This window comes from Elephantulus edwardii, unplaced genomic scaffold, assembly GCF_000299155.1.
Source record: "Elephantulus edwardii isolate Elephantulus edwardi_28Jun2011 unplaced genomic scaffold, EleEdw1.0 scaffold00236, whole genome shotgun sequence".
In the NCBI taxonomy this organism is placed as follows: domain Eukaryota; kingdom Metazoa; phylum Chordata; class Mammalia; order Macroscelidea; family Macroscelididae; genus Elephantulus; species Elephantulus edwardii.
Genome location: NW_006399986.1, coordinates 2195506 through 2246905, shown reverse-complemented (window position 1 = coordinate 2246905; position 51400 = coordinate 2195506). Strand labels below are relative to the sequence as shown.

The window sequence follows — 51400 nt, the reverse complement described above, 5'->3', positions numbered from 1 at the left end:
CCACCATGTCACTGAGACTAGAAACTTCTCAAGTAAGCCTCAGACACCACCTCTGCCTTGTCAGCAGCACTTTTTAAATGTTATCCCATGTGCTCCTGAAATCTTCAAGTCATTGACAGCTTGAAATAACCTACGCATACATAACCTTAAGCAATTACATGGAAATAACAATTACATGACCTTTGTAAATAAATCTTTTTACTTTTCTAGTACTGAAAAGACAGAGAGACATAAAACACTCAATTTGGAAGACATGAAAATGTAGGAGACAATATTTAATCTGAAAATGGCACAGCAGTTACCCCTGAATCTATCAAAATTCAGGGACAAGAAGCTGGCTGCACTGCAATCCCAGAGGTGCACAGTTCGAATCCACCACATGCTCTGCTGGAGAAGGAGGGACAATCTCCTCCTGTACCAGTCAGATCTGATTTGACAGTACACACGCAAAAAATAGTAATAATAATACTAAAAAAATTAGGGAGATAAAGGTCAGTCAGGATCAGCATAAAAAGGATTCACCTGACATGGAGGTCAGTGAGACCTCAACCCTGCCTATGATTTGATAGCTTTGACAGCACCTACGATTTCCAGGGAAATTGGTAATTCTCTCCTGCTTTCCCTAAGTCATTGCAGAGATAACACAGTACTCACACAGCATCCTCACAGTTAAGTGGTGGATTAGGAAGTGTGGTGTTAATACTTTGTGTGTGTCTGTCAATACTTTTGAAAATAGACTTCCTGCCATTAATTTAGACTTGACGAGACAGCCGAGTGGAAATGTGTAAATAAAATGAATTTTGAGGTTCCAATTGTTACCCTTAACTCCCCTGGAGGCATGGTCTCCAGGGCCTCAAGTGCAGACACGTGATTTGTCAGTGATAGCGTCTTCTACATCAACAGCTCTGAGGCCAATATAACACAGTGAACCAGCCATACTGTGAGGAGACTGTTGTGAGGTGAAGCCTAATGGAACCCTGGAGAAGGAGCCACAGTTAAAGGTTTTGCTGCCCTACAACTGTAGGAAGAGCTGACCTGAGACTGCTGAGACACAAGGCTTGCTGGATGAATGAGGAAATCAGAGACTTTCTTGAGTTTGTGTTGCTAGATTTAACCTAGACTTTCACTGTGTGATTCCTTTTGCCTTCCCCATACCCTGCCCCCAACTTGTTTCCCTTATAAGCCCTCCAACTATATAAAAAGAAAAAAATGAGACCCTCTGTTTAGCAGAAACGGTTACAGCAGAGTGAGGGGCTATGTCTGACCTTGTGGTTATTATTTTGGTACTGTGGATGTTATTAATGGGGACAGTTCCTTTTTGTAGAGTTACTAGTGTTTGGACTTGGCATTCCCCATGTTTCCTTAGCTCCTTTAACAGGAAGGAAATGGTGTAGCCTAGGATCAGGACCAACAGACTACACTTGATGATCACAATGAGAAAGCATTTTCTCTCTGCAGCACATGAAGGCTCTCCAAGCTCCTCTCAATTCCACAGGTTCAGAAAGGTGATCGAATTGGATGACACTGAGCCATCCAATAGGTTCAGGTTAATAATTGAGTGAAGACCCATTACCATACAGGGACTTTGGAACACAGCAGGGGAAAACTGCTAGAGAGAACTGGGTTTTCTAGCAACAATATATCACAGAGAAGAAATTCCCTAGGGGAGGTGCAAGACTGTAAATCTTCAGAGAAGTCACCTTCATGGACTGTTTGACAAGTGAAATGGCCAAGTTTGTAGTCAGCAAGCAAGTGTATAACAACTGGGTTCCCACAACTCCTGGCACACAGAAGTTGGCCAATACATATGGAGTGAATGAAAGAAAGATAAGAAGCATATACTCACTCAGGGAGAGAAGATTTTTATATAATTCCAGCACCACTTCTCTGTACAAATTCTTCTGCTCAGAGGTCAGAGTCTTCCATTCTGCCTCTGAGAAGTTCACACTCACATCCTCAAATGTAACAGGTTCCTAGAATGAGACAGAGTTTAATATGTGGTATGTAACATAAGTTCTCCATCTGAGAAGTTCAACCACTTCTTTTCTGTGAATGGAGTTCTCCATATACATTCGGCTGCCTAAGACTAAAACCTAGCTTTGTGATAAAGTCTGAGGGGAGCAATAGATAATACCAAAACACCTCCAACTCCTCAAGCCATGAGCATTTATTAGAAAAAATTATTTTGAGGTCATAGAAAAAAATTATTTGTGAACCACTATGAAAGAATTACGTATTATTCAAAACTATGACTTTGGATTTGATAATAAAGGAATTGCAAGAAGAGGAAGCATGAACAGGGCATCATGAAAGTGGCGCTTGTGCTAAGTATTCAGGGATGGTGAAGACTGTGAAGCCAAGCAAGATGAAATTGTTAACAACCTCAATCTCTTCTCCACTTATCATGTTTCTGCCAATTAGCTCAGTGGTGAGACTGTCTTCTTGATGTTGAGTTTCAATCCATATTGAAGGCTACAGTCCTTGACCTGCAGCAACCGCTTTGGGTTTTCCTCAGTTTTAGAAAGCAAGGTTGTGTCATCTGCATAACACAGGTTGTTGATGAGTCTTCCCCTAATCCTGATGCCACTCTTCCTCATAGAGCCCAGCCTCCCAGATGATCTATTTTGCATATAAATTGAAAAGGTATGCATCACTGACAAACTCCTTTCCCGATTTTGAATCATGCAGTGTTTCCTTGCTCCGTCCAGATGACTGGACTGCTTCCTGGTCCAAGTACACGTTTTGAATTAGCGCAATCAAGGGTTCTGGGATTCCCATTCTTCTCAAGGTTAGCCACAATTTGTTGTGATCCAGACTCAAATGCCTTTGCATAGTCAGTGAAACGCAGATAGACATCCCTGTGGCAATCTCTGCTTTTGGTGAAGAGCCATCTGACACTGGTCATAATATCTTTAGTGCTACACCCTTGTCTAAACTCAGCTTGTATTTCTGGTAGTTCTCTGCCGATGTACTGTTCCAGTCATTTTTGGATAGTCTTCAGCAGGATTTTGCTTGCGTGTGATATTAATGCTATTATCATTATAATATATATAATTTAATATAATAAAAATATAATATATAATTATATCTATAATAATATATAATATATAAATAAAATACAATAATATATAATTATTATTATTATTATAATTTCCACATTCTGTCTGGTCACCTTTTTTTGAAATGGGAATAAATATGGATCTCTTCTAGTCAGTTGGCCAAGTAGCTGTCCTCCAGATTTCTTGGCACAACTTGGTGGACATACCCAGGGAAGCATGTTTGTTGAAATATGTCAACTGGTAATCCACCAATTCCTGGGTCCTTATTTTTTGTCAGTCTTCCTTCAGAGTAGCTTGAACTTCCTCCTTCATCACCATTATCTCTTGAACATATATTGTTTTATAAAATTCTTGTGTATCAGTCAATTCCTTTTGGTATACTGACTCTGTGTATTTCTTTTTTTTCCCAATATAATAATTCTTTTATTATCATTTACATCTTTTAATACTAGCACAGCATTCTTAACTTGCCAAGCATAAGTTGCAACTGAGTAGAAAGGTTAAAGTCTACTCAGATTTTCAGAACAGTTGTGTGACTCTGTGTATTTCTTCCATCATCCTGGATCACTCAACGTTCTGCTCATAGCATCCTTTATTGCAACTTGTGTTTACATACATAAAAAGACAAGAAAGAGGTTAATTTAACATGTAATGAATTAAATTAAATGTGTTCCAAATCAGAAATAATGACAAATTTTCTCTGACTTTATATGGATTAGTGGTAAGGAAATACACTGCAACCCAAAGGTACAAAGTTAGAATTCACCAGCTGCTTTGCAAGAGAAAGATGGGCATGTCCTCCTGTGAGATTTACAGCCTCTGAAAACCCACTGGAGTGTCGGCTTATAAGTCAGTCAAGTATTCAACAACAATTGACATGGTGGATATAATATTGTGTCATAATTTAATTATTTGAATTGTTATAGTTGGCTGCAACTTAGTCTCTCCTGAATCAGACATTATCAAAACCAATTGTTGTAACCAGGAATTCGGTTTACTCATATTATTTTATTATTATTATTATATTATTATTATTACTACTACTATTATTATTATTATTTTGTTATGTGTGTACCATCAAATCGGATCTGACTGGTACAGGAGGAGATTGCCCCTCCTTCTTCAGCAGAGCATCTGGTGGATTTGAACCGCACACCTCTGGGACTGCAGTGCAGCTTCTTGCTACTAGGCCACCAGAGCTCACCTCATATTAATTTTTAAGTTACCAATCAAATGTTTGGGAACGTCAATATCATCTATGTGTATGTTTAGCAATTTATTATGTTTGTTTACTTGTTCTCTGACTCAACATTGTGAGGTATGTTTATTTTTCATTTACTCATTCATACACATTTTGTTTTACAACATTAATTAAAATATTCACAATGTAATCTCACTTCGACCCAATAATTCTGATTTTCCTCAATCCTTCTATTCTACTGTTTTCTTCCTTCAGAGAATTATGTTTGGGTAAATGCTGCTCTTTTACCTCATACATGTGGATACTCTAAACAGTGAGCAATTCCCTAGTTTTAAAGTTCAAATTTCATTTTTTTTTCTTTTATTTTGGCTTCCATACAAAGTTTGTATAGACTGTATTTCATTCATGTACATTGTGTTTCACATATTCTTTAATTTGCATTGTGTTTCATGTGGTCATTCCCATACATTTTTTGGTAAAATTTACCACCACTGATCCAGGCTCACCATTACCCATCTGTTAAGGTCCCCATTGGACCTTTACTAATTCCTTCACCTCCTCCTTCTGACCCCCAACTCTGCAACCTCGTGATTTTACCCTATTCCCTCCTCTTCCCCTCTCGGGACTGTCATACTCATCTGACTACTTTTACAATAATGGCCTTATGCAGTATTTGTCATTATGTAACTGAGTTAGTTCACAAAGCATAATGTTCTCCAGTCTTTCTCATATTATGTAATATTTTTCTTTCTTTTTTTAAAAATTTTTTAATTCTCACCTTATTTTATTATTTTGTGTGTGTGTGCCGTCACATCAGATCTGAGTGGTACAGGAGGAGATTGCCCCTCCTCCAGCAGAGCATCTGGTGGATTCAAACTATACACCCCTGGGATTGCAGTGCAGCTTTTTGCCACTAGGCCACCAGAGCTCCCCTTGTAGTAGTTTTCAAAATCATTGGTCCTAAGTACTGTGTAGTGTCCCATTGTGCGAATGCATCACAATTTCTTAATCCAATCCTTTCCTGATGGACATCTGGGCTGTTTCAATGTTCTTGCAATTGTCAATAATGCTACTATGAACATCAGTGCACAGATCTACATTTGTGTCTCGGTTCTACTTTTCTCGGGATATATTCCCAGCAGTAGAACAGCGGGGTCATATAGAATTTCTATGTTCAGCTTTCTGAGGAAACACCTGTACCATTTTACAATCCCACCAACAGTGTATGAGAGTTCCAATCTCTCCACGTTGGGTCCAACATTTATTACCTGTTGTCCTGCTAAACTTTGCCATTGCTGCTGGGGTGAGATGGTATCTCATTGTGGTTTGATTTGCATCTCTGATTGCCAAAGATTTTTAACATTTCTTCATCTATCTGTTGGCCATCCAAAGGTCTTTCTCTGGGAAAGTTCTATCCATGTCTTTTGCCCATTTTGTAATTGGGGCTTTTTCTTGTGCAAGTTCTGCGGCATATTCTGCAAATTTCGTTATGAGATCCTTGTCTGAGATGTCATTGCCAAATGCTTTTTCCCAGTCGATCGGGGGGGAGGGGGTCCCCACCTTTAAAAGTTTTTGATGCACACAGGGACTCATTCAGTTTAACTTTTAAGCCACTCTAAACATTTAGAATAATAAAAAAACTTGCCCAACAACAACCAAAAAAAAAAAAAAGACACATTTCAGGGAACTACAACGGTGCATGCAGTCACAGGAAGTCTGTGCCCCCAAGATAAAATCGGAGGGGGGGGGCTTTAGCATTTGCCTCTCTATTGTAAACAGGGGGTGTGGGTTCATTTACAACTCAAAGGGCTGCAGGGTCTGAATAACCACGTCCATCTGGGCGTCCCTGTCTAATCCCAACTACCAACATAAACTCATCCTAGACGCAGGTGGGGAAGGCAGGGTGGCGCGGGGCCCGGGACCCCAGGACCCCCGGCGGCGTCTCCCCGATTTCCTTCACACACACGGCAGCCGCCGCAGGCCCCGCCTCCTCCCCTCCCAGCAGCGCAGGCCTCGCCCCCTCCGGACCCCTCCACCTCGGGCCGCGATGCGGGGGGACACCCCCTCCCCTGGGCGCCCCGTCCCCGCGGGGAGAGGGAATCGAGGCCCCGGAGCCGCCAGGGCTGCGCCCGCCCATCCAGGCCTCGGCCGCGGGAGGGGCCCGACCCCCGTCACAAAGGGGCTGCTGACCCCCGACGTCCACCTACCGGACAGCGGTCACTGCGGCCACAGGCGCCCCTCTGCGGATGCCCGCTCATCATAACCGAATAGGATTCTCACTGAAACCTAATGTAGTGCGACCCGGAGGGAAAAAAAACCATGTCCCCCCCCATCCCACTGCGCGTAACCGACAGGTCCCGCCCCTCGGCGCTTCACTTCCGGTGCCACAGGGAGCTCTTCCTGTGTGACTTTTCTGACTCTTTTCCCATCTTGTCTATGGATCTTGGCAGAAAGCAGAGAGTACCCGAGGAATGTTGTTCTTTGTTTCATTGGCTGGGCAAAGGCATTTGACTGTGTAGGATCACAACGAGCGAGGCTAACCTAGAGGAGATTGGGAATCCCACTTGATTTGTGTTTATGTGAAACCTGTACTTGGACCCAGAAGCAGTGGTCAGAACAGAGCAAGGAAAGGCAGCTTGGTTCAAAAATCAGGAAGGGAGTGTGTCAGGGATGCATCCTGTTTCCAGACCTTTCCAATCTGCAGAACAGATCATTCGAAAAGTTAGGCTTTATGAGGAGTGTGGCACCAGGATTGGAGGGAGACTCATCAACAACCTGCGTTATACAGCTGACACAACCCTGCTTGCTGAAATTAAGGAGGCCCTGAAATGCTTGCTATGAAAGGTCAAGGACTGTAGTCTTCAATGTGGATTAAGGCTTAACATCAGGGAAACAAAGATTCTCACCACTGGGCCAATTAGCACCGTGATGGAGAAGAGATTGAGGTTGTTAACAATTTTACAGCTTGCTTGGCTCCACAATCAACACCCTTGGCACCAGCAGTCAGGAAATCAAAAGACAAATTGCACTTGGGAAATATTGTGTCAAGGACAGTCTAGCGACTAAGGTGCGCCTGTCCAGGCCCTGGCCTTCGCAATTACTTGCTATGCATCAGAGACCTGGACAGTTACTAAGGATGATAGAAGAATAATCCATGCCTTTGAGTTGTGGTGGTGTTGGAAGAGTCTTGAACATACCATGGACCTCCAGGAAAACAAATAAGTCTGTCTGGGAGAGAGTCTCTTCTTGGAGGCTAAGATTTTGAAGCTCTGTCTCACATACTTTGGGCATATGACTAGGAGGGACCAATCCTTGGGAAAGGACGTCACACTTGGAAGGATGGGGGACGGTTCAAGGAGTGAAGTCCCCGTATGGGATGGATTGATACAGTTACTGGGGCAGTGGGGGGTAGGTGTGTTAGAGTGGTAAGACTGGCTCAGGACAGGGCAGGTTTCAGAGCTGTTGTACAAAGGGTCACTATGAGTTGCAGGTGACTCAACGGCAGGACTACTATGGGAGAAAGGTGGGCAGCGGCAGCCCTTTCTGTTTATAACGTCTGGAAACCATCGGAGGACCAGCTTTCAGTCAGAATATAACAACAAATATTCGCTGTCATCGATTCTAACAGACTCACTCTCCATTGGAGTTACGTGCCAAGTTGTTTGTGACTCATAGCAATCCAACGTACATTAGCCCTGAAACTTGCTGTATCCTGAGCCAATCTTATTGTCTCTGACATACTTATCCCATTACCCAGTCATTGTTTCAATCCATCTTATCCAGGGTCTTCCTGTCTAGTGCTGTCCTTTCACCCTTCCAAGCATGATGTCCCTCCCCGAGGATTGGCCCCTCCTTGCAACATGCCCAAAGTATGTCAGACAGAGCTTCAGAATCCTTGCCTCCAAGGAGCAGCCTGGTTTCACCCTCTCCCAGACAAACCTGTTTGCTCTCCTAGCATTCTCTTCTCCAGCATCACAGCTAAAAGGCATCAATTTTCCTTCTATCATCCATAGTTATTGTCCAGCTTTCTGGTGCATAGCAAGTAATTGTGAAGATCATGGCCCAGATCAGGTGCTCCTTAGTCTCTAGACTGACACCATTGCTCTTCAGTACTCTGGAGAGGTCCCTGACAGCAGATTTTCCCCAATGCAATGAATTTTTTTTTTATTTCCTGGCTGCTGGCTCCAAGAGTGTTTATTTTGGCAGCAAGCAAGCTGAAGCTGCTAATAATCTCAATCTCTTCATCGTCTATTATGATGCTGCCACTGGCCCAGTTGTGAGAATCTTTGTGGCTGCAAATCACATGGTGACAGGTTAAGATTAGAGTTAATGTCTTCCTTAGCTGCTCCTAGATTGGAACTGCCAGAGGGGAGCCACTTAGCATCAGCAGCAGGACTCCTTATTTATTACTCCACCAGAGCTTCCATTCCTTCAAAAGAGGGCATGAATGAAGAGATATTTTTTAACATGCAGAAAGCAGAAATTCTCTACACTGAACCAAAAGGCAACATCATGATAGATGGAGAAAAGTTTGTAAGTTTCAACAAATTCATCTTACGTGAATCCACAATCAACAAAGAGAGCTGCCAGATGTGCAGGCTGGGTTTAGAAGAGGCCATGGTTCTAGGGATATTATAGCTAATATTAAATGAAATAGATCTATTGAAGATTTAAAAAACAACAACAACAGCATACTCTTGGCACCAGCAGCCAGGAAATTAAAAGATGTATTGCGATTGGAGAGTCTGCTGTTAGGGACCTCTCCAAAGTACTGAAGAGCAATGGTGTCACTCTGGAGGCTAAGGTCTGTCTGATATAGGTCACGGTCTTTGCAATCACTTGCTATGCATCAGAGAGCTGAACAATGACTAGGGAGGATAGAAGGAGAATTGATGCCTTTGAGCTGTGGTGCTGGAGAACAGTATTGAATATACCATGGACTGCTAGGAAAACAAACAGGTTCATCCAGGAGAGGGTTAAACCAGGATGCTTCTTGGAGGCAAGGATTCTGACATACTTTGGGCATGTTGCAAGGAGGAACCAGTCCTTGGAGAAGGACATTATGCTTGTAAGGGTGGAGGGACAGCGTAGAAGAGGAAGACCCTCTATGAGGAGGATTGATTCAGTGACTGGAGTAATAGGGGTAGGCATGTTGGAGACAGTGAGATTGGCACAGGATAGAGCAGAGTTTAGGGCTGTTGTACATAGGGTTGCTATGAGTTGTAGGCAACTCAACAGCACATAACAACAAGAAGGGAATTTTATTTTAAATAATAATAGGTTGTTCTCCATAGTCTTTAAAATCTGAGCAAATCAAGTTTATTGCTGTGGTCTCTTGGGTTCAAGTGTCCACTACATATCTTGGCTTTGCTCTAGAACCCTGGCTATACATCTGGAACAGACTAAATCAATAGAAACCTTGAAGGCATCTTTGTCGATGACCTTGGGATGCTAGCCAGACCTGGGGGCATCCACAGACAGCTAAAACACACAGACCATTTGGCCCTGAGCCATATTTGTTTGGACAAAGTACTCAGGGGGCTTCCCCTTGGAACTTGCCTATTAACTAGTAACAATTTCTTCTTCTTCCTCCTCTTGTACGAGAACCCTAAACCCTGCTCTATCCTGTGCCAAGCTTATTGTCCCAGACACACTTACCTCCATTGCTCCAGTGACTGAATCAATCCATCTCATTGAGAGTCTTTCTCTCCTGCACTGCCCTTCCACCCTTCCAAGCATGATGTCCCTCTCCAAGGACCAGGACCTCCTTCTAACAACATGTCCAGAATATGTCAGACAAAGCTTCAGAATCCTTGCATCCAAGGAGCAGCCTGGTTTCACTTTCTCCAGGACAAACCTGTTTGTTCTCCTAGCAGTCCATGGTATCATCAATACTCTTCTCCAGCACCACAGCTCAAAGGCATCAATTCTCTTTCTATCATCCCTAGTCATTGTCCAGCTCTCTGACACATAGCATGTAATTGTGAAGACTATGGCCTGGATCAGGAGCACCTTAGTCTCCAGATATATTCAATAGCACAGAAATTATTGATTGGAGTCCTATAGGGTAGGACAAAACTGTAGGAAGAAACTGCTAATAATTACAATTGGCTTAAGTTATTATGGCATTGGCTAAGTCATACCGGACACCACCTAGAATCAAGTAATTACACCTGGGTGGCACAGAACTGGATTAAGTCCTCCGTTGCCTCAAATTAAAATTGGTAACTTGAACAGACCTATGCAAAATACTTCGTGGAAAATTGCTAGTGTATAAAGAAGGAAAACTGCATGTAGAATTTGTCAACTCTTCAGCTGTTATTAAGACGAAAATTGAATTATTAAAACATAAAACTAGAAGTTTGTTGTTTGTGCTTTTGACCCATTTGTATTCCTAATAGGAGAACCTGAGTATAATGAAACCACAAAATTACTGTTGTTGTTAGGTGCCATAAAAATATAACCCATAGCGACCCTATGAACAAAAGATCTGAACCTTGTCCTATCCTGCACCATCCTCATACTTCCTGACACACTAGAACCCATGTGGCAGTCATCGTGTCAATTCTCCTAGTAGAGGGTCTTCTTTCCTTCGTTGATCCTCCACTTTTCCAAGCATTATGACCCTCTACAAGGAATAACCGCTATTAGTAACATGCCCAAAGTATGTGAGACGAAATATCATTCTTGCATCCAGAGAGCACTCTGGCTGCACCCTCTCCAAGACATATTTGTTCTTTTGGCCATCCATGGAATGTTCGGTGCTCTTCTCCAACATCACAGCTCAAAGGCATAAATTCTTCTACTATCCTTGTTCATTGTCCAGCTCTCAGATGCATAACAAGTGTGATCGCAAAGACCATGACCTCAATCAGACGCACCTTAGTCCTTAATAATTCAGAGAGGTACCAAACTGCAGATTTTCCCAGTGCAATGTGTCTCCTTATTTCCTGACTGCTGGCACCAAGGGCATTAATTGTGGATCCAAGTAAGATGAAATTGTTGACAGTTTCAATCTTTTCTCCATCCATCATGATGATGTCTATCGGTCCAGTGTTAAGAACCTTTTTTTTTTACGTTGAGACACAATCCATACTGAGGCTTGCATTCCTTGATCTTCTGCAACAAATGTTTCAAGTTCTCCTCACTTTTAGCAAGAAAGGTTGTGTCTGCATAAGTTTATTGATGAGCCTCCCTCCAATCCTGAAGCCACATCATAGAGTCCAGTTTCTCAAATAATTTGTTCAGCATACAGATTAAATAGGTATGGAGAGAGAATCCAACCCTCCCTTAGGAATGCACTCCCTTCTTAATTTTAAATGAGGCAGTATTCCCCTGCTCTGTTCGCACAACAGTCTCCTGGTCCAGGTACAAGTTTTGCATAAACACAATTAAGTGCTCAATTAACTCCCCTTCTTCAGTCACAACTTGTTACGATCCACACAGTCTAAAGCCTTTGCATAGTCAACGAAGCACATTTTTATATATTAGACATATTTAGACATTAGACATTCTTCTGGTATTCTTTACTTTCAGCCAGGATCCATCTGACATCAGCAATGACATCTGCCTGGTGCCACTGCCTTTTCTAAATCCTGCTTGAACTTTTCCGGCAGTTCCCTATCTATGTACTATTCTAGCCATTTTTAAATTATCTTCAGCAGTATTTTGCTTGCATGTGATATTAATGATGTTGCTCGCCAGTTCTCACATCCAGTTGGATCACCTTTCTTGGGAATGGGAACAGATATAGACCTCTTCCAATCCATTGACCAGATAGCTGTTCTCCAAATTTCCCAGCATAGACTGGTGAGCGCATCCAAGGCTGCATCTGTTAATTGAAACAAGGCAGTTGGTATCCCATCAACTCCTGAGTCATAATTGTTCTTATTCTTCCTGTCTGGAAAAAAATAAACCTTTAGTTTGGACTAAAACAGTGGTTCTGCTAATTAGGATGGCTGGGGCCTGGATGCCAGGAAAGCTTATAGAAAGATGGGAACGTTACACCTTTGCTAGCTATCCTGAAAGCTGTATCTTACAAAGTTCTGCATAGATCTCAAAGATCTTTGGGAATGCCAGTTTTTAGAGTGGTCTCTTTTACAGCAATCCTTTCTGCCATGATCAGTGTGTATCTGAACTGGGCCGTCCCTGGAGAAGAAACCTGGGTCCCTAAGACCTGTGACCAGAGTGGCACATAACAATAAAGCAGACAGAACGGACTCTCCTGGGGACGCTGCTCCTCCCTCACCTCACACTCCTTTGCCCCTGAGGGTGGGTGGTTAGCCAGAAGCAGTAAGATTCCTCAGAGGAGGAACAACCCAAGAAAGGCACAGTCACAGAGCGGCTAGGAGGAGAGCATTTGGGGGCCAACAGAGGTGGGGAATAGCTCCTCACCTCCCCACCTTTGCTGCAGCCTGAACCCTCACTCCATGTGAAGGAATCTCCTGCCCACAGGGCTCCTTCATTTCCCAGCCCAGCTCGGTAGGACTCAGGTAACAGTAGAGACCTGGCCAGCTGCCTTTGTACTGCGGCAAGAATTGACTTGTCATTCTAATTATACTGAATTCTACATAACTCCATTAAAATGATTCTTACGAGCAATCAAAGGCAGCTTTCCTGGTGATGACAATGCTTCAGTTATTATAAAAACAAAAAGGAGGACATGCTGTCATGGACCTCTCCAGAGTGCTGAAGAGCAATGATGTCAGTCTAGATACAAAGATGCATCTAATCCAGGCCATGGTCTTCTCAATTACTTGTTATGCTTCAGAGAGTTGGACAATGACTAAGGATAACAGAATAGATGTATTTGAGTTCTGGTGCTGGAGAAGAGTCTTGAACATATACCATGGACTGCTAAGAAAACAAACAGGTCTTGGAGAGGGTGAAACCAAGTCTCTCCTTGGAGGCTAGTATTTTGAAGCTCTACCTCACTTATTTTGGGCACATAGCCAGGAGAGATCGGCCCTTGGAGAAGGACATCATGCTCGGAAGAGTGGACAGACAGCACAGGAGAGGGAGACCCCCTGGAAGATACGGATTGATTGAGTGACTGGGGCGATGGGGGTTGGTGTGTCAGAATTAGTGAGACTGGCTCAGGACAGTGAAGGGTTCAGAGGTGGAAGGGTACATAAGGTGACTCAATGGAACATAACAATAACATTCTATAATAGGTTTGGAAGCAGGAATGGCATCCACTTCCTAAATAACATGCCTCTGGAAAAACTATGAACTTTGATAAATGCTTACAGTTGTAGAGGGGCTTCAGGCCTTTTGTTCATAGGATTGTTATGAGTCATGCTCGACTCGAAGGCAATCAACAACAGCAATTCAAAGAGAACTCAGAAAATGTTCTGGTGGGGAGTGAAACAATCCAGGTATGATTTATTAACGTCAGCAAACAGTTCACATAAAGATAAAACTAGAATACAGTTCTCTGCTGTTCCTCCCCAGAAACAGTAACTCACTTTTAAGCGAAAAGAAACATTCTCTACAGTAAACTTCTGGGCTGCTAAGAAATAAACAGAGAAAAGATCTTGGAAAAAGCACTGTTAAGTCTTGAGTCCACCATACCCTTTTTCTAACATCATATCTGTATTTTTTTTCATGCTGCATTACTCCACTCTGACCGTGTTTGTGAGAGCTGGCTCTCACACGGAATGACCAAGTCTTGTCTCTGACGACGAGTCAACGCACAGAGAAAGTCAAGCAAGATCACACTGATCCCCAGTTTCTGAGCATGTTAACACTAGGGAAGCTCTTCAAAGACTTGCCCAAAGCAAGTGAAGCCATTTCACATAAAAAAAAAAGATGTTGTTTTATTATATTTATTAGAAATTAGCTATACACTCATCAGGAACAAACTATACACAACAAGTTGTTACTAGCACAGAAGAATTCTAAAAGAGAGGAATATTACAAAGAAACATGCCTAAAACGAATGGATTAAGACTTAAGTGAAAACATACACAATTTTAACAGTAATTATGTTTTGTACTATCTATGCTTAATATAATTTCTACATTCTAAGGGTATGCTTAGGTCTGGTTGCCTAGTGGGTAAGAAGTTGTGAAGTCAACCCAGACGAAGGTGATTCAAATCCACCAGGTGCTCCATGGAAGAATGATGAATAATCTCTTCCCGTATTGGAGGGTAAACTGGAGTTGGTTGTGAATTGGTAACAATGAAGGATTGGTATTTTATTAATATTACATGGAATTAATATGAAAGTCAACATTCTTTTTTATGCCACATTGGGAAAAAAACCATTCCGCATACACATATCAATGGACAAGGTGTGAAAATGGTGAAACATGGCATCTGATCACACGATGGACCATGACATTACATCGCACAGCTACATCAATCACAGAACTGCCCCCCAAGAACCACAGCCTAGTCAATTTCTCATGTAACCTTGGCCAGCACAGTTTACTCACTCTCCCAGCTTGGCAAATGACTACTGCCTGATCAAGTGGATAAAATGCAATATAATCTGATAGATATTTTCCTACGTTTGTAAAAGTTAAATGGCTGAGAAGCAGATAGTCAGTACATGAGAAGGATGCCTAAGTCTGTAGGTGTGCAGACACACGTTTCAATAAATTTATTCACTGTCTACTAGGAGAGCCGTGTAAGAGAATTCTTTGTAAGTTTTACAAAAAGAGGACTTGCCTTAGTAAATATCCATCAGGTTAAAAATACTACTGGTTCGGGGGGGTGGGGGGAGCGGGCTGGGCGGAAAGAGAAGTGCAGCAATGAATGAATAGAAATCCAAAATCTCTCTAAATGTTCATTAAAATTATTTCAAAAAATTAAAAAAAAATACTACTGGTTCCTTTATGAAATTTTAAATATTATGACTATCCAACAGCAGTAAGCAAACAATTTGGTTTCTTGGTGTAACAATAACAATCTTTTCTTTAATAAGTATCTTGAAGAAGTTAACTCAGCTTTCATATAAAATTACTTTTCTTATTTATACATTATAAAAACATACACAAACGGATCTGTATAATGTGTAGAAAGTAATTTCAAATTTTGAATTAAACTATGTCACTAATATTCCTCAACAAAGAAAACTTAATATTAGTATTAGGACAGATTTTCATTATCATTTAAAATTAGGCTACAACCTTGTTCCCTTTGAATATGGCATTATCAGATCTAATAGTTATAACTGTAGCCTTCCATTACGTATTTCTCATTCAAAGGTTTAGGAACTGATAATCTTTGTATGTACATGTTTATGTAGGAATTTATTTACTTTTTTTTTTAATTTTTGTGTGCGTGTATCGTCAAATCAGATCTGACTGGTACAGGAGGAGATTGCCCCTCCTTCCCCGGCAGAGCATCTGATGGATTCGAACCGTGCACCTCTGGGATTGTAGTTGCAGCTTCTTGCCACTAGGTCACCAGAGCTCCCCTTCTTATTTACTTTTTATTGTGATTTGAGGAAAGGCTTTGAAGACATTGATTTCTTTCACTCATTAGTACACACCTCATAACAATAATTATAATACTCTGACAGTAATTGAACTTTTCCCATTTCTTCCTAGTAATTCAGACTTTTATTACCCTTCTATCAACTGTTTCCTGCCTCAGGAATATATCGAGGGTAAATGCTACTTGTGTGAGCCTCCGAATGAAGATTGAGATGCATGAGAAGACAATCAGGAAGCTGGAAATGTTGAGTTTCTAAATTCTTTTTAACCAGTCCACCTACACTCACCTGATTAAATCAACTCAGGTGAAATGTTTGTACTTTCTTGAGTCAAAAAGATATTTTACATGACATGGCTGAATGTTTCCAAGAATTCTTCAGCCATCTTTTTACACTGGGATTCATAACTAGAGTTAAATCCAAATGAGCCCTAGAGGCATATTACAAATCATGTCCCAGGAAGGGCTACGTCACACTCCAAAAGAATGCCTGGTGAGGTCAGGGTACCTCATAATGAGAGCTCTGGTGACACGGTGCACAAGAGCTGTCCTACTAGAACAAAGGCTGTGCTTCTCAGGGCCTCAAATCCACTGTTAACAGTGACGCTAAACTTACGGGAAAGATAATTGCAAGCTACAGGGTTGCAACTTAATCCAACAAAATTTCAATTACTCTGCACCTTCATGGATTTGTAGGAGTGTAGCAATGTTGGCATGTCCAACTATTACAACTAAACTTAAGAAAAGTTATTGTATCTAGTCCCTCCCAAAATCAAAGAGGAGGGACCTTTCTTGGTGGGCTCACTGGACGCTGGAGGCAACACATTCCGGATTCAGGTGTATTAATATATCCTGGCCTGGTGGTGAAGACGTGTGCTGCCATATACCAAAGACACAAGTTCAATCCCCCCAAGCTGCTCTGACCTCCATGTCAAGTGAATCCATTTTATGCTGATCCTGACTAATCTTTATCTCCCTGAATTTTAATAGATTCAGGGGCAACTGCTGTTCCATTTTCAGATTAAATATTGTCTTCTATATTTGCATGTCTTCCAAATTGAGTGTTTTCATGTCTCCTCCCATGCGATTTACTGCCTCTGAAAACTCAATTATATCCTGAAGAGAAATGTAGGTCATTACACAGACACAGGAAAAAGAAAAAAACCCAAAAATGGATGTCAAAAGAGACTCTGAAAATTGTACTAGAGCACTGAGAAGACAGACAAAACAAAAGAAATGTTGAAATAAAAGAGGTGAACAGAGTTTTCAAAGGGCAGCTTGGGAAAACAAAGTATTCTAACAGAATGTGCAAAGATCTGGGCTTTGGAGAATAAAAGGGAAGAACGTGCCCAGCATTTCTCAAAGTGAAAGAACTAAACAACAAATTCAAGCCTTGAATAGAAATACTGAGAGATGCTATGGGCAAAATCTTTTTTTCCCCCTTCATTCATTCATTGTTGCACATTTTCCTCCCTTCCCCATTCCTTTCTCCCTCCTTCAGCAAAGGCAAAATATTGAATAATCCAGAAAACATGGGGGGGGGGGAATGGAAGAATTATACTTACACAGTCACTGTACTAAAAAGACTGGTTCATTCTGAAAAATTTCAAAAAGTACCACATGAACAAGAGCCAATGGTAAAGAAGAAGTTCAAACTGCAGTGAAGGCAATGGCCAAAAAAAGCCCGAGGAATCTATGGGATCCAACCAACACAGTTCAACTAATACATGCAAACCTCGGCAGGCTGAATAGGAAATTTAGAGGACAGCTCTTGATTGACTGACTGCAAGAGATACATATTTGTTCCTATTTCCAAAAAAGTTGATCCTACAGAATTTGGAAATTATTAACAATATCAATAATATTGAGTTGAAAGCTAATAATGCTGAAAATCATCCAAAAATGGCTAGACTAGTACACTGACAGTGACTTGGCAGAAGTTCAAGCTGTGTTAATTAGCTCAACAAGAAGCCATGGCATCAGAGAGATCACTGTTGGTGTCAGATGGATCCTGGCTGAAAGCAGAGAATGACAGAAGAATGTCTATTTGTGTTTCTTGATTATGCAAAGGCTTTCGATTGTATGCAGCATAAGAAACTATGGGTAACACTGACAAGTATGGAAATCCCAAACACTTAATCATGCTCATACAAAAGCTATACCCAGACCAAGAAGCTGTTGTCCAATCAGAACAAGTGAACACTGCAGGTTTAAAATCATGAAGTGTATGTGAGGGTGCTATCCTTTCTCCATACCTATTCAATGTGTATCCTGAACAGATCATTTGAGAAGCTGAACTCAATGAAGAAGACTGTGGCATCAGGATCGAAGGAAGACTCAACAACCCCCTTCGATATGCAAACACATTCTTGCTTGCTGAGAGTAAGGAGGGATTGAAGCTCCGACAGCAGAAGATCAGACTACAGCCTTCAACAGGAATTACAGTTCAATATTAAGATGACAAAAATCCTCACCACTACAATAATACACAACATCATGAGAGATGGAGAAAAGATTCAAATTGTCACCAACTTAATTCTACTTAGATCCACAATCAACTCCCTTGGTACTAGCAGTCAGGAGAAGAGAAAACATTTTGTGTTGGGAAAGTCTAGTGTCAGGGACCTTTATAAATTAATGATGAGCAATGATGTCAATATGAGGACTAAGATACAAATAACTCAGATCATGGTCTTTTCAATGCTTTGCTATGTATCTGAAAGTTGGATGACAGAAGAATTGATGCCTTTGGGTTACAGTGTTGGAGAAGAGTACTGAGTATTCCATGGACTGTCTAAAGAAAATACAGATAGGTCTTGAAAATACTGTAGCCATAGTGCTCCTTGGAGGCAAGGATGATGAAGCTTTTTCTCACATACTTTGCACATGTTAAGTAAAGCTATTCCATGGAAAGGGGCACCGAGCTTGGAAAGGTGGAGGGCCAGGAAGAGAGAGGAAGAGTCTCAATGACATAGACTGATGAAGTGACTGAAGCAATGGTTTCAAGTGTGTCAGAGATAATGAGGGCGGCACTGGACTAAACAAAGTTCAAATATATTGTTCATAGGGTTGCTACGAGTCGTACTCCACTCAACAGAGCCCCAAAATAACGAAAAGCTACTTATCAAGGGACTTCTTTTCTGAACTGATGAAGCCATCCTGCGTATGCACTATGCTGCAGGTTCAAAGAAAGGAAGATGAACTACCTCGCCCTACATCACACACAAATACCAATTCAAAAATAATCACAAACCTACAACATCAAAAAGAGCCCAACATAATGACAGCAATAAAACCTTGCCTCTCAATAATCACACTGTGTGTGAATGGTGTAAATGCACCAGTGAAGAGAAAAAGAGTAGCAGACTGGGTAAAAACCAAAGCCCATCAATATGCTGTCTACAAGAGATACACCTGAAATGTGAAGATAGACTAAAAATAAGTGTAGAGAAAAAAAAAATTACTAAGCAACTGGCAACCAGAAAAAAGGAGTAGCAGTATTAATCTCCGATAAAATAGTTTTTGTCACAAAAACCATCACAAAGGACAAGAAAGGTCATGATATAATGCTTAAAGCATCAACCGAACAAGAGAACATAACCATAGTAAATATCTATGCACCAAAATAATAGAGCTGTGAAATACACAAAGCAAACATTATCAGAATTGAAAAAAGGAATAGACACCACCACAATAGTAGTAGGAAACTTCAATACACCACTCTCCAGGAAAGACAGAACTACCAGAAACTCAACAAAGATGCTGAAAAATTAAACCATACCACCAACTTGATCTCATCTATATAAAGACTAATGTTGTTGTGTTGTTGATTGCCACTGAGTTGAGCACGACTCATAGTGACCCTATGAACAAAAGGCCTGAAGCCTTTCTATAACTATCAACATTTATCAAAGTTCATAGAGTTTCCAGAGGCATATAGTTTAGGAAGTAGAACACTACTCCTCCTTCCATACAGGCTAATGCACCCCCAAAAAGCTCAGTATACATTTTTCTACAGAGTGCATGGAACATTCTCCAGAATAGATTCTATTTTAGGTCACAAAGCAAGCCTCAATAAGTTAAAAAACATCAAAATAATATAAAGCATTTTCTCAGATCACAGTGCAAAAAAATTAGAAATCTACAAGGGGATAAAGGAGAAAAAGCCATACACCTGGAAGTTGAACAACACTCTACTTGAATATGACTGGGTAATAAATAAAAAAGTTTCTTGAAACAAATGAGAATGAAAACACAACTTAACAGAAACCTCTGGGAAACAGCCAAAGCAGTACTCAGAGGTCAATTCATAGCAACAAGCAAACATATCAAAAGAAACAAAATGTTAATTATTTAACCCAACATCTCCAACACGTAGAAAAAGAATAGCAAGGAAACCCAACAACTTCTAAAAGAAAGAAAAGTATAAAAATTAAGGTAGAACTAAATGGAACAGAAAACAATTCATACTATCAACAAGATCAGGAGTTGATTATTTGAAAAGGTCACTAAAATTGACAAATCACTATCAAAGCTAACAAAGGAAAAGAAAGAAAAGACACAAATAATCCAAATAAGAGGCAAAAGGGCAATGTCACAACCAAACCAACTGCAATAAAAAGGTTAATAATGGAATTTAATGAAAAACTACACTCAAACAAATACAAAAACCTAGAGGAAATGGACAAATATATAGAAATTCACAACCCACCCAAACTGACACAGACTAAAGTAGAACACTTGAACAGACCCATTCCAAAAGAATAACTTGAAAAGGTCATAAAGCAACTTCCAGCCAAAAAAAAAGCCCTGGACCAGATGGTTTTACTAGTGATGTTAAAAAACACTGCGAGAAGAGATGTTACTAATTCTACATAAAGTTGTTTTTTAAAAAAAAAAAAAAGATGGAATATTTCCAGACTCGTTCTATTATGCAAACATATCCCTGAAACCAAAGTTAGGAAAAGCAGCACCAAAACAGAAAACTAGAGACCAGTATCGCTCATGAACATAGATGCAAAAATCTTCAACAAAATCTTAGCCAACAGGATTGATCCAATATTGTTGGAGACTATCCCAATGAGAACCTTAACTATAATGTTAGCAAATGTTCTCATGATCCATCAGCAAACTGAGAGGGAGTTAAACAATCCAGAGACAAGTTACTAAGGTCAGCAAATGTTCTCACAATGATTAAACCTAAAAACAATTCTCTGCTGTTCCTCCCCAGACACAGTAATCTGCCTTTATGCTCTATTATAAGCTTCCAGGCTGCTAAGAAATAAATACAGAAAGGGTCTTGGGAAAAGTGCTTTTGATTCTTGAGGCTCTTGAGTCTCAGGATCTTGAATTAACCATTGCTTTCTAACTAAGTCCTGTCTGTGTGTTCTTTTATGCTGCATTACTCCACTCTGACCCTGTCTGCACAAGCTGGTCTCTTTCAGAATAGTACATAAAAAAAAATAATTCATCATGACCAAGTGGGATTCATAATAGGTATGAAAGGATGGCTCAACATAAGAAAAACATCTAATGTAATTCATCCCATTAACAAAGCAAAGAACAAGAACTACATGATCCTATCAATTGATACAAAAAAAGGCCTTTGACAAAATCCACCACTCCAAAATACAACACTCCTTCCTGATTTAAACACTCAACAAGAAAGGAATAGAGAGGAATTTCATCAACACAGTGAAAAGTATGTATGCAAAACAAAGAGCCAACATCATTCTCAATGGAGAGAGATTAAAGGAATTTCTCTTGAGAACAAGAACAAGGCAATGATACCCACTATCATCTTTCCTATTCAATACTGTATTCGAAGTCTTAAGAGTAATAAAGCAAGAAAAGAAAAGAAGAGGTTTCCAAATTGGCAAAGAGGGGGTAAAACTATTCACAGATGATATAGCCATGTACTTAAAAAATCCTAAAGATTCAGCAAGAAAACTGTGAGACATAATTGACTAATTCAGCAAAGCAACAGGATACAAGATCAACATACAAATATGAGTTGGATTTCTCTACAGTGACAAAGAGAATATAGAAATAGAGCTAAGAAAAACAATACCTTACAATTACAATAGCTAATCCCAGGAAGAAATCCCAAGGAAAAAAAAAATCTAACTAGACACACAAAAGACCTAATACAAAGAAAATTACAAAACATGACTATAAGAAACAACCAGAGAATCAGAGAAATGGAAAATATACCCCACAGATAGGAAGACTCAATATCATGAAAATGACAATTCTACAAAAGGCAATCTACAAGTTCAATGCAATCCCAATACAGATACCAATTCCATTCTTCAATGAGATGGAAAAGGAAATTTCCAATTTTATCTTTAATGGAAAGAGACCTCAAATAACAAAGCACTACTGAAAAATAAGGTAGGAGGCACCACACTCCCTGATCGCAAATCTTACTACACAGCTGTGGTAGTCAAGACAGCTTGGTACTAGTTCAGTGACAAGCACATAAATCAATATAATAAGAGAGAACCAAGAAATCAACTTATCTACTTAAGGTCAACTGACTTTTGAAAAGGAGACAAATCAGTTAAATCGGGACATGAAGCCTCCTTAGTAAATGTGTCAGAAATTGGAAACCCTCTGCAGAAAACTTAAGACTCATATCTCACACCATACACAAAACCTACCTTGAGGTGGATTAGGGACCTAGGAGTAAAACCAAAGCCTATAAAACTCATCAGAGAAGAGCTAGGAACAACTCTAGAAGCCCTAACCCATAGTATGAATGGTCTTCCAAACATAATGAAAGACCTACATTCAGGAGAAAATAAAATAGATGAATCGGAACTTTTGAGAATCAAATCCCTATGCACATAAAAAAACCTTCTCTAACAGAGTAAAAAAAACCCAGAGACTGAGAAAAGAGATTTGACAATGCCGTATCTGATAAGGGATTTATCTAAAATTTATCGAATACTCCAGCACCTCAACAAGAAAATGTAAAAAACCCATCACAAAATGGGCAAAAGATACAAATAGACGCTTCACCAAATAAATCGTTAAAACGGCAAATACATGAAGAAGTGCTCAGAAGCACAGCTATTAGAGAGATGCAAATCAAAACAACTATGAAGTACCATCTCACCCTCGCAATAACAGGGTTATTTTTAAAAATGGTACAAGTATCGAAGGCAGGGTAGCACTTCCTCAAAAACATGGAAATAGACATATCATTTGACCCACCAATTCCATTACTGGGAATATACCCTAAAGAAACCAGAGCCGCAACTCAAACTCATGTATGCAATACCACTGTTTATTGCTGCATTACTCACAACAGCAAAGAGATGAAAAGAATTCCAGTAACTATCAAAAACAAATGGATAGGGAAAAAAGGTACATCCATGCAATGGAATATTATGCAGCACTGAAAAACAATTAATTCATAAAACATTATACAACATGAGTGAACCTGGAAGATATTATGTGAGCAAAAGAACTGTCACAGTAGGACAAATAGTGCATTACACTGCTGTTATGAAATAGAACTGACATGGGGTGTGGAGGGGAGAATAGGAAAAGAGTGGAGAGATAATGAACAGTGCATTCAAACAGATGAGGGGAAGAACTGTCTGAAAGGAATATATGATTAAGCAGTATATGTATGAGAACAATCTGGAATAAGAGATGCATTGCAAGGTGGCCTGGGTGAAGGTGAAGGGAGGGAGAGAAAGGAAAATGTGCAACAATGAATGAAAACCCAAACTTGGTGTAAATGTTCGTTTAAATCACAATTTTAAAAATCACAAAACTAAAAACTTGGTGACATTTCTATGACTTTGATTATCCAATGGATTCTTAGAAAGGACACCAAATCATGAAGAAAAGTAATACATGTAAATCAGACTATATGAAATAAAAATTTTTATCCTTCGAAGGACATTTTCCAGAAAAGTCAATATACAGAATGAACAAAACCACTGGAGGGTGAGCTATTGGTTAGTTCCGACTTGATGGTACTAAACAACAATCCAGGACAGACAGGGGAATCATGTAATTCTTCTGGGTAAGCCCTTCCAGGAATACACATAAGGTTTCTAAAATTGGAAGTTTCATCTGGTGTGGGATAAGAGTTGACTTTTATATAACAAGGCTTCTCTCCTGAGTGGATCCTCTGGTGTTTGAAGAGAGTGGAGTTACAGATAAAGCCTTGCATACACTTCCTGCAAATATAAGGCTACTCTCGAGTGGATCCTCTAAGGTCTGATGAGACTAAAATTACAGATAAAAGTCTCACCGACACTCCTTGAAAACATACACTTTCACCCCTGTATGTGTCCTCTGGTGTCTGACGAGACCTGACTTATGGGTAAAGCTTTGCATACACTCCTTGCAAACATAAGGCTTTTCCCCTGAGTGTGTCCTCTGGTGGGCCTTGAGATTTGACTTCTGCGAAAAGCATTGCGTACACTCCTTGCAAACATAAGGCTTCTCCCCTGAATGTGTCCTCTGGTGTATAATAAGATTTGACTTCTGGCTAAATCCTACCATACACTCCTTGCAAACATAAGGCTTCACTCCTGAGTGTGTGCTTTGATGTGTGATAAGATTTGACTTCCGGGTAAAGCCTCGCATACACTCCTTGCAAACATAAGGCTTCAACCCTGTATGCATCCTCTGGTGTCGTATGAAATTTGATTTAAGGGCAAAGCCTTGCATACACTCCTTGCAAACATAAGGCTTCTCCCCTGAATGTGTCCTCCCGTGGAGGACGAGAATTGACTTCTGGGTAAAGCTTTGCCCGCACTCCTTGCAAACATAAGGCCTCTCATTTGAGTGTGTTCTCTGGTGTCTTACCAGATCTGACTTCTCAGGAAAGCTTTGCATACACTCCCTGCAAACATAAGATTTTATCCCAAAGTGTCTCTTCTGGTGTCTTATGAGATATGCATTCTGGGCAAAGACTCGCATGCACACCTTGCAAACATATGGCTTCTCCCCCGAGTGTGTCCTCTGGTGTGTGATGAGATGGAACTTCTGAGTAAAGCGTCGCCCACACTCAGGGCAAACATAAGGTTTCTCCCCTGAGTGTGTCCGCTTGTGTGTGATTAGATGGTACTTCTGGGTAAACCCTCGCCCACACTCCTCACAAACATAAGGCTTCTCCCTGGAGTGTGTCCTCTGGTGTCTTACGAGACTTGATTTATGGGCAAAATCTTGCATACACTCATTGCAAACAAAAGGCTTCACCCCTGAGTGTGTGCTCTGGTGTCTTATGAGGCTTGATCTCTGCGCAAAGCTTCGCAAACACTCTTTGCAAACATAAGGCTTCTCCCCCGAGTGTGTCCTCTGATGTTTGATGAGATGTGACTTCTGGGTAAAGGCTCTCCCACACTCTTGGCAAGCATAAGGCTTTACTCCTGAGTGTGTCCTCTGGTGTGTGATGAGATGTGACTTGTGTCTAAAACCTTTACCACACTCTTTGCAAATATAAATCTTCTCCCCTAAGTGTGTGTTCTGCTGTGTGTTGAGGGTGGAGTGTTGGGTAAACCCCTTCCCACACTCCATGAAAATGTGTGGCTTCTCCAGGAATAGAGGCCTCAGGTTTGTGGTGAAGTCTAATCTTAGTTCATGGTCTGGAGCTTCTTCTCCATACCTGATTCCTTCAAATCTTGCGGATTCTAATTTCTTCCACCTTGGCCCTGCCTCCACAAAGTTTACCCTTTGGACAAAGGTGGGCTCTAGGCCAAGTCTGGTGTTGTCTTCTTGAGAGATGGCAGCTTGTGTCCTGGGTGGTCTGGGAAATCTTTTTGAAGTCAGTATCTCCCTTGTCCCTCCATCTTGCTGGATCTGAGGACCTGGTAGGGACTTTCCTTGGTGGACGTGATGTCCTGCACAGAAGCCTGGGAAGATCTGTAGAACATGTTGGCTGAGGAACTGCTGACAGCAGAAAGCCAGAAGGCAAGAGGAACAGGCAGAGGTCTGTAGCTTTGGTTCTGCTAAAGAAGAGAGAAAGTTTTCAATTAGAAAACTGGATCTGCCTGAATTCTTATTTTCTTTTACCGCAAAGAGCCTCACACTGCTAGCCTGAGTGGCACAATGAGTGTTTCAGTAAGAGCCAACACACTGATGGGTTGTAAGACAGACATGGTGATCTACAACTGAAAAGTGAGAACCTTCATTAATCTACAGAGTATTTCTAGTGCGCACACATGGGTCTATATGGACATGATGGCAAGTAATGCAATTTTATTGCTATACTAAGGAAAATTTATACACCACATTATTTCCAATCAATAATTAATTCAATATTGTTTTAAAGTTATGTATTTCACTGAAATCCAAAAGAAATGCTCATTGTATAGCCTTTAAGTGTTTGGCTGCTTCCACAAGGTTACAGTGGTGTGACTCTAACTACAGTGCATGAGAAATATAAGACTGTCTGATTCCAGCCAGGTTTAAAGCCTTTTATTCCCAACTGGGCAGTTACACTGTTCAACTATACTATTAACAATAAGAAGGAAATAAACGGCCGCGAAATCGGATATTTGAATTCACAGAACTTACAAGAAAAATATCTTCAGCATGTCAGTCAGACTGGGAAGTTCACAATTAAGCTGCAGACAATGCTTCTTCCTTGTAAATAGTTGGGCTTTTCCAAACTAAAACCCTCTAAGTCATAGAAACATTGACACAGCTAACTCATAACAATTTTTAGCTGCCAAGGTTCATGGGGTCTTTGAAAATATCCTTTGCAGTTACTGAGACAAGTACAGTCAACTCAATGTATGATATGCAAATATGGGAGACAATGGTTAAGTTTATAATAGTAGCACCTGTACTTACTCAACTTCAGGACAGTAACTCTCACGATCAGCCTAATCCTTATTTTCATAAGCTTACAGTTTGTAGCTCTTCCACTCACCCTCTTATACCGTAGCTTTGACACAATCCATCCTCCTTATAGCGCTCTCTCATTTTGTCCTGCATTTAATAACTAAATGCAAAAACCACACAACACTCACACGTCCTCCATACAATTAAGTGATACATTAGGAAGGAAAAAGATACAACTCAGAATCCAGATTCAAAGATTACCGTTAAGAATCACAATCAGAAAGCAAGTCAGCTGTGCAACAACAAGTGAATGGAAATCCAAGTTCTCTATAATCTTTCAATAAAATATTAATTAAAAAAAAAAAGAAAGCAAGTCAGCATGTCTCCCCTCTTCAGTGTACCTGGCTTTCAACTCCACTCAACCACGGAGGTTGACAATTTGAATGATACTAAAATACCTATCATGTCCCTAGCAGACAGGAAATCAAAAGATGAACTGCACTGGGAAAATTTGCTGTCAGGGACCTCTCAAGAGTTCTGAAGAGCAATGATGTTAGTCTAAAGACTAAGGTGCACCTGATTCAGGCCATGGTCCTCACAATTACTTGTTACGTATCAGAGCCCTGGACAATGGTTAGGGATGATACAAGAAGAATCGATGCCATGGACTGCTAGGAGAACAAACAGGTTCATATGTAGACCGTGAAATCAGACTATTCCTTACAGACAAGGATTCTGAAGCTTTGTCTGGCATACTTTGGACATGTTGCAAGGAGGAATCAGTCCCTGGAGAGGGACATCAAGTTTGGAAGGGTGGAGGGATAGCAAAGAGAGGAAGACCCTGTATGAGACTGAATGACTCAGTGACTGGAGTAATGGGGGTAAGTGTGTCAGAGACAATGAAGCTGGCTCAAAATAGGGCAAGGTTCAGAGCTTTTAGATATATGGTCACTATGTGTTGCAAGCAACTCCCTGGCATATAAGGACAACCATGAAACACCTATATTCAGGGTAATGTTTGAGCACAGACAATTTTCAGCACATAGTACTTTCATCCATTGGGGAAAAAAATTTAGTAAAATCCTGAATGACTTTAACTTGTAACATTATATGACACTAGGAATTCTAATTCTAGATTTTTTTAATAAAATTTTTTATTTTGTGATTTTAAGGAAGGTTTATAGAAAATTTAGATTTTTCGTTCACTATTGCACATTTTATTCCTCTCCCTCCCTCCCTTCCCCTAGTTCACTTTTTAAAATATTCATTTATTGTTGCACAATAATTCTGTTAATTCTTTACAGAGGCCAATACAGCTTGTTTCTACCATGAACTGAAAGAAAAGTACCAATTCCCATATTTTTGTTACCAGCTAAGACCATAACTTTTGAGGCCCTCAGGCTCCTCTCCCATATTAGGAGGACAATGCGTATCTACTAAATTGTGGAGGAAGAGAGAGCAGCATAGAGTCACCTAAGGACAGAAGATTCCCAAACATCTCCAGCATCACTTCTTTGTACAGGTTCTTCTGCTCGGAGCTCAGGGTCTTCCATTCTGCCTCTGTGAAGTCCACACTCACATCCTCAAACGTAACAGGTTCCTAGAAGAAGGCACACATGGACAATCACAAGTTCACCATCAATACTTACAATAAACAGAATTTAACATCAAGTCCTCAACAGCCTGCATCTAGGAATTCAATTACTTCTAGTCAGAGAATAAAGTTCTCTGCTTACATATATAATCAGCTGGCTGGCTGAGAAATTCTAAGGTAAGCAACATGTAATGCAACACACCGCCTGGCCCATAAACACATGTGATTTGTGCAACAAATGATTGTATGTTCATTGGAAGCCATGTGACACCAATAGCTGCTTTCTCCTCACCCTTAGTAAGCGTCTGAAAGCCCTGTTCAACCTAAGTGAAGGCATTTTAGTCAAAAGAATGTAAGATGCTATCTTATTATGCTGGTGGTGTTGTGCGTTCTCCACCTGGAACATCCTCCAGTGCTGACCCTCCAGAGGGTTTTCAGAGGCAATGAATCACACAGAAAGAGAATGTCCATCCTTCTCCCATGAAGCAGCTAGTGCTTGAACCACATGCCCTTGGGATTGCAGTACTGTGTCTTACCATTAGGCCAGAGCTCCTATCTTACTATGTTGCTAAGTGCCTCTGAGTTGAGTACAATCGCATGAACAACAGATCTGAACCCTGTCCTACCTTGCGCCATCTTTACACATCCTGACACACTAAAGGCCATTACGGCAGTCACTGTGTCAATCCACCGGGTTAAGGGTCTTCCTCTCCTTCGCTGGCCCTCTGCCTTTCCAAGCATGATGCCCCTCGCTGAGGAATAGCTTCTAGTAGACACATGCCCAAAGTTGCCCCAATCTCTATAAACAGTAGAAGAACATGGATAGTTACAGTATCTTATTATGTTGTTGTTATGTGCCATCGAGTCGCCTGCGACTCATAGCGACCCTGTGTACAACAGCCCTAAACTCCGCTCTGTCCTGTGCCAATTGCACTGTCTCTGACACTCCCATCCCAATTATCCCAGTCACTGAATCAATCCACCTCATAGAGGGCCTTCCTCTCCTGCGCCGTCCATTATAGGTATAAGAAATTAGGTGAATACCTATCATAGAAGAAATCAGTCATGACAATGAGACACACTTGAAATGAAAGGACAAAAACATCAACGAAAACAGACCATTTCAACAGTCTTTAGGTCTTGTGACATTTAAGTTTAAAACAATTTCCAAGGTTTATTGGTATTTTGCTAAAATTTACTTGAAACTACAAGTCAATATTTTGTTTTTCTGCCACAGGGGGCGGGGAATACTCCATCTCTACACTTAATGATATGAATAAGTTCCAAAGATCAAACAGTTAAAAAAAAATCAGTCAGATGTAAAAATGGATGGAGGATGACCTAATCTGATCACAAAATGATCCACGACTACATCACTCTCTTATTAAATTATCACATACCTGTTCACCCCCTAAAAATCATAATGGAGCCAATCTGTCAAATAACCTCAGCTACGAACACAGAGTCTGCAACAATCAGTTGGGACACATTGGATTGGGAAGATGGCACAGGATAGGGCAAGGCTCAGATTTGTTCTCCACAGGTTCACTATGAATCTTATGCTGTCACTTAGAAGCAATGACTACCCATGTTAAGTCTGAAGATGACTGACTGGGCAATCAAGATGCATTAATAATAACTGATGATTCAGTTCTAAGTAAAAATCTAGTATTTAGAAAATATAACCTTGAGGACAGAAATGAAATGAGGCTGGAGAGAGAAAATGACTGAATTTTCTGTAATCAGTGATTTCTTTCTTTCTTTCTTTTTTTATGTGTGTGTACCATCAAATTGGATCTGAATGGTACAGGAGGCTATTGTTCCTCCTTCTTCAGCAGAGCATCTGGTGGATTTCAACCACGCACCTCTGGGATTGCAGTGCAGTTTCCTGCCACTAGGCCACCAGAGCTCACCATAATCAGTGATTTCTTAATTTCAAACATCATGTAAGTCATCTGGTGAACTATGCAGAAATCCAGTCAATTACGTGTGTGGAAAAGAGTCTGAGAATTTCAAAACGAGCCATGAAAACAAGACCAGGGGCTGATTATGGAATATCAGTTACTCATGTGCAAGTTCACATTAAAGCTGAACAAAATTACAAGTTCACGGAACAAAAAACAAAACAAAACCCTTAAGTTGCAAGGAGGGACCAGTCCTTGGAGAGGGACATTATGCTTGGGAGGGTAGAGGGACAGCGCAGGAGAGGAAGACTCTCGATGAGATGGATTGACTCAGTGACTAGGATAATGGAGGTAGGTGTGTCAGAGGCAGTAAGGTTAGCTCAGGATAGAGCAGGGTTCAGAGCTGTTGGACACAGGGTTGCTATGAGCCGCAGGCTACTTTCTGGTATACAACAACAGTAATAACAACCCGAGCTGAATTTAAAAACCATCTAAAGAGTAGATTTGATGCACTGAGCACCGAGTTGTGGATTGACATCAAGGATGTGATACATGGGAAAAAAACCCCAAAGCTCACTACAAACAGAGGGGGAAAGAAGAGATGAAAATGGGTCTCAGATTAGATTCTGAAAGTTGCACTAGAATGGAGACAGATCATCCTTGGTTTTGGAAGATACCTGGGGAAGAAATGGTGAAATAACGGAGATGACAGATTTCCAAGAGTAGCTCAAAAAGACAAAGCAAAGTAACACACATGCAAAGAGCTGGAGTGAAAAAACAAAGGGAGAATAAGCTGGGCATTTCTCATGCTGAAAGACCTGAAGAACAAATTTGAACTTGGAATACTTAAGGATTCAATAAGCATGATCTCAAATGACGCAAGAAGCTTCTAAAGAAGATTAAACAAATACAGGCTCACTTTACCAAAAATAATTGGCATGTACCTTGTGACGCTTAAGACTAGACCTGTCTTTGTGATTAAGTGCTAATAAACCACTTCTACACCCTCCACTCCATGGAAAAATTGATTAGTTAACTAGTATGAAAGGAGTAAGCAGAATTCAAGATAATAAAGAATGGAACATCATGAAAGTGGGGATTGTGCTAGGTAGTCAGATATGGTGAAGAATTAAAAGGGAAGATCTAAGAAAACATCAATTATAGAGAAAAGTAAAAATGAATAGCTGGTGACTGGGAGGAGTATTTCTTTTTTTTAAATTAATTTACTTATTTTTCATTTCAATGAACATCTACAGAGATTTTGGAATTCCATTCATTCATTGTTGCACCCTTCTCCCCGCCCCCCCACCTCTTTGCTCCTCAGAAGGAATATTTCTTGTGAGTTTAGACAACTCAATATGATTTGCAGTATCATTCTTTGTAGTTCAATGACTTTTTCTAAACATCTATCACAGTTCACTCATATAGAGTATAATTCACCAATGTAAAAATATTAGCAAGAGAGGAAAAAATGTTCCAGAAATATGACATTTCATCACTACAGGTAGTGGCAAATAGCAACTATTGATTTAGCCGGGCTGTGGTTTTCTCAACTGCTTGCTATGCATCTGAAAGATGGATAATGAATAAAGATGACAGAGGAAGAACTGATGCCTTTGAGTTGTGGTGCTGGAGAAGAGTATTGAACATACCATGGACTACCAAGAGAACAAGCAGGTCTGTCCTGGAGGGGGTGAAACCAGGTTGCTCCTTGGAGGTAAGGATTTTGGAGCTCCAACTCACTTTGGGCATGCTGTCAAGAGCTACCAGTCCTTAGAGAACGACATCATGCTTGAAGGGTGGAGGGTGAGCGCAGGAGAGGAAGATTCTGGATAAGATGGGATTGACACAGTGACTGTGGCAATGGAGTCAGGTGTGTCAGAGAATGTGAGGCTGGCTCAGGATGGGCCAAGGTTCAAGCCATTGTTTATCTGCCTTGCAGATGACTACTGGGCACATAACAACAATAACTGAGTTGCATCATCTATAATTGCTCAACCAATTAGGCATATAACCTCAGGCAAAACCTCTAACCTTTATATTCATTACTGCCAGATTAGATGAATAAAGTGCAAAATAACCTAACAGTAGATTTTTCACTATCCTCCTAAACAGCAAATGTCTGACAAGATGGTTGATACATAAGACTAATGTGTATGTATGCACATATACAGGTGTTTGAAAGACAAAAGCTGAAAGACTTACAGATAACCTGGTATCATCAAAGTTGACATCTGACCTGTTAAAATTTTGTTAGTTCATACAATTTATAAAATTTTAAATCCTTTTTTGTACCAAACGACATTAACTAAATTATGGGTCTCTTGTTGTGAAAATGAAAAATTTTCCCTGGAGTCAAAACTATACTAAATGGCTTGTAAAAATTTAGTTTAAATGAATAAGCATTTTCTGGTGACCTGTAAAATTTTCCTGACAAGTATAAAAGTTCTTTGAAAGCTACAAGTTATTTATTTGTTTACACATGTATAAAAAGAGGTTCATTTAATATGCTATGAATTATATGAAATGTATATATTTCAGGTTGGAAAACTAACAGGTTTTCTTGTTTCATTAATTACCACTGACATGGTTAAGAATTTAACATCTTTTGTGCAACCACTATGGAAGGCAGTATGGTACTTTCTCAAAAAGTTGGAAATAGAAATACCATCTGACCCAGCAATTCCACTACTGGGAATACACCCTAAAGAAATCAGAACTACTACCCAAACAGATAAATGTACACCCATGTTTATTGCTGCATTGTTCACAATAGCAAAGAGTTGGAAACAACCCAAGTGCCCATCAACAAACGAATGTATAGAGAAGCTGTGGTATAGCCACACAATGGAATACTATGCTGCACTGAAAAACAAGGAACTCATGAAATATTATACAAAAACGGGTGACCTTGGATGACATTATGCTGAGTGAAATATCTCAGTCACAAAAGGACAAATACTGCATAATGTCACTGTTATAAAACAGGACTGACTTGGGGGCTGGGGAGAAACTAAGAAAAGAGGGGATAAATAATGTACACTGTATTGAAACAGATGAGAGAAAGAACTGCTTAAAAGGAATATATGATTAGGTATTATTACCATAACAATAGTCCAGAAGAAGAGCTGTAAAGTGTACAAAAATGAAAGAAGTTTTTTTGCAAAGAAAAAGCAAACTGGAGGGGCAGGGAGGAAAATGTGCAACAATGAATGAGCGGAAATGAAAGTTCTCTAAGAACTTTCATTAAAATCTCAATTAAAAAAATTTTTTTTAAAAGAATTTTTTTTAAAAAAATTTAACATTTTTTTGTGCATATGCATGTGAGTATAGCCACTTTTTATGGTTATTTACTTTTTTGTTATTTGGTAATTTTACGAAAATAATATCAACACAGAGAGAGAGATCAGCTGGCCCAGTGGACACAAAGCAATGCTACCAAGCCAAAGGTGGGTGACTTTTAATCCGCGGCCCTCAGGCCTGTCTTTCATTGTTTTTGTTCAGACATTCCTCTAGGTCGTAGAGCCCCGCTCTACAAGTTGCCTTACCAGTGACTTGCGGTTGCTGTGAGGCTGTGATGTGTCAAATGCGTTAATGTTTGGCTACCCAATGTAGACAGAGAGTGGGGTGGAACTCCCCGATTAAAACAAGTTTGGAAGGAGAAGTGGCATCCACTTCCATAATAGCTTGCGTCTGGAAATCCTATGAGCCTGGAGAGAGGATAAGAGACACCCAAGCATTGAGGACTCTCCTTCATAGGGTCGCTATGAGTCGCCTGCGACTTGACGGCACTTAACAACAACAACAAACAATTTTACTAAGCTTGTTGATTTTTTTTAATTTACTCATTCATGCATATTTTTGCTTTATAACATTAATTAAAATAACCACAACACAAGCCCACTTTCTCCCAGTAATTTTTATTTCCATTGATCCATCTGTCCTACTGCTTCCCTCCTTTGGGGACCTATCTTTGGGCAAACGTGGCTCTGATGACCTTATATATTTGAATATTCTAAAGAGTGAACAACTCCCTGGTGTAAAAGTTCAACTTTCAGGCCGCTCTAAACTTTTATGAGTAAATAATAAAACAACATTTGTTCTGTAAAATAGAAACACTGAACCATGAGTGTGTATGCTGTCACAGCAAGTCTCTGCTTCCCAAGATCTAGTCCTGGGGACTTTGGTGACAGGGAGGTTTTAATAAGTTCAGTATTATTAAAAAGCATGGTATATAGCTCTACAAACTTAACATTTTGGGTGACCAGCCCTCAAAACTGGTTGAATCTTCTAATTAACGTTCATTTGGCCCTCAGACAGTGTGGTAACTTCTCTACAGACAGGAAGATTACCTTAAACTGTCTGTGGGGAAAGACAATGCATCTTTCCTGAACTAGCATTTATCTTTTGGAATGGCATTTATTTTTTCCCCCCAAATATTCTTCTTTAAAAATTGATATTTTAACAAAAGTTTACAGAAAACCTGGATTTCCATTCATTTATTGTTGCACATTTTTCTCCCTATTCCCTTCCCACAGTTTACTTTTCCCTTTAAAAAGATTCTTTCATTGTTGCACAATTTCCTCTCTCCGTCCTGCCCCCCAGTCCACTTTGCTGTGCACCTCTTATTCCGGACCATTGTCATGCAAATAATACCTAATCATGTATTTCTTTTAGACAGTTCTTTCCCTCATCGATTTAAATGCAATGTTCATGATTTATTCCCTCTTTTCTTAGTTTCCCCTCAAGGGTTTGGGTGGGGTTTTTTTTAAATTTTTATTTTATCCTGGTTTACTTACAAAGTTTGTAAACATAAGGGCAATCTCCTCCTGTGTGATTAATTGCCTCTGAAAGCTCACTGGAGGGTCAGCTATGGGCCATTTCTGACTCTATGGCACACACCAAAACAACCCATCCTTACAGGAAAAGGCAATTTATGAGAATTGTCTCTTTTCCCAGATCTGCAATAAAATTGCTCTGGATATTGCAATCTTTCTCCCTGCACACCTGCATGTGGCTGGACTTGTTCCACAGACACCTGCATGTGGATGGACTTATTCTACAGACACCCGCATGTGGATGGAATTGTTCCACAGACATCTGTATACATGAGGCTGGGTCTGTACACCTGAATGTGGATGGACCTGGTCCACAGACACCTGTATACTGAACACTGGGTCTGCACACCTGCATGTGGATGGACCTGGCCCATAGACACCTGTTTACAGGGGTCTGGGTCTGCACACCTGCATGTGGATGGACCTGGTCCACAGACACCTATTTACAAGAGGCTGGGTTTGCACACTTGCATGTGGATGGACTTGGTCCATAGAAACCTGCAAACAGGAGGGTGGGTCTGCACACCTGCATGTGCACAGACCTGTCCAGAGACACCTGTTTACAGGTGGCTGGGTCTGCACACCTGCATGTGGACAGACCTGGTCCACAGACACCTGGATAGAAGAGGCATGTGTACCAGGTCCCTGCACATGCGGGTATACACCTGCATACAGGAGGCAGGGTTTGCATACTTGCACATGAATAGACCTGGTCCACAGAAATTTGTAAATAGGGGGCTGGGTCTGCACACCTGCATGTGGACAGACAGAAAGAACCCCTTATGGTCACGAACATTAGCATTAATCACTCTCCTGTCATCAGGGGACTGAGCTTACGCCGGGCTGAATTCACTCCCATCCCCCATATTATCAAAGGGCTGCAGGGTCTGAATAACCACGTCCATCTGGGCGTCCCTGTCTAATCCCAACTACTAACACAAACTCATCGCAGACGCAGGTGGGGAAGGCAGGGCGGCGCGGGGCCGGGACCCCAGGACCCCCGGCGGCGTCTCCCCGATTTCCTTCACACACACACACACACACACACACACACACGGCAGCCGCCGCAGGCCCCGCCTCCTCCCCTCCCAGCAGCGCAGGTCTCGCCCCCGCCGGCCCCCCTCCACCTCGGGCCGCGATGCGGGGGGACACCCCCTCCCCTGGGCGCCCCGTCCCCGCGGGGAGAGGGAATCGAGGCCCCGGAGCCGCCAGGGCTGCGCCCGCCCATCCAGGCCTCGGCCGCGGGAGGGGCCCGACCCCCGTCACAAAGGGGCTGCTGACCCCCGACGTCCACCTACCGGACAGCGGTCACTGCGGCCACAGGCGCCCCTCTGCGGATGCCCGCTCATCATAATGAAATGGGAGTTTTCACTGAAACCTACTGTGGAGCGACCTGGGGAAAGATCCAGTCTACTAAACGACACCCACGCCTGGACAACGTCTGGGCCCTCAGCGCGGTGAGGACTCGCAATCGCTTCCGGGGCAACGGAGAGCACTTCCTGTGTGCGGTGTCAGATTGTTTCCCCCCACCTGATCTGCGGGAGACAAATGAGCCCCGTCACCACTTCCTATTTACAACCTCTGAAAACCTGCTGGAGGGTCAGCTATGAGTCGGAATTTAACAACAACAGCTCTCCACTAGTCTGAAAGACAGACAGCTGACTCTCCATTGGGGTTGCAGGGACTGCAAATCCAGAGTGGCGAGTTAGGAGGGTTTTTGTTAGCTCTGAATCCTGCCCTGTCCTGAACCAGTCTCACTGTCTCTGACCCACGTACCCCCAAGACCCTAGTCACTGTGTCAATCCACCTACCTCACCTGTGCTGTCCCTCTTCTCATGATGTCCTTCTCCAAGGACTGGTCCCTCCTGGCTACATCCAGAGTGTGTGAAACAATTTTAAAATCTTTATCTCCAAGGAATAAACTGGTTTCATCTTCTGTAGGACAGACCAGTGTGTTCTCTTGGCACTCCATGGTATGTTCAATACTCTGCATCAGCACCACAACTCACAGGCACTGATTCTTCTTCTGTCATCCTAGTCATTGTTCAGATCTCTGATGCATAGCAAAAAAAAAAGTTGCAAAGACCATGGCCTGAATCAGGCATACCTTAGTCTCTAGCCTGATGATGTTGCTTTTCAGCACTCTGGAGAGGAGAGGTCCCTTACAGTAGATTTTTCTAATGCACTTTGTCTTTTGAGTTTCTGGTTGCTGGTGCCAAAAGTGTTGGTTATAGAAACATGCAAGCTTAAAATGTTAACATCTCATTCTCTTCCCATCTATCATGGTGCTGCCATTTGGCCTCGTGGTGAGTTTTTCTTCTTGATGGTGAGTATCAATCCATAATGAAGACTGCAGTTCCTGACCTTCTGAAATACGTCAGGTCTTACTCAGTTTCAGCAAGCAACGCGTGTCATCTGCATATCGAAGGTTGTTGTTAAGTCTTTCTCCAGTCCTGATTCCATGTTCCTCTTCATAAAGTCCAGTCTCCTGAATGATCTGTTCTGCACATAGTTTGAAAAAGTATGAAGACAGAATGAATCCCTAACACATTCCTTTCCTGATTTGAATCATGCAGTGTTCCCTTGCTCTGCTCTGACAACTGCTTCCAGGTCCAAGTGTAAGTTTTGAATGGGCACAATTAGGTGTTCTGGGATTCCCATTCTTCTCAATGTTTGCCCAAATTAGTTTTGATCCACATAGTCAAATACCTTTGCATAGTCAATAAAACACAGATAGACATTCCTCTGGCACTCTCAGCCAAGATTTCAGCCAAGATCCATCTGACATTAGCTATGGTGTCCCTAAGCCACAGCTTCTTATAAATCCAGCTTGTATTTCTAGTAGCTCTCTGTCAATATACTACTGTTCCAGTCATTTGTACATGATCTTCAGCAGAATTTTGCTCGCATGCGATACTAGTGATATTGTTTGATAAAGTCCATGCTCTGTCAGATCACCTTTTTTTGTAATGGGAATAACAGTCAGCTGGCCAGATAGTTTTCCTCCAGATTTCTTGGCACAACCTGGTGAGCACATCCAGGGCTGCATCTGTTTGTTGTATGTCAACTGATATGTCCTGGGAGGGGTCTCATTTTTTTGCTAGTTACTTCAGTTTAAATGAACTTCCTCCTCATCATTGCCCCCTGATCATATGTTGTTTCATGAAATTCTTCTGTGTCATTTCTATTTGGTATAGTGATTCTTTTTACTCCTTCCATCTTCTTTTGTTGCTTCCTAGATCATTCAGTATTCTCCCCATAACATCCTTAATTATCAGTTAGGAGTAGGGTTAATGTCTTCCTACTGCCAGAGCAGTCACTTTGTATTGGCACCAGAATTCTCTACATAGGACTCTCCACCAGAGCTCCCATTCCTTCAAAAGAGGGCATAAATACGTGCATTGTGCAAACTTTCAGATAATTCCCAGTTTGCCATTTTCATGTTCCCAAAAGAAAGAATGCAATGGCATCACAGCTGCCTAGCATGTTTTTCACCAACCAGGAAACTCAAGGAGCTTCTCAATGCAGAGGTGGTTTTGTTGACATTACTACATGCTGTAATTGTGTCAGAGGGCCTGAAGTCAACCATGACTCATAGTGTCCATACAAACAACAGATCTGAACCTTGCAGCTCCAGTCCATTGTTACAATCACCATGTCAAGCAATCTCACTGAGGGTATTTCTGTCTTTGTCTGATACTTGATGTTTCCCAGAAAGATGTCTTTTTCCAAGAAGTGTCTTGGAAGTATGTGAGAGAAGTCTCACCATCATTAACCATAAAGATAACTCTCGTTGCACTTACTTCAATGTATGTTTGTTATTTGGCAATCCATGGGATGTTTCATATTCTCAATCCCACAAGACAAAGATATTAATTTTCTCATATAATAATTGTCTAGCTTTCAGAAACATAGGAAACAACTGAAAATATCATGGGTTGGGTAGGGTGAACCATAGTCTCTAAACTGACATCCTTGCCCTGTAGCAGTTTGGGGAGATCCTGACAGTAGATTTCCCCCAGTGCAACACAACTTTTGATTTTTTTTTTTTAATTTTATTTTTTTTATTTTGTGTGCATGTACCGTCAAATCAGATCTGACTGGTACAGGAGGATATTGCACCTCCTTCTCCAGCAGAGCGTCTGGTGGATTCGAACCGTGTTCCTCTGGGATTGCAGCGCAGTTTCGTGCCACTAAGCCACCAGAGCTCCCCAACTTTTGATTTCTTAAGTGTTGCTTCTAGAGGTATTGATTGGGGATCACAGTAAAATGAAATCATTGACCACTTCAGTCTTTCCTCCATCAATCGTGATGATGATCTTCCAGCGCTGAGGATTTCTGTTTCCTTGATGATGAGTCATAATGAATAATGAAGTCTTTAACTCATTATGAAAGTGTGGTAATTTGATAATTTCCTCCCTAGACTGAATTTTAAAGATGTGATGTAATTTATTTCATATCTCCATATGTAACTGCATTATGTTGTGACCCATAAATTGAAGAAGTAGCAGAAAAGATCATAATTTGAGAATATATTTGGATTTAATATATTGTGGGAACTGGAAATGAACATACCTTCTTGGCAGATTGGGATTATTTAGGAAAATTATAGAGGCTTCACTTTCTAAATAACATGCCTCTGCAAACTATGAACTTTGATAAATGTTGACAGTTGTAGAGGAGCTTCAGGCCTTTTGTTCATAGGATCACTATGAGATGGGCTTGACTCTAAGGCAATCAACAATAAAGTGAATGTATATTGGTATCATTAGGGTTAGTGTCATCCACCAAGCAGTGTCAAATGATGTTCCAAACTCCCCCTGTCTGGATCAGATGATTTTTACCTGTGTCACAGGCCAGAGAGTGGAGTGATGTGTAAGTAACTTGACAAATGACTAGACAACCTTCCCTGATGTGGGCTGACTTGGGAGAAATACTGTAACTTTGAGTGTGGAGCTTGGAGAAGGGTAACATGGCCTGGGCCTGTCTAAGGGAGTTCCACCATCACTGAGGGAGAGTAGGTTTTCATCTGGCTGGCTTAGCTCATCAGTAGGGTAGGGTGATGTAAAAAGAGCAAGGGCCAGATGGGGATGGACATTTTTGACCTTTATTAACTTCACAATGGGGAACTGTCTCCACCAATAGCATCAGTAACACAAAACCAATTGCCATGAGGTCAGACATCTCTCTCACTACTTTCTACTCATCTCACCAGCAATCTTACTGCTTTGCTGGGTGCAAAATCTGATACAATAGCTCACAGACCACACAGAACCATGTTAGAAGAGTCAAAAGGATACAATCCAGGTCAGTAGCAGACTAGATAGGACAGCTTCCAAAATGGGTTTGCAAGCACCTCAGCCTTGAGCCTCACAGCTTTCGGCCAGTGTTACAAAGTTCTCAGTCTTGTCAAAATTGGCCTTCCCTCCTGACCCTCAGGCTTTGCCTCTGTTACAAATTCAGTCCTGAAAATTATGGCCCCACTCCCAGTTGTCCAAACACTTGGGCAAAGGCTCTTAGCTCTGGTTCCAAGGTCCCATCTCACATCAAGTGTCTAGTTTGGTTATGGCTACTCTTTTCCTGGTCATAAGGTTTCTTCACCAGTGGTGGCAAGAGGTCCCATTCTGTAGTTAGAACTGTTCAGTTTATTGGCATAGTCAGTCCTCATGTAGATTGTTGAGATTGGCCAATCCCCTTGTGAAATAGCCAATCCCCTTGTAGTAAACTAACACCCCTTCTTCACATAGTCCTGTCCATCCACACGGTCAACTCAGATTAAAGACGACTAGAAAAGTCATATTGAAAGGTAAACTCCAAGAAATTGTGCTGCAATCCTGAAGGCACACGGTTCAAATCCACTAGATGCTCTTCTGGAGAAGGAGGGGCAATCTCCTCCTGTGCCAGCTGGATCCGATTTCACAGTATACAACAAGAAAAAAAGAAAGATAAAACTCCATGGGTAACATCATAAATGACTGAATTATTTGACACCAACCCTAGTGATGTCACTGTATGTTGACTTACTGATGGAATATTCATGCTTTATCTTGCTAATATCTTTGCTTAAGTCAAGTCCTACTCTATCATGAGTGAAGTGAGACTTTATTGGAAAAAGGTGGTTACAAAGCATAAATTAAGATAGTCACTTCAGAGATCATGTTGAGTTTTCTAAGCTCTTCAGAACTGCTCTGAGAATGCATTTGTTAGCACTTGCTCCTCTCCACATTTGAAGTTTCAAGCAATCTTCACCATTAAATGTTCAGTCTCTAGTACTAGTCTCCCTCAATGATGCCATTGTTCTTTTCTTGGTACCAGCAGCCAGGAAATTAAAAGATGAATTGCACTGGAAAAGCCAGCTGTCACAGACCTCTACAAAGTACTGAAGAACAACGATGTCAGTCTGGAGACTAGGGTGCACCTGATACAGGCCATAGTCTTTGCAATTACTTGCGATGCATCAGAGAGCTGGACAATGACTTGGAATGATGCCTTTGAAATGTGGTGTTGGAGAATAGTATTGAATATACCATGGACTACTAAGAGAGCAAACAGATTTGTCCTAGAAAGGGTGAAACCAGGCTAATCCTTGGAGACCAAGATTCTCACCACAAGGTCAATGGCAGGACCATGATAGATGAAGAAGCCGTTGAAGTTGTTAACAATTATAGCTTGATTGGCTCCACAGTCAACACTCTTGGCACCAGTAGTCAGGAAACCAAAAGATGATTGCACTGGGAAAATCTGCTGTCAGAGACTTCTCCAGATTACTGAGGACAATCATGTCATTCTAGAGACTAAAGTGTGCTTGATCCAGGCCATGGTCTTTACAATTACTTGTTACAATGGCTAAGAATGACAGAAGAATTGCTGCCTTTGAGTTGTGGTACTGGAGGAGAGTCTTGAACATACCATGGACTGCCAAGAAAACAAGTAAGACTGTATTGGAGAGGGTGAAATCAAGTTTCTCCTTGGAGGCTAGGATTTTGAAGCTCCATCTCACATACTTTGGGCATGTGGCCAGTAGGAACCTATCCTTGGAGAAGGATATCATACTTGGAATGGTGGAGGAATAGTGCAGGATAGAAAGACTCCAGATGAGATGGATTGATACTGGATTAGGTGTACCTTAGTCTCTAGACTGACATCGTTGCTTTTCAGCACTCTGAAGAAGTCCCTGTCAGCAAAGTTTTCCAACACAATCCATCTTTTGATTTCTTGACTCCTGATGTTAAAAGTGTTGATTGTGGAGAGGGAGCTCCAGTGGCAAGAGGTTGCACTGCAATCCCAGAGGTATGCGGTTTGAATCCACCAGATGCTCTGCTGGAGAAGGAGGGGCAAACTCCTCCTGTACCTGTCAGATCTGATTTGACGGTGCACACACAAAAAAATAATAAAACAAAATAAAGGAAAAAAAAGTGTTTACTGTGGAGCCGAATAAACTGTAATTATTAACAACTTCAATCTCTTCACCATCCATCTTGGTGCTGCCAATTGGTCCAGTGGTGAGAATCTTTGTCTTTTTGATGTTGAGCTTCAACCCACATTGAAGACTACAGTCCTTGACCTTCTGCAGAAAACACCTCATGTCCTTTTCCATTTCAGCAAGCAAAGTTATGTCATCTGTATAACACAGGTTGTTGATGAATATTCCTCCAACCCTGATGCCACATTCCTTCTCATAAAGCCTTGCTTCTCAAAGGATCTGTTCTGCATATTGATGGAAAAGGTATGGAGACAGGATGCATCCCCGACACACTCCTTTCCTGATTCACATAATTACTTCATCATATGCCTGCACACCAAGAATCATGGCCCAGTCAATTTATCACCTAACCTCAGCCACCACACAGTTTATTGACACGTTGCCACAAATGGCAGCCAGTGTGTTTTGTTTTTTTTTTTGTTGGGGGGGGCGCGGCGAGGATCGGGGGCGCGCGAGGCGCCCCCGGGTTCCTCCACCACTGCCCCCAAGCCAGTGTGTTTCTAAGCACGGTTGTCAATTTGAAAAGTGTGCGGCAATATGTTAATCTCTCACTTGGGCAGTGATTACTATCAGATTAAGTGGATAAAAAACAAAATAGTAATGGATTATTTTCATTCTTTTGTAAAAATGAAATGACTGATAATCACTCAATACATGAGAAGAATGGCCATGTCTGTGGGTGTGCATCCACACATTTTAATATATTTATTCATTATGTACACTATACACTGTCAGAGAGATGGACAATGACTATGGATGACAGAAGAACTGATGCCTTTGAGCTGTGGTGCTTGAAGAGAATATTGAACATAACATGGACTGCCAAGACACTAAGTCTGTTCTGGAGTGGGTGAAACCAGGTTGCTCCTTGGATTTCGAAACTCTGTCTCATGTGCTCTGGGCACATTGCCAAGAGAGACCAGTCCTTGGAGAAGGACATCATGCTTGAAATGGTGAAGGGGCAGTACAGGACAACCTTGGATGAGTCAGATTGACACATTGACTGGGGTAATGTCAGAGACAGTGAAATTGGCTCTGTATGGGGCAGGGTTCAGAGCTATTGTTCATAAGGTCACTGAGTCATTGCCACCTCGATGGCACATAACAACAGCACACCTTGGATAGTTCTGTGAAAGATAATTCTTTGTAAACCTTACAAAAAAGAGGACTTAGTATGTCAGACTTCTTATCCATTAGGTCACAACTTCCTTTATGAAATTTTAAGTGACTATCTAACAACACGAAGCAAACAATTGGGTTTCTTGATGTGACAATAACCACCTTTTCTTTGACTGTTAGCCTGAAGAGTTAACTCAGCTTTTATGTAAAATGCCTGGAAGATCAAAGATCAAGTTTGAATTGTAGTCAAGTTATTACATTAAAAACACATCCCAGATGCTCTGCTGGAGAAGGAGGGGCAATCTCCTCCTGTATCAGTCAGATACAATTGGATGGTATACACACACACACACAATAATAAAATTAAAAAATAAACCAAAAATCCCTTTTCAGCAGGAAGTAGCTAAGAGAATACGCCGTCCCCTTTTCCTTATGACTCAGGGTGAAGTCTCTCTCAGGGAGGAGTGATAGGGAATGGCAAAGGATACACTGACAGGGAAGATTAATCAGAACTGGCTTTGACAAGCACTGTGGCATTTGGACAAGAACACCCTGGGAGGAGGGTGGAGAGAATAGTGCAAGAATGAATGAGTGGAAGCCCAAAATCTCTGTAAATGTTTATGAAAATTAATAAAATATAATTATAGAAAAAAAAAAAACCAAAAATCATACTACAGGCGGCAGGCCGCGTCTGCCAGGTATGGCGGCTTGGGGCCTCTGCTCAGCAGATACATAAGTTCCCTCTTCTACACCATGTCCAGTGCATGTTTGCCACCCAGACCAACCCAGATTCTCAAGGAGTTTCTTTGGGTCACAGCCGTCAAAGTCACTGACATCTCAGGACGCAGTGGGGGAATGTAGGAGAGCCCCATCGAGTCTGAAGACTTATAGGAGAAGAGAACTGTGCAGAGGCACCAGACGGAGAATCAGGCCCCAGAGGAGGAGATCCCCAACAGGTCACTGCGGCCAAAGCTCACCATTCAACGCACATGCCCTGTCCCAGGCATCTACATGCCTTAAGATTTCTCTACTTTGTGTATGTTGGTTTTTTTTTTAAATTTTTATTATTTTTTTGTGGTCGTGTACTGTCAAATCAGATCTGACTGGTACAGGAGGAGATTGCCCCTCCTTCCTCGGCAGAGCATCTGGTGGATTCGAACCGTGCACCTCTGGGATTGTAGTTGCAGCTTCTTGCCACTAGGCCACCAGAGCTCCCCATTGTGTATGTTGTTGATTGCCGTCAAGTCGAGCATGACTCACAGTGACCCTATGAATAGGACTGAAGCCTTTCTGTAACTATCGACATTTATCAGAGTTCATAGTTTCCAGAGGTATGTTGTTTAGGAAGTGAATGTCACCCCTGCTTCCAAAAACTTTGTGTATAGACAACCTAAAATAATTTACATACTATAATTATGGAGAAATGCACTCTCTACTTAGATGTGAATTAAAGGCACTTGGCACTGGGGTTGGGGTGGGGAATCAAACATACTAACATGGCTTTGAAAATCTTTTGTTTATAAATTCTTTGCCAGTGACCAATATAAATACCTGACACGTGTGAACTTCTATGGAGTGACAAATTATTTTTTTCTATTAAAGACACACAAAAGGATTTCTGGATTACTGTAATGTGTATAAAATAATCAGAAATTTTGAATTAAATTTTATGTCAGTGGTTTGATAGTCAACAAGGAAAACTTATTAGGGCAGAGTTTTTCTAAAATGTGTTTGTGTACCATCAAATCCTATCTGACAGGTGCAGATTGCCCCTCCTTCTCCAGCAGAGCCTCTGGCGGATCCGAATAGGACAGAGTTTTATGATTACAATTTAAAATTTGGCTACAACTTTGTTTCCTTTGAATCTGACACTATCAAAGCTTTCCATGTAGTCTTCTATTTCTTAAAGGATTTATCACTCAAAGGGTCAGAAACTCAGTATCTTTGTATGTATAGATTTTTGTTAAGTGCCGTAGAGTATGACTCATCCCCTTACTTCCTGATACACAAGAGTCCATTGCAAGACACCTGGTCAAGGGTCTTCTTCTTCTTTGCCATCCCTCCACCCTTCCCAACATCATGTCCTTCTCCAAGGAATAGTTTCTCTTAAAAACATTCCTAAATTTTGTCATTCTTGCACTCTGGCTGCACCTTCTCCAAGACCTATCTGTTGTCTTGGCCGTTTATGAGATGTTCAGTGCTCTTCTCCCAACACCACAGCTCAAAGGCACCAATTCTTTCCCCGTCATCCTTATTGTCCAGCTCTGAGATGCACAGCAAGCAACTGGAAAGACTATGGCATGAATCAGATGCCATATCATATCAAACCGACATCATTAGTAATTTGGAAAGGTCCCTAACTGCAGATTTTCCCAGTGCAATGTGTCTCTTTATTTCCTGACTGCTGGTATTAACTGTGGATCCAAGCAAGATAAAGCTGTTGACAGGAAAATATATCCAAGTGAAAGAGCTAAACAAAAGATTTTAAAGGGCAGTTTGAGAGGACAAAGCAAAAGTATTATAATGGAATGTGCAGAGCTGAAATTGGAGAATAAAAAATACTCTGTATTTCTTAGGCTGAAAAACAAATTTAAAAGCCTCATCTCAACACTTAACAATGCTACCGGCAATATACTGAATGACCCAGAAAACATCAAAAGAAGATGAAGGGAATACAGTCACTATACCAGAAAGAATTTGACACTGGAAAAATTTCAGGAAGTACCATATGAACAGCAGCCAATGGTACTGGAGGAAGTAGGAGCTGCACTGGAGGCACTGGCAAAAAATAAGGCCCCAGGAATCAATGGGATACCAACAGGTTTGTATGTGTAAGTAGCAATTTTTTAGTTATTCTTGTGGTTTGAGCAATGTTGGTTTCTCATTAGTACACACTTTAAAACAATTATGCTACTGTGACAATAACTGAACTTTTCCTATTTCTTCCTAGTAATTCAGACTTTCATTATCCTTCTAATCAATTGTTTCCTGCTCTGGAATGTATTGGGGTAAATGCTACCTGTGAGTCTCAGAATCAGGACTGGGACGTATGAGAAGACAATCAGGAAGCTGGAAATGCTGAGTTTCTAAATCCTTTTGAACCAGTCCACCTATACCCACCCGGTTGTTTCAGTCCAGATGAAATGCTGTGGTCAGTGACATGGCTGTTTCCAAGAATTCTTCGACCACCGATTTTTGTATCAGGACTCATAGAGTTAAGTCCCTGTATATCTCTGTGCCCCAAAGCTATACTGTAAATCATGTCCCAGGAAGAGATATGATAGTTCAAAAGAATAGCCCAATGAGGTCAAGGGTACCTTGTAATGGGAGTGCTGGTGACACAGTGCACAGAGCTGTCCTACTAAAACAAAGACTGTGCTTCTCAGGGGCTCAAATCCAATGTCATCAGTGACTCTAAACTTATGGGAAAGAGAATTGCAAGCTACAGGGTGGCAACTCAATCCAACAAAATTCCAATCATCCTCCACCTTCATGGAATTTGTAGGAGTGTAGCAATGTGGGCATGTCAAGCTATTACAACTAAATTAAGGATATTATGGCACCTAGTCCTGTCCGAAACCAAAGAGGACGGGCAGTTCTTGGGCTCACGGGATGCTGGAGCCAACACATTCTGGATTTAGGTGAGGATGTGTGCTGTCATACCAAAGACACACAGTTTAAACCCCCAGCTGCTCTGAGGAAGAAAGATGGGCTTTCTCCTCCCATGTGATTTACTACCTTGAAAACCAGCTGGAGGGTCCATTATGAGTCAATTCAGGCTGAATGGTAAACAATAGCTGGATCCTGATGAGAGTTATAGATCATTATATAGAGAAAAAATTAAAAACCCGAAAGTGGATGTCAGAAGAGACGCTGAAAATTGTACTGGAGAGCAGAGCAGACAAAACGAAGGGAAAAGATGCTGAAAGAAAAGAGCTGAACAGTTTTCAAAGGGCAGCTCTGGAAAACCAGTACCATACAGGATAAACAGCTGGGCATGGAGAAGGAAAAGGGAAGCACTTGCTCAGCATTTTTAAAGTTACAAGAACTGAAAAACAAACTCAAGCCTCTTGAAATACTGAGAGATGCTATGGGGGAAATCTTGAATAATGCTGGGAGCATTAAAAAAAAAAAAGATGGACAAGGTCTGGTGGCCTAGTGGCAAGAAGCTGCACTGCAATCCCAGAGGTGAGCTGTTTGAATCCACCAGATTCTCTGCTGGAGAAGGAGGGACAATCTCCTCCTGTACCAGTCAGATCCGATTTGACGGTACACACAAAATAATAAAAAAAAAATTTTTTTAAAAGATGGAAGGCTTTAGTGGGTTTTCAGAGATAAAGCAGCTGGAGTATTCAAACTGCATGTCTTTGGGTTGCTAGCACATCTATAGGTGTATTTTTGTAAATGAGACAAAAACTCTCAAACTCAAACTGTAGAGTTTTGGTTTCCTATTCTTAGTAGCCTTCATCATATTTCCCAGATAAAGTTCTGCTGGTTCTCCACTGATGTCTCTTTTAATTATTTCCTCCCGAACAAACTGATGAATATGGGGCTCAGGTTGCTTCCCCACCTTTACTTAAGCCTGTCCCTTGGTGAGATCCACAGCACCCTCTATAAACCACTGACCCTGGGTGGACAGGAGGTATCTGGGTTCCTCCAAAACCACCTCTGGAAAATCACACAGGAGAAATTCATGTAAAAAAATACCATTTTTCCTGCGCTGCAATCCTGAAGGTGTGAGGTTTGAATGCACCAGATGCTACGCTGAAGGAAAATCTCCTCCTGTACCAGTCGGATCCAATTCGATGGTATACCAACAGGAAAAAACAAAACTCCCAAAAAAAAACCCCTTTTTCATGCTGATACTGTCCCTATCTGTATTGCCATGTTAGAATCAAATTCCTCCGGGGTACAGTTTACCATTCAAGAACATATTACCAGTCTTGACCTGATTGCCATGTGGCCAAGTTAATGGTTCCCAATATTCCTAGAAGTGATATCAAAGAAAGGTACAGATACTTTTTAAATTCTATCCAGTGGATCCCTTGGAAAATGCAAGTACGTACAAGTCAAATTTATATGGATTTTGATTTGGCGAAGTGGGCACCCACTGGAACTTTGCATTCCCACAATCATAACGTTTTTCATTCTCCTTCAAATGACTATCTTGGTGAAGTGCAGCTTTGTCTGGACCTGTTTTAGGAATGAAATCGCAAAGCACACACAGTTCCTGGCATATGAACTTATGGAGACTAGGACTTCCCTTTCTTTCAAAGAAATTTATTCCATGGCCATTATTTTTATCAGAATTCTGCTTATAATTTAAATCTTACACAAAAATATTTCCCAAGAAGTCATGGTATGTGTGCCACTTCCCTTTGTTTAATTAATGTCTTCTGAATCTCTAACAATTGAAAAGGAGAACACCAGTTATGAAGTTACTGTGTCTTCTACTGCTTGGTATATTATTTTATCAAAATATAATCCAACAAAATGTCATGATTATGCCTCTAAGAAGAATGGCAGAGGTCTGGGTTCCTGTTAATCTCACTTGACCCTGGCAGGAACCTTCTGAATTATGTACCTTATAAGAGGCCTTAAAAACGACAACTGATGGAACCAAAAAGGAGCTCTTATGCCCTAGAGATACTTAATTACTCTTAGTGCTTTTCTTATACCTGCAATTATTGACAGATACTGCCACTATTGTAGAAATAGCTTTAACAGAATCTATACCTATTGCTGAAGTAGTAGAGTATGTTTTGGCTACTACTATTCAAGCCATGATTAAATAAATTGATATTGATAAAGGAATTCAAAACCAGTTGTAGGCTCTAGAGACAATTGTGGCTTGAAGACAAAAACAAGCTTTAATAACATGAAGCTATTTGAAAACATGATTGGCAACATGAACATATTTGTGTTACTTCTCTTCCTTATAACAGTTCTCAAAATAACTGGGGGAAAAAAAATGAAAAGAAGATGACAAGTTTTCAAACAAATCCAGGAAGTTACCTCCTTGACACAAGAATTGCAAATCCAAATTATTCAGCAACACTTAAAAACAAAAGTGTTAAAAGATGTGCAAACAAAAAAAAAAGATGTGCAAACTTCTTTTCAGTTCTGAAATCCAGCTAACTGGGTAACTGGAGTAACACATAAAAGATGGGCTCTGGTTGGAAGAATGGGTTTGATTGGTCTGCTTTTAATTCTAGTAATCTGGAAAACTGTAACTGCCCTGAAATGCCTGCAGATGAAGCATGAAAAACATTAAGTCTGGTTCATGTGGCTAGAAGAAGCCATAGATGGAAGAAGCCATAGAAGAAAAATAAGCAGGGGGAGATCTCAGGGATAAGCTAACCAGATTCAGGGTTGCTTGAATTGAAATAATGTAAACAGAAAAAAACTCTATTGAGTGCACACTGGAAATTCAAGGAAAACATTAAATGAAAATGTTGAATTGTTCAAGAGAACAATAATGTTAAGTTATTGAGTAGATGGCAGTGTTCTGCCTTAACAATGTGTGTTTATCTCAGAGAAAACATTCTCTCGCTATCTCAAAATTTCAGCTATGGACATGGCCTTCTTAATAGGAAGGATTAGCAAATAAAATAAGAAATGGTAAGTAACATCTTCTCTTGTGACTCTGGTCAAAATTCTTTTCAGCTCGTAAAACTTCTTAAATAAAAGCTATGAGGAATACAGTCAAGAGGACACTAAACCATGAGTTCCTCTCCCCTTACCTCGGGACTGACTAAAGTCTTTAGTGCATTCCATCGCCAGGCACTTTCCTGCTGGTCAGAGAGGTGCAACATGCCTACATGTGTCCTCTGATGTCTGATGAGACCTGACTTATGTGTAAAGCCTTGCCCACACTCCTTGCAAACATAAGGCTTCTCCCCTGAGTGTATCCTCTGGTGGGTAATGAGGTTTGACTTCTGAGAAAAGCCTTGTCCACATTCCTTGCAAACATAAGGCTTCTCCCCTGAATGTGTCCTCTGGTGTATGATGAGATATGACTTCTGGGTAAATGCTTGCCCACACTCCTTGCAAACAAATGGTTTCACTCCTGAGTGTGTCCTTTGATGTGTGATAAGGTAGGACTTCTGGGTAAAGCCTCGCATACACCCCTTGCAAACATAAGGCTTCAACCCTGCATGTGTCCGCTGGTGTCTTCTAAAATCTGACTTATGGGCAAAGCCTCGCATACACTCCTTGCAAACATAAGGCTTCTCCCCTGAGTGTGTCCTCTGGTGGGGGATGAGAATTGACTTCTGGGTAAACCCTCGCCCACACTCCTTGCAAATATAAGGCTTCTCCCGAGTGTGTCCTCTGATGTCTTATGAAATCTGGCTTCTCGGCAAAGCCTTGCATACACTCCTTGCAAACATAAGACTTCACCCCTGAGTGTCTCCTCTGGTGTTTTATGAGATACGAATTCTGAGCAAAGACTCGCATGCACACCTTGCAAACATATGGCTTCTCCCCTGAGTGTATCCTCAGGTGTGTAATGAGATTTGACTTCTGAGTAAAGCCTCGCCCACACTCCTTGCAAACATAAGGCTTCTCCCCTGAGTGTGTCCTCTGGTGTGTGATGAGATAGGACTTCTGAGTAAAGCCTCGTCCACACTCCTTGCAAGTATAAGGCTTCTCCCTTGAGTGTGTCCTCTGGTGTCTTATGAGACTTGATTTGTGGGCAAAGTCTTGCATACACTCATTGCAAACATAAGGCTTCACCCCTGAGTGTGTGCTGTGGTGTCTTATCAGATTTGATTTATGGGCAAAGCGTCGCATACACTCATTGCAAACATAAGGCTTCACCCCTGAGTGTGTGCTCTGGTGTCTTATGAGATTCGATTTATGAGAAAAGGCTCGCCCACACTCCTGGCAAACATAAGGCTTCACCGCCGAGTGTATCCTCTGGTGTATGATGAGATGTGACTTGTGC

At 41.1% G+C, this 51400-nt stretch overlaps 2 protein-coding genes across 2 annotated transcripts in view; both read right to left on the bottom strand.

Annotated features, from left to right (window-relative positions):
- Positions 1 to 6139: 6139 nt before the first annotated feature.
- Positions 6140 to 35755, bottom strand: LOC102861137 (zinc finger protein 343-like). Its single transcript, XM_006898710.1, has 7 exons — positions 35688 to 35755; positions 35377 to 35434; positions 27988 to 28114; positions 24653 to 25676; positions 23975 to 24571; positions 22365 to 22383; positions 6140 to 6463 (listed from the first exon to the last, which is right to left on the bottom strand). Exons 1-7 carry the CDS (start codon positions 35753 to 35755, stop codon positions 6140 to 6142), a joined length of 2217 nt encoding a protein of 738 aa, XP_006898772.1.
- A 12851-nt stretch (positions 35756 to 48606) lies between these two features.
- The window catches only part of LOC102860733 (histone-lysine N-methyltransferase PRDM9-like), a 25089-nt gene continuing 22295 nt past the window's right edge, over positions 48607 to 51400 (bottom strand). Inside the window, exons 4-6 of the mRNA XM_006898709.1 lie at positions 50917 to 51372; positions 50196 to 50582; positions 48607 to 48645 (exon numbers count right to left, since the gene is read on the bottom strand). Of these exons, the coding sequence (XP_006898771.1) occupies positions 48607 to 48645; positions 50196 to 50582; positions 50917 to 51372 (882 nt within the window). The remainder of the gene's footprint in view (positions 48646 to 50195; positions 50583 to 50916; positions 51373 to 51400) is intronic.

Bases quoted from the DNA above. Each gene is read 5' to 3' on its own strand.
- LOC102861137 (XM_006898710.1), bottom strand. From the start codon at position 35,755: ATGGACGTGGTTATTCAGACCCTGCAGCCCTTTGATAATATGGGGGAT. The intron at 35,435-35,687 runs GTAAGCTCAGTC...GTCCACATGCAG, and splicing joins GGGAGTGAATTCAGCCCGGC to GTGTGCAGACCCAGCCACCT. The intron at 25,677-27,987 runs GTGACTCTATGC...TCTCTTCTTTAG, and splicing joins TGGGAATCTTCTGTCCTTAG to CAGAACCAAAGCTACAGACC.